Below are 72,089 nucleotides of genomic sequence, written 5' to 3'. Positions count from 1 at the left end.
GGGAGAGAATACATAGATGTGTCCAACAAGAAGAGATGCGCCCTTTTCTCTGCCTCTGGTGGGAAGAAAGTGAGAATAGAGATGTAGCTAAGTTGATGGTGACCATGGTAGTGACGGAGGAGCCAAGTATCATTTAGCTAATGTAGGTCAAATTGCATCAGTTTTCTTGCTGAAGGAGGAAGCAATTGTTTTGAGGGCGAGGAAGACAGGAGTTGAATAGTTGACATGTGACATGTTAAGGTTTGGATGGAACTATTTCTACCAAAAGATTGTGACATGGTGCCAAGCATCAGGTTGTGTTCTTACTGTAGAGATTTTTATATGAATCAAATATTGGACTTTACTCTTTTACAATTAATTTTTTATTAAATTTTGTTTGTAGGAAAGAATCATGCTGATTTGCAATTCTTTTCCCCAAACTGTTGATCTCTAACCATTGTTGTAGCAGTTGATTCTCTCGGGATTTAGAGAACTTGACTGTTTTCACCTTCTTTCTGTTACAAGGGGAAAGATAAAACCTGCTGAGTCTCGAGTGTGTCTGGTGTATATTCATCACTGTAAGTAAACCAAAGCCTTGTCAGGGCCTTCTGAATCCCAGGGCCCTCGGGCTCTGCAGCAATCTGTTTCAATGTGAGAACAGGAGGGAGCTTGGGGGTTACCGAATGGCAACCTATGTGCAGATGCAGCACACAGGCTGGAGGCCCACAGGCAGATCCCAGGCTCACACCTTGTGTCTCATAGAGAGCTGGCTGGTGCAGTTGGCTAACGGACTGTGTCCCAGATATTTGCTCCTGCCTGTTAGCCTCTTAAGCATGACCCTTGCAACACTCCTGCCCTCTGTCCCTCACCTCATTTACTCCCTTCTTCTGAACCATTCTCTGTGCCAAGGATTCACAACCGAATGTTAGGACTAAAAATGAAGTAGTTAGCCTGTCTTCCTCATTGCTCTGGGGCTCAGGAACAAAAACTTTTTCCTAGGTCTTGGATTAAAAACTTTATCTTAGCTTTTTTTCTCTAATGAAAAAGAAATTTGCACCTGGTGTTATTTTTTGGTTGACAGCACAAACATCTAATATGCATTTTAGATGAACTATGTTACATAATGTAACACATATTGTTTGTTTACTTTCTGTCTCCTATGCTTCGCTCTGTCCAATGCTTGTAAGATAATGGGCATGACGTGGGGCTTAATAACTAAGTCATGCAGATCGTATTCTTTCTGGTCATAATAATTCATTCTCAGAGAAGCCTGATGAATCTTGTTACTGGGAACCATAGGCATTTCAGGTGAGTAGGAGGTTGAATTTGGTTTAATCTAGAAACGAGCTACCCAGTCAGCTGGCAGCTGCAAAATGTGGGCCAATCCCCAACTCCCAAATCCCTAAAGAAAGGGGGACTGATGTGGGAGCTCCAGCCTGGGAAAAGGTTTTATTATGGGGAGCGAAGAGATGCTCTGTGGTCAAGTCTCCCTGCCCAGCTCTCCAGCGCTTCTCCTTTCTCATTTCTTCTGTATTCTCTGGACTTGGGAAGAGATCTGACCATCTTTTTCTTTTCTTTTCTTTTTAACGAAAGACCACATGGGTGTAAATCAAAGGCCACAGATTCCTGAGTGCAGGAAATGTAACAATTTATTTCTCTATAATGGAATTTAATTCCTATTACAAACCTTCATTCTACCAGGCAGCAATACCTTTGGTTAAATTAACACTTAAGTTAATTTAGTCCCCACTCCCCAGCTCCCACATTTTGTAAGGGGTCCAGCCTCATTTCAAGGAACTTTATGATATGCCTTTGCCTGGTGGGGGTTGGAGGGGGTCTGGCTGTCCCCATTATCAATTTACATCACCCTCTGCTGTGGACACTTATTCTTACCAGCTTTTTGGTCATTGGTTCATTCAGATCACACTCCTTCCAGGTCCTCTGGTTCTCAATCCAAATCCTTCCCAAGCATGACCTACAGAAAAATCCTCCCCTGCCTCTAGCAGGCTGCCTAGACCCACCTCCTGTCTGCATAACCATCCTATACTTTTGTTCCTCCCTCACTGTGCTGACACTGCTCAGTCAAATCTGGGGTCCTCCTTCTTTCCCAGGACCTACCTGGGCCCTTCCAGGAAGCGGATCTTGGTCCCAAGTCTATCTGTCCTCTTTGGGGACAGGAAGGAGACTGGGGCAGGACCTGGTGCTCCTTCTCACGCACCCACCAGCTTCGAGTTCTCCTGGTCACCTCTGAATCTCTCTTTCTCCTCCTTCTTCTCACTCGAGCAAACTTCATCTCATCGTGGGGACAGAAAAGCTAGCGTGTGCCTGAGTATTGCTTCTAAGTTTTTTTAGACCAGGACCTAGGCTTTTGAAACTCAAAAGCTGAGGCTATCAGCCTACCTCCTGCTCTTCTGTCCTACTTTATCCCCTTGCCTAGTTTAATTGTTCTCCACAGCATTTCCATCAGCTGGTCCTTTTTAAAAAATTTGTTTGTCCATTGACTTCTCCTGATTAGAATATAAAGGTCTATGAAGGTAAAGATGATTTTCAGCAGTTAGGACAGTGTTTTGCACATAGATGATACTCAATAAATATTTGTTGAAAAAAATAATAGGTGAATGAATGAGTGAAGTGGACCCTTATGTCTTTTTGGGTTATTGCTTTCTTGAGGCAGTGGAGGTGGAGTACCATATCCTGAGATGGGGGAAGGCCACGAGGCCACAGATCCCAGAAAAAAAACCTTTGACTGTGTCTCAAAATGTTGTCTCATTACATAAATACACAAGATTATAACTGTCTTACTTACAAGATTATTATGAGAATGGAGTTGGTGTTTTCCTAAAGGTAGAAGAGTCTTTCTGGTTCCTCTCTGGTAGGTAGATTTCGTTTCCTGATGTGCTTGCCAGAAGGAACTTGGCAGAGATTTGGAATGTAGCACGACCATTCGTCTTGGGATCGCTCAGTAGAGATTTTTGCTCCCAGTCATATTCATGTGTTCTAGCCCGAGTCACTGCAAGGGTCTTATTTACATTCCTCTTGGAAACTCTTGATAGAGCTGGTTGCAAAACCACTGTGGAATGCAGTAAAATATAAAAATGAAGACACTAGTGAGAAATGAACTTGAAGTTCATGGTGCTGTTTTTTTCCTACCAAATATATGAGCAAGGAAAATACATGTATAGATAGATTTATTTTTAGAGAAATAATATTTTTTCTAAACTACTTCGTTCTAAACAGAACTGTAGCTCCTATTTTTTCTCTAAATCTGAATTGAGTATTACAGAACATAAATATTTTGAAAAGATTTACCAACTCACTCGTGTATTTTCAATAGAGATAAAAGACATCAAAGGCATTGGAGAAAACCAGTGAGAATCCCTCAGGTCATAAGTCTTCGTGAACATTCTCCTGGGTTACAGAGAGGAGAAAGATTTGGAGTTCTCTTTGAGAGTAAGTGCAGCTTTCTTATAGATTATAAATGCCAGCAAGATTAATATTTTAAATCATGTGTTTATTCTTAATACTAAATGATTACTTTTCATGTAGAGAATTAATGTCTTTGCAGTCATTTAAAAATACTTGGCAATAACAGACCCATCATTCACAAGTTAGATATCGGGGGTTGAAAATGTAGCTCATTTTGCAGATTCTGGGGTGTTTGACAATCTATTTCTGAGAAAAATTATGTGCTTTCCACATAATTCAAGCTCTAATCAAGCCTCTCCTTTCTGGTAACTCCCAGTTCAAATGTTTCTCATTCTATGCAGGACTGCTCCCTCCAAGACGTGACTATGCTAGACCATCTTTTAAAGGTACTGAAAGCACTGGCTGTAATAAATCACAAAAGGCGATCTCTTCTCCAGACTGAATCACTATCTCTAATGTAGCTGACTTTTAAATTTGAATTCCCTGAGGCTTGACTTAAAGCTTGGCTGTCAGCCAAGCTGCCATTAGGAGATTTGTGCTGGTGACTCCAATACACTCAGTGTAATTGCCCCCGGCTTGCAAACGGTCCCAACAAAAGACAAGACACATTTTTACATAATGTTGTAGACAAAAAGGACATACTATGGAAATTTAATTACAATATCGACTTTGCATTAGCTGTTATTGCTTATGTGCGTGTAAGAAAAGTAATAATATAGGCATAATTGCGTTGGAGAGGAAGATATATTTCTACGCTTTTTGTATTTTTCCCATTATAGAGAAGGCTCAAAGGAGGAATCATCTGGTTTCGTGGCCACACGAATCATGATGCTTTGACTATATGTACACTGTATGTCTGAAGATCACCTTCCTGCCCTTTTTCCACATTTGCTGCCAGATGGAGCGATTTATCGACGAGATGTTCTAAGAGCCGGTAGAAGGGATATATTACAGGCTCTCTGTGCTTTGATACCTGTTTTATGGTTTTGTGGCTCATAAAAGAATGCAGACTTGCCCCAAAGTTCAGCTCACTGTAGGTGCTGAGACTATTGTTTCCTCTTCCCCTAGAATTAGCGAAAAAAGATTTCCCAATGAGAGTTAAACTCTGAAATTGGCTGATATGGGATTGGAATAATATTATACAAAGGATTGTTTGAAAAGACAAAATGGCTCTTAGGACCCTCTAGCCCAGCAAAAACACTCTTTCATTAGCTGTGTTACTACTGCCTTCTGCAGCAGGGTTCAGCTCACTTGGAAGCTTGATAAACGGAGAGTCTCAAGGTGGAGGGTATTACCATACAGGCACTATCTAGGGAAAGTGGGTTTTAGCCAAGAAGCCTCAATTCCTAAGGACCCCAGATGACACCACTGTCCCTATTTTAGAGGTTGTAGCTCAATAACATTACATTTCCTGTTAATCTTCCTCCCTGTGTTCTGATTCCAACGTCACCAGGCCACTTACTGAAGACAGTTCTTTTTTTCTCTTATAGGTTTGCGAGGCATTTCTTAATTTGGTGAGTCAATGCATATTGACATATGTTATGGGATATTTGCTCCTCTTACATGCTTGGTTACTTGTGAATAGGCACCTGAAAGACAACAGATCTCATGTCCAGCATATAGAAAATAAAACAGTTTTCTTATTTATTCAGTCAACAAGTATTCCCTGTGCGCCCACTGCTGGCTAATGCCAGCCTGCAAGCCCTCTTGGGAGAGAGCAGGGGATGCCTCACTGGCTCAGCGCCAGTTTCCACTTGGAAATATCTACAAGCCCTTTCCCTTGCTCCCTCCCTACTTGAGTCTTTCTCAGTGTTTGATGTGGCCCCACTGTTGCCAGATGCTCTGATAGGCTTTGATAATTTTCATTAGCTTCCTGGGTGGCAAAATGAGGGACCAAATTGAGCTCTGCTTTGCAGATGAAGCTTTGAAAACCCTGCATTGCAAATTGCCCTGTATTATCACTCCCAGGGCTGTACCTTCTTTGGTTGGTGGCTTTTGGATTTTTGGAAGAGGCTCTTGAACACACAGCAGCATTTTGACCAACAGTTCGTTGTAAAATCTTGGGACAATTTGGAGCTGGAAGGAGCCAGAGAGATGATCTGGTATAGCACTTAGGTTTTTGAAAGGAAAGTGAGGTTCAGGGCTTAAGTCATTTGGCTCAAAACATACAGCTTAATTTTATTTGCTTTCTGTGACTTGGGGCAAGTTTCCAGCAGTTTCGAGGAGGATGTTCTCTTGATGGTGGGTCCTTCTAACACAGATTGTGATACTCCTCAAATTATTAAGATTCAGTTCAGATAAACCCAATTTTACTCAAATTATACCAAAAGGTACATAATACAATTTTAAAGAAGCAGGAAGTGTGTTGTAGGATGCACCAAAATCGTCTAGTTCTGACTAGAAATCAACAGGGCAGCTACCTCAGGAGGAAGGCATGCAGCTCTGCCTCTGTTGTTTCTATGACCCTGAGCATTTTGTATCATCAGTTTGTTATCCACTGTTATTTATCTTTGTTGCAGTCTAGTCCTAGCTGAGAGCCTCTCAGGGATAGCTGTGGTAGGCTGACTTCTCAGATGGCCCACAGTGATCACCACCTCCTGGTTGCATGGCCTTGTGATATTTTCTCCCCTTGAGCGAGGCCTCAACCCAGTGACTTGCTTCCAACCAACAGACTACAGCAAAGGTTAGGGGACGCCACTTCCATGACTGGGTTACAGAGGGTTGTGACTTCCATGTTGCTAGAGACTCTCTTTACCACCTTCTTATCTTGAACATGTTGATGAAGCAAACTGCCATGATGGAAAGGCCAACAGGACAAGGAACTGAGGGTGGCCTCCAGCCAACAGCAGTGAGGAACTGAGATCTTCAGTTCAACTGCCTGTGAGGAACCAAATCCCGAAAGCAGTCACTTGAACTTGGAAGCAGGTTTTTTCCCATTTGAGCCGTAAGATGACCACAGCCCAGCCCACACCTGGATTGAAGCCTATGAGAGACCCTGAAGTGAATGGATGCAGTGAGGTCATGGGTGGATCCCGGCCCACAAAAGCCATGAGACAATAAATGTGTGTTGTTTTAGGTCAGTACATTTTGGGGGTAATTTGTTACACAGCAATAGATAACTAATACATTAGCAAAAGGAGAAAGACAAGTTTGTAAACATAAGTTTAATTTAAATGCATTGCTGGCCATGCTTCTTTTTGCATTACATATGACCTTAACTTGGCAATTTCACATGAAGAGCATTTTGAATGAAAATGCATTCAGACAAGAACATGCAGAACTCCTCCACTCCTTTTAAAACTGCAGGGACAGTGAAGCTGCATTTGTGACTTAATATAAAACTTGAATTGTACTAGACTTTCTAGATTAGAGCAATTGTGAAATGTGGAGAGAAGAGGAAATAATACCTGCTATCATCATATTAATAATCACACAAATCATAATAGTAACTATTTATTGAGCACTTGACGTGGTAGGTAATGTGTTAAGTGATTATGAACAGCACTTCATGGGATTCTCTTGCCAATTACAAGACAGACGTAGATTATCCCAATTTTTTAGCTGAGGAAAAGGATATTTTGACAAGTTTCCCAACCACTAGTATGGAGTAGCGATGACATTGAGACCTATTGTGTCTCAATTGAAAGCCTGTGTTCACAGTTTCCAAGCTTGAAAAGTTGTCTAAAGTGACACACATTCCTCTCTTCTTTGTTCAACCAGTGGTTACAGGTCATTAAAAATGCTACCTTTATTTTGTAAAAAACAAAAACAAAACAGCCTGAAAACTTTTGACTTTAAAAGCTGCTATTTCCTTAAGGGCATTTTTGCAATTAATCATATTCTGCCTTGTGATTTTTTTTTTTTAATGCTTGTCCTGTCATGTTAGTTTTATTATTGTTTGACCTTTTTTTATCCCACAAATTTTTGTTCTATTCACAAATAATTTTCTTGAGGACAGGAAGAATCTTTTATACTTCAGGGTCCCTAGCCATGTCTTGTACTGTACTGTGCAAATAATAAGCACCCAGTAAATCTTTTTTGAGGGATTTGATAAAATCTGGAATGAATACAGTGATAAGCCGAGAGACTGTTTCTGGGAAGTACTGTCAGCTTTGCATAAGGGGCCCAGGTTGTCAGGAAGGAGCTATGGCTCACGTTGGGCCGAGAATCAGGAGAAGTTACCACAAGATCCACTGTAGAAAATCTCTCAGGGGCAACCTTGCTGCTGGACCACTCCTGAGAGGATTAACAGGTAAATTCGTGTAACCAACCATCCCAGTTTCCCCAAGGCTGAGGAGTTTCCCAGAACTTTCAGTGCTAAAACCAGGAAAGTCCTAGACAGACCTAGATGAGCTGGTCATCTCAGCAGGAATGTTGTTATAGACTAAATGTTTGGAGACCCCCAAATTCATGTGTTGAAACCCTAACCCCTAGTGTGATTGTATTTGGAGGTAATGGGGCAATTAAAGTTAAACGAACTCATAAGAGGTGGCGCTCTGATCTGATAGGATTGGTGTCCTTATAAGAAGAGGAAGAGACACCGGAGCTCTCTCTCTACCATGTGAGGATGCCACAAGCAGGCAGCCATCTTCAAGCCAGAAATAGAGCTCCCACCAGAAACCAAATCAGCAAGCAACTTTATCTTGGACTTCTAGCTTCCAGAACTATGAGAAAATCAATTTCTGTTGTTTAAGCCACTCAGTCTATGATATTTTGTTATGGTGGCCTGAGAAGATTAATACAAATGTGCCTCTGGTGGGGAGGGGTGCTGTTTTTTCTATATTTATGTGGCTTGTCTTTTCTACAGATTTAAACCTAACCAACCAACTAACCAAGCAACCAAGTAACCAAGCAAGCAAGCAACCAACCAAATTCTGAATATCTTAAAAGTGTACCCAAGTCTATTATTCTGTAAGTGGTATGTGTTTCCTATCAGAAATGTTGACTAGATTTAAACAGTTTTAGGATGGAAGACATAACAGTATTTTGAAGGTCATTATCATTGATATTTATCTGTGATGTGCAGACATGCCCCTGGGTCTTTTCCTTGTTACAGATTCTTTTGAAGTCCTGGAGAGTTTTCCCACTAAGCAGCTATATAGGGTGCAGGGAGGAAAAAAACCAGGGAATTAACATGCCCTACAGGTCCAAGAGAGCTGTATCAAAAGCTTGCACACCAGGCTATTTAATTTGTTGGCCTGCTCAGTAGAAAGATACCTGCTGGGCAGGGTGGGTTTGAAGAATCAGATGGAGAGAAATATAAATGAGTATAATTCACACTATTATATCTTGGCTGCACTCACATGTGGATGAAAAATTTTTCCTACCCCAGAGCTGACATATATCTCTCTCCACTTTCTCTGAGCTGGAACCAGAGCTGAAAAGTTGAAGCTGAAAGTTGGTGGAGAAAATCACACAACTGAGTTGACTAGTGTTTTACTTTCAAGTTATTTTAAACTTCCAGTTGGCATTGTCTGGTACTTCTACTGTGTTTCTTTAGTAGGTGTTCTTTCTCATTTGCTGAGGTTGGTCTTTCATACCTTCCTTTTGCCCCCAAGCTACCACATCTTCTTCTTCAGCAGATGACATTGCCTCATTCTTCATGGAGATTAAAAAAATGCCGTTGGACTTAATTCTGCAATTTGTCACCACTGATGATAACAATCCACCTCCACCTCCACCCATATCCTGCTCTGTTATGATGGAAGAAGTATTCCTTTTCCTCCAAGACCAATCATCTCATGTGACCTCAGCATGCTTCTTTGTTCTATGTAGGCAGCTTCTGAATTGGCCCCAGTGATACCCATCTCCTGGTATTTACGCCCTTGTGCAAATCTCCTCATTAGAGTATTCACTGGATTTAATGACTTGCTTCTAATAAGCAGAAAATGGCAAAAGTGATGGGTTGTCACTTGCAAGATTAGGTTATAAAAGGCTGTGACCTCTGTCTTGCTTTACTCTCTTTCATTTGCTTGCTGTGATGAAGCAGGAGTGCAAATGTTGTCTTTAGGACCATGTCTCTCCAAGTCTGGGCTCCACTGGTGTCATTCTGAGGTCTGTTCTTTACTTGTGGTGGCAGTGATGTCTACCAGTATCTCCACATTTCCATCATCTTCGTAGGCAGAGGAACAGACAACACAGCTTGCAGAACATAAAAACATGTTTGGTCTCTGAGTTAAAATTTTTTCATCTCATTTGATAAATACAAAGTTAGATATCCTAGTATGCATTTTTCTATAATTGGCTGTTAGATGTATACGACCTTCTCTTTCTTACTGTGCTCCCAATTTGAGTCTTTCAACCTTACCCCAGTTCAATACTCCAACCAAATTGACATAGATGAGGAATTGTTTAAGCACAACCCATTTCCTTGGGAGAGAGAAAGATATGATAATTTCAGAAGATGTAGGATTTTCCTGATGACCTAATGTAATTTTGGCCTGACAGAAGAACAGGAGGAAAGGGCTGGTGTTCTTGGAAGCTGTCCACACTCTAGTCACTTTCTGCTTTGCTTGCCGTGGGCAGCCTGATTCTGGGTGAACATGGCGTTGTGCAGCCCAAGGCTGTAGTAGTTTTTAATTTTGCCCTTTGAGAAGAAAAGCTTCCCAAAGGAATCAGAGGTGTGTCTCAGGTGCTAGGGCTACAAACGTGTTTCTGAGCTGTCCAGGGACAAGGACTCATAACAGGTGCCATAGACTCCATCACAAAATAGTGTGTGAGTATTGGTTTATGGGAGATCCTGAATGCAAATGAGGAAATCAGAGGATAGTGGAGAGTCAGCTCCATCTGGGCAGGAAACTGCTCTCATATTTTCTTCTCTGGATCTTATTATATACACAGGATATAATAAGCACTAAATAGATATGTATTAACTGACTTGAGTAACTGGGTCATATGTGGAACAGCTAGACAGTGAGGTGGCAGTAAAAAAAAAAAAAAAAAGAGGTTGCTACCTGAACAGCTAGCTGCTTGCTGAATTTAATTCTTGCACTCTGAAAAGACTCAGTAGATGTTCTTTTGTATAATCAAGTGATATTCAATTAACTTGTAATAAAGACCTTAATAATTCTAGAGCAGTAATTTAAGTCTCTTGAAAAGTAGTCTAGCATTTTCCTTTGTTAATCTGTTCTGGAGTAATGAGTCATAGCTATTAATTACTGGGTGGGGATTCATTTTGTTCTTTCTTCTTTTTTAATACAATGACGAACATGTTGCACTAATGTTAAATAATTCTTAAGCGTTTTTCGATAATTTGGAAGTTGTTAATAATTGTTGGACAAAGAAGATTTTATTCAATTGTGCAAGCACATGGCAAAAGACAACTGATTTAAGTTGTTGAATGTCTGCTTCCATTGAAAAGCTGTTTAATGAAACTGGAGAACATGTAATTACCTCAATGGAATGATTATGGGACATTGAAAAACTGGTTTCCCTAGGTGGTTAACGGCATGATTAAGAAACAATAATGGCATGGATAACATGAACCTTGTCCAGTAGTGATCTCAATTCGCATTTTGGTTCTGCAAAGCACAAATAGGTTAACTGAAAATCACAGAGCAGTGAACTGCCTATGATTTGCATCTTTAAATGGTGATTAAGAATTCAAGAAATTAGAATATATTTATAACACTATATGGCCAAAATATCCCCTCAACTTCCTGTACTTGTGAGGGTAGAAAGACAGAAAGGGCCACATTCTTCACTTATGCAATTGATAACTATTAATTTTCTAACAATTTTCCAGTGATTGCTTGCTGCAAAAATGTAAAATTGTGCCAGAAGCTTTAGCATGTATTATTCACACTGTAATTTTGGTTTATTTCTTTCTAGACTTTTTTTCAGTGTATATTTTTTAGAACAGTTGTAATCATGTTGGATGTATAATTTACCCTTATTTTTTAAAACCTAGTGTTATAAATGTTACTTATGTTTATAATAGCAAAAAATCTGGAAACAAAGGAAACATGCACCATACTCAATGGACACACTGCCCTCCTAAAGGTATTGGTTATTAAACGATATCATTTATCTAACAATTCCCATACAACTGGCTATCTAGGACTCAATTTTTTTGTTTTTGTTGTTACAAGTGAAACAAATGTTGCAATGCATGTTTGTTTATGTATGTAGATTCTTCTAGGATTTTGACTGTTTTCTTAGGAGAAAATTCTACAAGGGAAATAAATGGGTGAAAATTTATAAACCTCTCTTTGACTTTTGAAGTAAATGTTATTCAGGACCTAATTTTTTTCAAGTAACATTAACCAGCTTAGAAATAAAGGGGGAATTTATTAGATGCAAACTATCATGTATATGTAACAGCAGGAAGGCAAAGCGTGTCTGGATGGCTGGGACCAGGGACTTAAATGTCCCCGGGGCTTTCTCTGGCTTTATTTCTTTCTGGGGCTCAGGCGTCAACCTCATTTCATTCATTTGCTAGTCAGCTCTTTTTCTCCCCCTCCGGAGGGAACACAGCCTTCCCAAACTTCCAGGCATCTATCAGTAACAAGGGACTGGGTTTAGTTTCAAGAAGAAAAACCCTGGGCTACCTTAATCCCCGCCTGCCTTGGCCAGGAGGATGCCATGGATCAGTCCACGCTGGCAAAGCGGGCAAGATCCTGTAACAGAGGCAAGTCTCAGAAGCCCAAGTCTTTTTATTAAGTCCATTCCTAGAGAATGCGGAATTTAGGTGAGCAGTGTATCTTTGTCATTTATGTCCATCTATATGATCAAATTACCTCATCGGTTGGCAGTCCTATCAGGAAGATGTAAAGGCGGCTGTTTTACCACTCCTTCACCAATACTGACTATTGGAGTTATCATGATTACGGTTATTTCTAATATTCTCATTCTGGTTCAAGAAGATGGACAGAGTACACGTATGTAACTCCCCATTCACCCCAATTCCATTGGAATGACATTAAATAAATGCAACAGGAGTAAATCCACAAGAACTCTGAAAATAGGAGGAAGAGCCCTAAGTTGGTCAGCGATTTTGATACATTTTTGGAAGACACAAAGACCATTTGGATGGATGAAAGAGAGCAGAGGATGTTACAATCCAGAACATGTACAGAGAAGGCCATGGTGGAGGTAAGAATTGTCCTTACTGATAGAGGCTGAGAGAGGCTTATGCTCAGGGTCTATAAACATGAAGAGAAAATGGGAAAGGGAAGCTACTGGAGAGATGATTTAGTGAAGGACGTGGTGCCAAGTGCCTTCATTTGCTAGCCCTGCTCAGGGCATTTCCTCTCTAAATGGTGTGGAGGGACTGCAGCAGCGGCAGCACGTGCTGTCTGGGAAAAAAACCAGAGAATTGTTCTCTAAATACCTGGTGGGATATATTTAGGTAGCACTCCTAGGTGAGAGTTGACCCCCAAAGCCTTTCTCATTTAGACGTGAAAGGTCTTTAGTTATCTGTTACTGAATAACAAAGAACCTCAAAGCTCAGTGGCTTAAAACAATTTTCTTTTTTCTCTGGGTTATGTGGGTTGGCTGGGCTCCGCTGGGTGGTTCTTCTCCTCCATGTGGTGTTGACTATCTGACTCATTCACTACATTCTGTTGGGAGCTTGGCTGGGCTGAAACATCCAAGATGGCTTCACTCACACGTCTAGTGCTTCAAGTGCTGTGTCTGCAACGTCTGTGGGCTTGCTGGGCCTCTCTCTCTCCACATTGTCTCTCGTCATTCCATAGCCTAATCCAAGATTCTTTGCATAGTTGCTGGATTCTATCATAGTAGCTGGATGCAAGATGCAAGGTCCCTTAAGACACACAACATCACTTCCACTCTATTCCATTGGTCAAAGCAAGTCATGAGGGTAGGCCAGGTTGAAAGAGAGGATAGAGAGACTCTGCCATTTGATGGGAAGAATGACATATATGATGGTTAATTTTGTGTCAACTTGACTGGACCACAGAGTGTCAGACATGTGGCCAAACATTATTCTGGGTGTGTCTGTGAGGGTATATCTAGATAAGATTAACATTTGAATTGGTTGACTCAGTAAAGCAGATGGCTCTCTCTGTTGTGGGTGGGCCTCATCCGATCAGTTGAAGGCCCGAATAGAACAAAAAGGATGAGTGAGAGGGAGCCCCTCCTGCCTGGCTGCTTGAGCTGGGACATTGGTCTCTTCTGGCCTTCGGACTCAGGCTGAAACATCAGCTCTTCTTGACTCTTGAACCTGCCAGCTTTTGGACTGGATCTTGCACCTTTAGCTCTCCTCGTGTTCAGGCCTTTGAACTTGGACTGGAACTACCCATCAGCTGGCCAACTACAGATCTTGGTCTCTAGCTGGCCAACTACAGATCTTGGGACTTCTCACCCTCCATAATCATGTTAGCCAATTTCTTATAATAAATCAATATCTTTCTGTGTATCTATCATCTATCTACCTGTCTATCTATCTATCTATCTATCTATCTATCTATCTATCTATCTATCATCATCATCATCTCCTGTTGGTTCTATTCCTCTGGAGATCCCTGACTAACACAGCATGTATGGACACGGATGGTGGAGATTGTTGATGACCATTTTTGCAGATATTCTACCATGAAAGTGGTGAGCAGGAACGCTTGCCCTCTGAAGAGGGTTTTCCATTGCTACTTCTTGGCCATGTGCACGGAGCTAGGATTCAGGACTGCCGATCAAGGGAGAGGACGGATGGGGAAACAGAAGTACACAAAGTCTTACATGGCCAGGCTGTATTCCTAAATATGAACAGGTAACAAAGGATCAGAGACATTTAAGGAAAATTACCAGCGTGAGAGAAAAGCACCAAGATGAAAACACAATGATTAATTCTGGAAGAAAGAGAGATAATTCAGTGAATGAAACAGAACTTTATTAGTGTCCATCAGTTTCCTATTGCTTCTATTGCAAATTACCACAAACTTAGTGGCTTCAAATATACAAATTTATTACCCCTGGGGATCAGAAGTCTGGAATAGTTCTCACTGGACTAAAATCAAGGTGTTGGCTGGGCTCTTTCCTTCCTGGAAGTTCTAGGAGAGAATCCGTTTTCTTGCTTTTTCCACTTCTAGAGGCTGCCTGCGTTCCTTGGCTCATGACCCCTTCCTCCATCTTCAAAGCCAGCAGTGGCTGGTTGAGTCTTTCTCATACTGAAGTCTCTCTGGTTTTGACCCTCTTCCCCATTTAAGGATCCATGTGATTACATCAGACTCACCTGGATAATTCAGGATATTCTGATCTTAAGGTCAGCTGACTAGCAACCTTAATTTCATCTGCAACAGTAATTCCCTCTTGCCATGGAACATAAAATATTCGCAGGTTCTGAAGATTAGGACTTGGACGTCTTTGTGGGGGAGGCATTATTCTGCCTACCACAGTTCCTAGGGAATTTTGAGAAGTAACACAATTCTATGAAAATAGGAAGTAGACTGTTTTTTCTTAATTTGGTAGCATTTATATGTTGGCAGAATCTCAAACATGTTAGGTGCTCAATAAGCAATTGTTTGTTGGGTGGTTGGAGGAGAGAGAGAGAAGACAGTAATAACTTGACCCTGTGAAGTTTGCAGGTCCTGGTAACATGGATAAATATTTAGAAGCATGTGTAGAAGCATCCCTGGAGACATCCTGTGAATGAGGGGCCATGGAGCAGGATCTTGCTTTCAGATAGCTGCTTACCAGATGATATTCTAGGAAGGACATGGAAGATACCTCAGGGAGTTTAAAGTGTGTGAGTGATACTATTTGGGAAGGAGGTGGAACATCTAGAACCATAACTTATATTTTTTGTGGTCTGGGTCAGACGTGCTTTATGCAGTACCTAAGTTAACTAATGTTGATAAGGGTGTTAAAAAAAGTTTTGTTTATACTTTGTTATAGGTGTAGATGATGACGTGGGCTGAAAGAAGCAAGTTCAAGGCCTCAAATCAACAACTGGCCTGCGGGGTTAGGAAAGGCTGGAGTGCCTATGGAAATTAGCTTAAAAGCGTTTTCAAAGTTTGTTGCACAGTACGGGCAATAGGGTAGAATCTCCATAGGAGGACTTTCTTTTCTATATTTCCTCAAGATAAAAACTATTTTTCCCTCTGGTCTGAACAAGATGCGATGTTAGTTTATGATGCAGTGATTTTACGGTGGATGTCTGCTTTCTTTCTTGTAAAATTCCATGAACCTTAAAATAAATTCTTTTTTTTTAGTGTTCTTCATATATGTGTAAACAAAATGTTCTACTGAATCTAAACAACCAGAGCTTTAAATTTTGAATAACTATGGGAAAATTGAGCATCGGAGACTCAAGGAAAATCACGCAAACTCTAGTGTGGTTCCCTACTCCCAAAGCTCACTTTAAAGATAAGCCATTCTATTGAGATTCTTGCAGGAGCTGGGGCAGAAAACTGCACTTAAAAACCCACTGGGATTTTTTTTGTTTGCTTCAGGATGAATAACACTGACATGCAGAGAAGATATTTTTTGAGTTATCTCAAGAATAAGAGCCTTGGTTTTATGAGCAGGGAGTTGCAGTATGTTTTGTGTCATGAATAATCCTACATGACATGGTCCATGACCCTTTAACGTTCTGGAACACAGGAAAACTTGTAAGTCTTAAAGTAAACACATAGCAGCATTTTGTTACTTTTTGTTCAGATTTGAAGTATTATACTTTAGACTCTGTATTATATACAGGATTTTAAATGTGGTTTTATATTTAGGCTTCAGGAATATTGTGGGAAATAAGACTTGATGGTCTGCTTCATAATGACATATATCTATACATATATATTTTCATAATAAACTTTTTATCTTGGAATAATTTTAGGTTTGCAGAAAAGTTACCAAGATAGTATAGAGTCCTATATACTCCTCCCTTGGCTTCAGTTTCCCCTCATATTATTATCTTAAGTTACTGTGGTACATTTGTCAAAACTAAGTAACCAACGTTGCTATGTTCCTATTGATTAAACTCCAGACTATATTTAGATTTCCTCAGTTTTCCCCAAATATCCTATTTCTGTTCCAGGTTCTCATCTGGGTTACCACGTTGCATTTAGTTGTCATGTCTCCTTGGGCTCCTCTGTTCTGTGATAGTTTCCCTTTTCTTGTTTTTCGTTATCTTGACAGTTTTGAGAGTATTGGTCAGATATTTTATAGAATGTTCCTCAATTTCGGTTTGTCTGATGTTTTTCTCCTGATCAGACTGAGTTACGGGTTTGGGGGCAGAAAACCACAGAGGGGAAATGCCCTTTGCATCACAAAGTAGCAGAGGTTACGTGATGTCTACGTGACATCGTGGGTGTTGTTAACTTGATCACTTGGTTAAGATCATGCTTACCAGGCGTCTATACTGTAAAGTTACTATTTTCTCCTTTCTTTGGAAGTGAGTCACTAAGTCCAGCCCACACTCCATGGAGTGGAGGGATTAAGCTCCACCACCTGGAGGAGGGTGTATCTACATATATTATTTGGAATTCAAAATCATATTTTGATAGTGTTTTTAATCTAAAGACTTTACTCACAGTGGACTTGTATTCTGTGTGTGTGAAGAAAGGAAATACTGTACACAACGGCTTTGGTACAAGCTTTTTCTTATTGTCTCTGTTCTGAGTAAAGAGCACGTGTCCAATGCCATGTTGACACTCTTGAATCTTTTGTCTAAAATACTCAACCATATTGACCTATGCAGGACTCTGACAGAAGTAAGTGGAGATTTAAAAATTCTTTTGAATGGATTTTCATCTTCAGATGAAGTGAAGCTGAATTCTAAATATAGAATACAAGAAACTCATTGATTTTAAATCAAAGTTAGAGTACGCCAAACACCGCATAGCTATACAATTATATGTCTTGGTTTCAACTGTGTCTTCCCTCAGTGGCCAGCTGACAAATAGGTTTCTATCATGATTCGCATCATTGCCTCCTCTCATGGACCTTAGCATACATCCCTAGAGTGATGTTAGGGGTTGAATTATGTCCCTCCAAAATTCGTATGTTGAAACCCTCACCCCAGTACTCCAGAATGTCACCTTATTTGGAAATAGAGTCTTTGCAGATGTATTTAGTGAGATGAGGCCGTTAGGGTGGGCCTTAATTCTATATGACTGGTGTCCTTATAAAAAGGGGCAATTTGATCACAGAGATGCACATACAGAACAGTATGTGAAGATTAAGGCAGAGATTGAAACAATGCTTCTACAAGCCAACACCACCAAAGACTGCCAGCAAACACCAGAAGTTGAGTGAAAGGTATGGAACAGATTCTTTCTCACAGAGCCCAGAAGGAACCAAGCATGCCAACACCTTGATCTTGGACTTCTAGCCTCCAGAACTGTGAGATAATAAATTTCCATTGTTTTAACCACCCAGTTTTTCATACTTTATTACATCAATCCTAGCCAACTAATACAGTAAATAACCAAAGTTGGACTGAGCAACTTAGCTTTTGTGGCTCAAATCTTTATTAGTTATATAGCTTCATCTTGGTCATAGACCCCAGAAGGAACCTGCAACTTCTCATTTACTATAAGCCCTTCACAACTAGACACTTGTACTAACTGTTCATTTATGATTTTTCCATGGGTGGATCATATTGAAATTTGTATTATTTCTGACCACATATAAGGTCTTTGCCTTCCAAAATCTCCTTCCAAGCTTGACAGCTTTCTATCTACTGAAACTATTGTGTTGATAAACCAACGCTGGCTTTGGTATTCAAATTCCTATCGCTTCATAGTGGTTGAACCAATGGTTGAAGCATTCAGCTTTGCCTGATTTGGTCATAGGTGAGGTGAGCTGCATTGTTTTTTCTGATAAAGCCGCATTACTTTCCAGGGTGGAATGAAATGTAGTTGTTCATTTAGCAGTTGAGTTGAAAAGGTTTGTGCATTTTCCATCTGAATGAAACACGAGCTATTCCCCCAGTCAACCAGGACTGCATTAACCAGGGCTCCATGGACCACCTGCGGCCCCAGCAGGGTGAGGATGTGAATAGCTCCATGCAGCTGTGCCTGGCACCTAGCAGGCTATGACAAATGTTTCTCAACTCATTCTCTCAACTCAGAATATATTCACCTTCTATGAAAGAACTAATTACTTAAGTGACGGACTGGGAGTGGAGAAAAGAGGTGGTGGGTGATTACACTCATTAAAGGAATTTGAAAATTAACTCCTTGAAAGGTACAATCACATAATACTACTGCTCCAGAATAGTTCAACTTACTTCTCAGGCATGCCTGGTGATAATCTAGGGAAACAGGACCGACTAAGTATCATTATGTCTATTAAGCATTTAACGGAACTGAAATGTGGAAATGAATGAACAACTCATAGATGCACCTACCCCTCCCCTACTCTAAAGTTTAATTCAAGTGTAATTGAAACTAACATTTCCCTAGGAAGGTAGCTTGGGCATTTGAATAGGCAAATGAAGACTTGGTACTTTTGTCTATTTTTAACAAACTGTTGTCAACTACAATTTTGGTAGCTTGAGCTTTGGGGAGGGTGAAACAGGCTGCCACAGACCTCAGCTTTTCTTCCTTTAAAGGAAGAAATACAAGGATGGGTAAGATGTTGCTCCCTAACTATGGAGGGTGAACATGGCCTGGTTCCGACGTGAGAAACCATTGGAGAATATACTTTGTGAACATCACTGGTTAGTCAAGGGTTACCAGCTAGGAGACGAGACGCAGGTTTCAGGTTTTGGTAACATATATTCTGATGAATTCACTTCTTATATTTCATATTAGGCTTTTCATTTTTGGAGCAAAAATTCTAACTCATCTCCAAATATGCCTCTTCCGACTCATTTTGTAGTTAGTATATTTTAAAGGAAAGAATCTCCTGCTCTGATTTCTCCAGTTGTCAATGCCTTATCTCCTACCTGGAAATTACTGCAGAGTCTGGTCATCTGGAGGGCAGTTTCGGGGCAATCTCCCATTCTCAGAATGGCACCAAACCTTAAATTGTGAGGTGTCGAGGGAGGAGAAGAAAACATTTCCAACAGCAAAATGAGCTAGAATAAATAAAAAAAAGAGAGCTGGAGACCTAAGTGTCTCAATGTAGTGAAATTGTCACTTATCTGAGCAGAATCAAACAGCACACTCTTCCGCTGGAGCCAGCCTGAGAGCTGAAAGAACAGGAGAAGGGCAGGGAAAGAAGCTTAGAGGGAAGAAGAGAAGTAGAAGAAAATAAAGCAGTACAAAATAAAATAAAATAAGGGAAGCATAGCCTGGTGGAAAGGTACGGGAGTGGTGACTAGCCCACAGAGGTAATGGTTGACCCAGGCTCTCAGTGAATGGCAGACCATGATGGCGGAGAAGGGCTGTTGCCAGCTCTGGGTGGAAGAAAACCTGAACCACTTTGCTGTGTAGAAACTCAGCATCCTGTGTGTCTTGGCTCATCAGGAGCTGATTATATTACATGATAACATAGTTGCTTGTAACTATGATCTTTAGCTATCAGGAAAAGTTTGAATTACGCTATGTTACTAACGAAGGAAAAGTAGTTTATAATAAATGAAGGGTTTAATTTAAAAGAAAAGTTTGAGTGAAAGGGTTAAATTTAGGGATCTCTGAACGTGTTATATAGAACCATTGATTCCTTGAAATGTTGGAAAAGTGATGTGGAAATTATCTTGTACCTTATCATTGGGACAAAAAGATGGGAAATTAACTTTCAAAGAAAAAACATCATTGCATTGAAATTATTACCAGTGCAATGTGGGCAATTTGTGAGACATCAATGTTGAAGAATGAAAGGAATAAAAATAAAGATGGCCTGAAACACACACTCACACGCACTTGATCAATGCTCTCCCGTTTCATTTTGTTCTTCCCCCGCTCTTGCCTTTGTACGGAAAGGACCGTATTTGCTACTCTTCCTGTTTCAGGATTTCTAAGTATGAAACATACCCAGAAGGTGGACGTGCGAGTAGGAGAAAAGTCAGTTTGCGTAATGAAAACTCTTACAGAATGCGGGTTCCGAGAAAGCTCTTTTATCTGATACACCTCACCACGTGACGCATCCCACTCCCTCCCCACCCTCATTTCAATTTGGCTTTAAGCACACATTTCTAGGGCTTTCTCTGCTCATGTATTATTGACAAGCAGTCTCTTTCTCCACCCCCATGGGGCACCGCATGAATCCTGCGGCGAGCCAGCACTTTAGCGAGGGGAAATTAGCGACTACGAGGCTGTTATTTCGTCATCCCAGCAAGCAGAACAAATGCCTCCCTACCTGTTGTTTACTAACTACATGCATAGCAACAAAATATCAGTAGAACAGGAAGTCCAGGATCTTGAGGTCAAAGTCCTCTCATCTCTGGTCCCCAGAAGATGGTTTTGAAGGAGGCAGAAGGGAAAGTTGGAGTGGAACAGGCCATTGCAATGGGGCTGGATGGAGATCAGCTAGCAGACCCTTGGCATGCATTATTTGTCTTCTCACTTTTAAAATACAGGCTTCTAAGGCCTATGTCTGGGATGCCCAAAACATTGAAGGGGCAGGTAAACATTTATACCGCGGACAGATAAATTCACGAGAATTATAATTTCTTGAGCTTGGAGGGAGCTCTGTGTTTGCTCTCTGACATTTGTTAACTTGTGTGTGCGAGGGTTTTACAAGTGAATCAGGAGAATAATAGGTAATCTGTGAGGCACCAACTGGGCTGTGGGTGCTGAAGAATGTGTGGACATTTTGTGCGCTAATAGATTTTTTTAACTGCAATAGTTTTATGGGAATTCCTTTGCAAATTATGAAGTAAGTTGTAGCAATAGCCAAGTGAGATTTTCTCTCTCCTTTTCCCCAAAGAGTTAAAAGGAGCCAAATTTTGCACTAGTTTTGAAAGCATTTCCTCACTTTGCCTTAGGAATTGAGAATGCAGAAAATTAAGTATCATGTGCACTGGATCTTTGAATGTGGGTGGGTGAGAGGAAAAGCACAGCCCTGGGTTATTTTAATTGAGCAAGACAGACATGGAGATTTAGAGATTTTTAGGTCATAGAGGCCCACAAAGTCATTGGTTGTAGAATTCCTCCTACTGTCCTTGAGGAATCTGAGGGTCCCAGTGATGAGAACTCGGTGGTGGGAGTGAGGGTGGGGGTGTATGGGCGGGGATTCTTCTCTTTTCTTCTTCTTCTTTTTTTTTTTTAAACTGGTAACTACCTTATTAGTCACTTTGTGACATACTCACAAAATAATACGAATTTTACAGGAACATATACCAACAAATAGATGCCTATTAAATACATTAGAAGGACAGAAAGACAGACAGAGTCAGAAGGACAGGGAGAGATACAAACGGACAGATAGAGAAAGTAAGGAGACAGATACAGAGACAGAGAGAGAGACAAAGGCAGAGACATAGTGATAAACAGAGAGAGGGAAAGAGAGACTGTCAGACAGCCAGAGAGACAAAGAGACAGAGGTAATGGTTTTCCTATTAACACATGAATTATGCCTTAGTGTGTTTTGAACATCCACGTGTTGGAGGAGTGATTATCTCTTTGTTAATGGTTAGTAATTGTATATATTTTGGTTAGAGACTAGGGCCTGTGCAATTCTATTTATCTGTATGATCTTGGACATTGCACGTATCCTATTCTGATCACTATTTGCAAATGTTACGTTTGTTCTAGAAGACAGCAATGGTTGGTAAGGGTTGTATGGATATTAGATCAAATTCTTAACTGTATGGCTCAAGGTTTCTATACCTTTCTAATGATTTGTCTGTTTCATCTACCTGAGGTTTCCTGAATCAGGGCCTCCTGCTGTGGTGGCTCGGAGAGGGTCAAGGGCCAAGCTGCAGGTGTTGAGAGCCACAAGGTGGAGGAGGATGAGGCCAAGTGGGCTCAGGGGACAGACCTGATGGGGGCAGATTTTGGAGTTGAATAAATGGAGATGAAAAGCAGGTAGGCTGTGAGGAATGCCATTCAAAGAGTCACTATCATAATCAGAGAGGTGGGGACAGATTCTTCCAAGGCCACTTCAGGACAAATCTCCCATTACACTTTTTGAGATAGAACTAGAAAAAATGTATTGTTTTCTACTTGGGCAAAGTTGGGTGCTCAGCTTAGCAAACCTGCCCTGGTATCATCATTACTCACCAGACCACCCAAGGACCTGCCAAAATTGTTGGAAAAGACCCCAAAGGTCACCCTGTACTTCTAATTTTCCAACTCTGTCCCAGAGCTCTGTGATGTGCTTGCAGTGGGAAGGGGGGAGGCTGAATCTTCATCTTGCCTTTCCTGGAGCTGTTATGTTTTAGATTTTCCCTGTTAGGATTCCCAGTAAGATTTCCTTTGGGAAAAAGAAGCGTGTTCTGTCCCTTAACAAAATGTTTGAAAAGCCACTCATCTAATCTCTTCTCATTTTACAAGTGAGGAAACTGAGACCCAGAGAGGTTAGTCGACTAACCTAGGATTCCACAATTAATGGCACAGATTGAGTTACAACTCTAATCTTTCGACCAGCAGGGGACTGGTGGTGATTTTAAAGGAGAACTCGGATACAGAGAAGACTCTAAGTGCTGTATGTAATTCTATTTTAAACTGCCAGTGCTTACATGGCAGTAATCACCCATATTTGTGTTTAATATCTTTTTTATAATTGTATGTAACATGTAGATTGGATAAGATTAATAAATTCTTTTTCTCTTATATTATTATATGATAATTCTGAAGACTCATTTTGCTGATGTGCTTCTTGTTTGAAAATGGAACCAAGTTCAAATTTCTTGTTTTAAATAATTTAGTTGCTAACTAAAATTTTAACCAAGTGCTGAGCCTCTTCACATTTTGCAGAACACTCTTTCAGAAACTGAAATAATTGTTTGTTGGCTTTTAAAGTATATAGGAATACTTACTTTCTTCCATTTTCCCTTTGTCTTTCAGCTGGAAAGCCTAGCCTCATTTGCTCATCCTCCATTCAACTTTTAAATGTTGTCCATCACCATCATGTAGCCGCAATACAGTGTTTATCTTTAATAAGAGAATAAAATCCAATCACTATCTAGGGGTGAATAGTAATACCTAAAGATATTAGCAGACCAATATAAGGCTAGAGTAGGAAAAATTTAAACTTGGAACTATTGCTATTTTCCAGTTTCTCAGTGTTAGTTCTCGATATTTTATGGAAAGCATCCTCAAGGCTTGAGCTAGCTGCCATCTTCCTAACATTGTTTTAGGTGTTGCAGTTATAAGTGTGAGCAAAACATGCTCCCTGCCTGAGGTCGTGTGTGCTAGAGTTACACAAAGAATGTTCTGGGGACCAGGAGGAAAAGCAAATAAACTAGATTGGACAGGCAGGGAATGGAAAGGCTTTTAACAGGAATACATACTTTTTAGACCAGTTTTGGGGGACCAAGCAGGAATAAATTAAAGGAGGAAAAGTAGGGCAAAAGGTGTACCACACTGAAGCTTGAAGCCCCTTTGGAAACACAAGTCTTCCAGGATGTCTGAAAAGATGAAATCCTGTTTGTGTGTGGTAGATGGGAAGTGAGACGAATACCAGTGGATGGATTGTAGAGGGCTCCATGAGCTAGGAGGAGAGTTCAAGCTAGGTTTTTAAACCTAGGGCAAAATAGGGAAGAATTTTAAGCATGGCGGGACATGGAAGAATAGGAGTCTGTGGTAGCAGAAGGCAAAATTAAAATGAAAGATTTCAGAGTAAAGACAAAGACCTATGGTTGCCATGGAATGGGGTGGCTAAGTTGGGTTTAGAGGGAAAAGTCATTGTAGTTGAGGAGATCAAGTGTATTAAGCATTCAATACCAGGGTATGAAATCTATCATCTATTTTAAGACCCAGATGTCATACCCAGTGTTTTCAGGAATAGAGGGAGAGAAGAAAAACTGGTGGCTGGGTATCCAAATTCTCAACAAACATCAGGGACAGTCAGGAGTTAGAAGGGATTGATAGAGTTTGATAATGTCGACTTCATCACTGGAGTTTTTATTTCTAGGTGGGGGAGATGTGGTTTGGGGGGAAAATGTGAAGGTAGCGGGTAGTCTCTTTGCCTCTTAAAATCTGTGTATGTGGAGGTAGGGTGGGAGGCTGAGGTGTATCCTCCTGAGAGATGGCTGAGTTAGGTCAAAGTTTAAGGAAAGAGAGTCTATGACGATTCCACAAGTGTCAGGTAAGTCATCTTTCAGTAAACGGTTACTAAATGTTGCATAAAGAGCTATGACTGTTCTCTGGAGAAACAGATCCTGATGACTCAATACATTTTTGCACTTTTCCTGGATGACTGAGATATTTGCATTGTTCCTTTACATGTTAGTGTCTCTACTCTTAGCACTGAAGGTTTATTTCCATCATTTTAACTTCAGATGAACTGCACTTTGGTATTCATGATTTCATGGATATTCACTCATTTTACCAACATTTACTGAGCACTGTCATGTTTTATACGCTGGAGGTATAAAAGGGAACAAGTTAGAAATTGTCCCTCTTTTCATGGAGCTTATGTTCCGGTAAGTGTGGAGTGTTGGTAAGATTTTTTAATATTAGACGTATATATTTCCTTTGAAAACCAATGATAGAAGGAGAACTCTTTATAGTAACATTATTATATCATCTTAAAAGATGACTATGTAGTACAAAGTGTAAATAAATCAATATCTGTGTGTGATCAGTAATCCTTAGCTATTATCAACCACTGCTGACTCTAACTGGCGTTTACTTTTTATTCTTGAGTTCTTAGAAAATGTTAGATATTTTAGAAGCACAGTCATTGTTCTGTAAGCAATATGTCAGTCGAAGTCCCTGGATTACTTTGTTTAGTTGTTGAGTTTTCTTCTCATATATTTCTTAGATGTTTGATACAACTACCAATTTGTCCTTGCCCATCTTCCTGTTTTTTCTTTTTGGGTCTCATATTTCTTTACGAATGGTCTATAGTCACTATTTAGGCCAATCTCTATGTGGGTAAAGGATACCCTAATGATTCCTGCTAGATGTGTATAATTTTTCCCTTTTATAAGAGCAAGAGAATTTTCCTCATTCCTGGTAGAAATTGAGCTTATTAGCTATTTACCATTTTGATGATTTACATTAACTTCCTCCATAGCAATGAACAGTCAGAGTTGGAATGAGAAAAAGTTCAGGTTACACTCCAAATCGTTTTTTTAAAATGTTATATGTTTCCTCTAACAAATTAGTTTAAAAGTAACAGTGAAAAAATATAACAAGTCTTAAAAATGAAACTAAAAATGGCTTTAATTACAGGTGTAGTAAAACCCCAGTGATTGCTACAAATTCAGTGAAGACCCATAAGATTAAAATTGTGATTATTACATGTATAGTTTTATTATTTTTAAGCACATTTACAAAGTTTAAGGAATATTTGAGTAATTTTTATTAACAAATTAATTTTTAAAGTAATCTTAAAAGGTCTCAATATTTTTGTTTTTTTGAGAAGCATAGAAATCTCCCTTTGATCATATCTACTCTGTTCCACTGAGCTGCAAAAAGGGTATAAAGATCTCAATTATTTTATGATTGAAACATACATGTAACTGTGTGTATGCACGTGTAGACATAAATTAACACAAAATTACATTACATTAATGACAAGGTGTATCTTTGATGGGCACTGTTAGTTGAATATCAAGCAATTGAATCATTCTCTCTTCTCCTTGAAAAGTCTTTGAGAATTGAAAAGTGATTACCCCTGCCGTTAAGGCTAACCATGTGACAGAACCATGTGTTCTGGCCAATGAGATATAAGTTCAATTCCACATGGGGGCGTCTGGGAAAGATTTTGCTTTCCCATGAAAGGATCAAGTGCAAGGGGAGAGCTCCCTGGTTCTGCTCGTTCTTCTATCTTCCTGCCCTGAAGGCAGTTATATGAGAAAATGATGGTTGGACCTATGGTAGCCATTTTGATTGAGACCATGAGACAAAAAGCTATCCTATTTTGGATATAGAAAATAGAAAAAAGATAAAAAGGATACAAGGAAGACTAGGAAAAAACCTATGTCTCTGGTGACATCACTTGTTTACTTCCCCTAATTTGGAACCACTTACCTCAGGTTTTGTTGTATGTGAGATGGTTAAATGTCTTCCTTGCTTAAGTTCCTATTGGCAACTGAATGCTAACTGAAACATTGCAATGTTTTTCTGATGCATTCTCTATCTCACATTTGATTAGTAAGTAATAGTAGATATTTAAACCCAGGTTTTTAGGTTCAAAGCCCAGTGTTTTCCTGGCCTTGCTGTCTTTCCACATGGTCATAATTTGGGAAATAAATACACATACTGTGAAGTAATAACATACATCATCCATTAGGAAGACTCTCCCTACTCTTGTTTAAAGCCCTATTTCTCTCATAACCCTCTGGACTCACTCAGCTCAAGGTATGTCTAACAATTCTGGGAGTGATTTTCCCTTTATCACTCTTTGTTCCTCTTGTCATCGAATGTTCATTTGCTTCCTTATGACTTTGGACAAGTTACTGATCATCAAATTATATTTCCTGATTTTTTTATAAGACAATAGTTTGTATTAACTTCTTTGCATATTTCACAGTCATTGAGTGGGAAGGGACTCATGCAGTTGGAATTAATTTATTATCAGTATTCTAATATTTGTTTTACTAGTGGTTGTACATAGGTGTTTAAATTTTTGTGTGTGTGTATTCGTTGTAAACATTTAATAATGACCACTAATAAGGAAACAGATTAGTTTTTAAAGTTTGTAAAATTGTGCACTTGATGAAATTTTGGCATGCAAGCATTCATATGAGAGAGAAGATGGAGACAAGAGGAGCTCATGATTGCCTGCCAAAGATGTCTGTGTCTCAGTTGGAGAGTGTTAGTAGCTTACTTTGGTCCCTTAATCAAGAAACATTTTAATATGAATAAAGTACATATAAATTTAGTGTTGTTTGAACTGCAGTTTATTTTTTTTAGTGTATATAGAAATTACATACTGAATAAAGGCCTATAATGAGTTATTACATTTCCACTTGGCTTTGTCTGTAAAGAAATAGGTGTGCTTAACATTTTTATTCAATTTGCAGTGGTGACAGACTCATCCATCATTTTCTTTCAGTTGATTTATCTCTTTCTAGAGATCAAGTGTGAAAGATCTATATGTAGATATTTGGTATGTTTATAACTGAAATCTAATCATACAGTTATTCATGTACTCAAAGAAACCACAAAAATTCTCCAGTCAGAACATACAGCCAAAACTGGGGGCTATGATGAGTCCCTTATGAACGTGGCATTGGAAAAATGAGAAAGCCCTCTGAGTACACTGTAAAACTGAATTGTAAGAGAGAAGAGTAGAGATTTGCAAAGATACTGATTAAGAGCAAAAGGTCTCCTAAACTAACTGGACTCAACTCTTGGTCAATTAAATATGCCAATATATTTAAAGAAAGAATGTGTCCAACAAATGGGGGACTGAGAAGACATAAAAGCATAAGAAGAAGAAATCCAGAGAAGGCGATCTTTGTGCTTTTCAACAAAGACTTGTCTTAGATGGGTGAAGTTCTGAACCAGGGCTGTACTCAATTTCCAAGAGCAGGCATATTATTATTGTTATTATTGTTAATCTCTAGCATGTATTGGTTGTTTTCAATGTCAAGTGCTACATACTTATTATGTATTCTCTCATTTAGTCCCCATAAAAACTCAAGAATGTAAGCATTACTTTTACCCCTATTTTATAGAAGAGGATTTTAAGGCTGTAGGAGGTCGAGTTGCTTGTTTCGGTTCCTACAGCTAGTAAAGTGGCAATGTTGGGATTTGAACTTAGTCTAGAGACCCTGTCCATGTAACCACAATTCGATGAATTTATGAGGAGAAAACAGAATTCTCTCCTCAGTTTTGCAAAGAGAAATCTGAAGATTAGAAGTTTCTGACTTGCCCAACGTGTGTTGGAATTAAGGCAATAATAATTCAAGGTCTCTTGAATCTTAGTTTAATGTATTTCCAGCATACCAGGATGCTTCTCCTCCATGGGGACATCATTAAAGAACAGGCCAGTAAAGGTTAGACTGCCTTCGGGGCTGGGGCAACAATGGAGGACTGTACTCTTTGGAAGGAAGTGACTATGCATAGCTTACACTTAAGGAGTGGAGAGTGGTTCTCCACCTTCTTGAGGGCAGATTATCTACATAAACTGTTTGGAATTCTTCTGCATGAGAGATTCGTCTATTGTCCCCCATTTATTTACTTACTCAATCATTTATTTACATCAGTATGGACACCTCGGTATTTATTTTATACTTTGGGTTATAAATACAATAGGTTTTATTTATTTTCTTGTTTAAATTGTTGAAGCTTTTGCCTTGGGAGCTTGCTCATTTGGCTCCTGTGTCCTTTTGATATGCCCATCATTGTGGGCTTTCTCTTTTTTTTGAAGCACTTCCTTACTTTCTCACACTACAGAATGCTCCAGGCTCATCTTGTTTATTTCCTGCTTCAGTCCCAGAATCAGACATTTCTCCAAGGAGCCCAGTTTCCTTTTATTGAAGAATGATATTGGAAACCAAGGTCCAGGTGGTGTGAATCACATTTTAAATAGTAGCTAATACTTAGAAGTCAAGATAGTTGCTGCCCTTAGGAGGGTGGTGAGTAGAAGGGGTCCCATGGGGCTTCACAGGTATCTGATCTGTTTCTTGAACTAAGTGCTGGTTCTGTGGGTTTCTTCATTTTACAAAAATTCATCAAGCTGTATGCTTATGGTATGTGCATTTTTCTTCTTTCATGCTATATGTCAATAAAAACATTCAAAAATAGAGACAAAACAAAACAAAAACTAATAACTAACACTTACTGAGTATAGAGTAAATAAAGCTCTGGAATCTGAATCGCTAGGTTCAAATAATTTATGAGCAATATAACCTTCAGCTAACTACTTAGATTTCTGTCCCTCAGTTTTCTTCATTTATGAAATAGAGATGGGGTTATTATCTCCCATCTCCCGTTATTATCTCCCATTAAATGTTTGTATACATTTAACGCTAACAACAGCCATACACACACACACTCACACATATTGTTGTTATTACATGCTGTCAAGACGGCTCCAACTCCTGGCAACCCTATGGATAAGTGATGTCTACATTGTCCTGTCCTCAACAGCCCTACTCAGCTCATGTAGACTCATGCCTATGGCTTCCTTTACGGAGTCAATCCATCTCCTGTTTGGTCTTCCTCTTTTCCTTCTGGCTTCTACTTTTCCCAGCATTATTGTCTTTTCCAAAGAATCTGCCTTCTCATGATGTGCTCAAAGTAGAACAGCCTCAGTTTTATCATTTTTGCCTCTAGCAATAGTTTGGGCTTAATTTGCTCTGGGACCCATTTGTTCATCTTTCTGGCGGTCCAGGGTATCCATGGAGCTCTCCTCCAACACCGTATTTCAAATGAATCCATCTTTTTCCCGTCAGCCTTCTTCACTGGCCAGCTTTCACACATATACATAGTCATTGGGAATATGAGGGTGTGGATAATCTTGGCCTTTATCTCTAGTGACACTTCCTTACACTTGATGATCTTTCCTAATTCTTTCATTGCTGCCCTTCAAGTCTCAGTCTTCTCTTGATTTCTTGGCTGCAGTCTCCTTTTAAATTGATGACTGAACCAAGGTAGACAAAATCTTTAACAATTTCAATGTCTTCATTGCCTATGTTAAAGTTGTGTAGTTTTTCTGTAGACATGATTTTTGTATGTGTATATATACGTATATAGTCAATCCTCATCGTTTGTGGATTCTGTGTTTGCGAAGTTGCCTACTTGCTAAAATTTATTGGTAACCCCCAAATCAATACTGGCACTTTTGTGGCCATTTGTGGACATGCACAGGGTGGCAAAACATTTGAATCGCCTGATGCCATGCTCCCAGTGAGCTTGAACAAGGTGATGCTCTGGCTTCTTTTTTCGGCTTTCATAATGAAAACAAGTGTCTTTTTCTCAATCTAATTAACACTACTTTTTTCACATTTTTGTGCTTTTTTTGGGTGATTTCGCTGTTTAAAATGGCCTACAAGTGCAGTGCTGAAGCCCTTCCTGTCTGGTGTTCCAAAGCACAAGAAGGCTGTGATGTGCCGTATGGAGTAAATAATGTGTTAGATCAGCTTCGTTTAGTTGTGAGTTACAGTGCCGTTGGCTGTGAGTCTGATGTTAATGAACCAACAACTTATATTAAATTAAGTGTCTTTAAACAGAAACAAGGTTATGTATTGATCAGTTGATAAAAATTTTGTGATCAGATGCTTGCAGGAACCTAACTCTGTATTCCCCTAGAAGTAATGGTTCATTATTTGCTAATTTAGTGCTTGTGGTGACTTTACAGAATACAAGGACTACAAATAACGAGAATTAGGTGTATGTATGTATATGTAGAGAGATAGATAGAATAGATATACATAGATCTATGTGTATATCTAGATAGATACACATAGCTGTCAATATATGTCTATCTATGCAGATATAGATACATAGATATGAGAAGAGTGCCTATCAATACAATAAGCCCTCAATAAATGTGATAGCTATTATTATCTAGGTATCTGACTAGAATTGCTCTCCAACTCAAGTAGCTCTAAGTAGCACTTCTTCATGGTGCAGAGGGAGCAGTAATAAACAAAGCAAAGCCCTTACTCTCATGGAACTTACATTGTAGTACAAGTTAGGAGACCTCGGTTTACCACTGTATGCACAGCATCTAGTATACAGTACCTAGTACCTAGGAAGTCCTCAATATTTTTTGAACTACTTAAAAATCTTAAGGGAAAAGTGGGAATATGATGAGGCAGAGCAAAGTTCAAAGTCAAGTCACTATATTAGACTAAAATAAACAAGTTAACAAATGAGTACTGGGTAAAGAGATTTTTGTAATGACTAGCCCTTGTCCTGAAACTTAATATTCTATGAAGAGGTGTCTTGAGCTCTGCGTCAACAATGAGAATCCTATCTAATGTAGGGAATGAACACATGTTCTAACTTTCAAGTCAACTAGTGTAATATTCCGATTTCTTTTCTAGGTTAAGCAAGCAAATCTGTCCTGATGCAATGCCAACTAAATACATGATCTGATTGTTCCAGTTATCCTGTGCCAAAAAAAAGCAAAAATGGGCTTTCTAGTGTTTATTATGGAGTATTGAACACATTTGGTGTTAGAGTGCCTTAGAAATAAGCCACTTTTCAAAGCTTTCTAGGCAATTTGAATCAGGTTGCTGAGCTTTGAAAAAAATCCTACAGCCGAGTTTAGAAGACCAAAGAACTTGGAAAACATACAGACTCTAGGCTATTTTAAAAATTGCAGCATTCAAAGCAATATGAGCTGTACCCAGAGCAGCGCGGGCCGGAATAATATGAGGGTAGGTTTTAATGAAAAGGAGGAGCAGGGAAGTGACAGTATAATGAGCATTTGTAATACACAACAAGGGGAAGTTCAGTTTATTTCCATAAAATATGTGCAGTTTGGGGGAATTCTATGAGATAGGGTCATTTTCTGGAATTTAGGTGAGGCCCAGAATGACCCACTGGATATTAAACCTATACATAAGCCTCTACCAAAATGGAGGCAAAATAATTGCAGTCCTGGAATTCCTCTGGGCAGTCTATCTGGACTGTCAAACCGTACCATTTAGATGTCTACTTTCTCTGTGAAAGATCTGGAAGAAAGAATCAGAGGCCCTGCTCCAGCATATATGGGGGTAAGAGGTAAGGAAGGAAGCCTGTTTAAATTGAATTGGGTCTCATATATAAACCGAATCAACTATTGCTACAACCCCTTTTCATCCCTAAAATACAATAATTGTGTGAAAGAAACATGACATTTTTATTTCATAACAAGAATCATTTTCTCACCCCCAAAATTAAAAAGTACTACCAGCATGCCTGCACCATATATTGTTCACGCTGTTTCCTTCTTGAGGTGCAGAATTACTCCCTTTCGTTTGGGGAAGCTTTATTCTTTATTTTTTTATTTTACATTTATATTCCCTGTATTGGGAAGCTAACCAAACACCAAGGTAGCAGATGCATGTGTGCAGCGCCACGGAGTACGGTACTCAGCAATCTCTTCAAGAAAATCTGGTTGGAGATGGGAGGTTGGTGAGCTGTGCCAGCACCAGTCCACGCCTGCAGAAGGCAGGTGTCCTTTAACGGGTGAGCTCTGCTCCAGGGCTCACTGTCAGCCTGGAGAAGATGGTCTTAGAGCTCGCTGCAGGCTGAGGGTCCTCCTACCAAATCCTGGCTCTTTCCTTCTCTCCTTTCACAGGTGTCGGAACTGCAGCTCAGCCTGAAGACTCTCTCCAAAATATTCCTGCTCCCTCTCCCCACCCCTTTATCCTTCACATGGATTTTCCCCTCCCCCCACCAAAGTCTCTCCGATATCTAATTCTGTCTTTGCGTCTGCTTCTTGGAGATCATGGACTGACACATATGAAAGAAAGGATTTGCTTAGTCAGTAAGAACACAAAGAGAGGAAGGGAATAGTCTATATATTTTTGACACAGGTCACCAGGTGCTCTCTGACTGAGGACCTGATAGAGCTGTTAGAATTAAGTCAAGTAAGAGATGATTTCCCCTTCTTGGGCAGTGCCCAGGAGGAACAGATGACTCGCCCTGATGAGAACTAGGGGTCAAGGATCCTGGATCCATCTTGGAACATTGGCTAATTTTGGGTGGGAAGGAACAGACCGAGATTCACACAAACAACCTCCAGCCAGATCTAAGTTTCTCAACTGAGAGCTAGGTAAGAAACCAGCATAGTGAAGAAAGACAAAGATTGTATGTCCAATTCCATGCTGAATTTCCTTCACACTTTTCATTCAGAATTCAGGGTGTACTCCTGGGACCTCTCCTTCCCCTCAGGGACTGCCCTGAATGTTCGTTTGTCCAGCATCGCCTGGATGGAAATACTAAGGGCAATTGCTTGGTTCACACCTCTCATATGGGCAGATCAGAGCTTCAAACATTTCCCTTTGTTTGTAGCTGGAAGAGTCCCAATTTGACAAGCAAAGATGAGAGGGGCAGAGGGATCATGGACATTACTCAAATGTAAGGCACACCGATATTATCAGATTTATAACCTGTTACCTGGAAATCTGAGAAAATAATGGTAAATCGTATTGGCTTTTCTGCCCGAGGGACTGTGGAGAAAGACTCTGGTGGAAATCATCTTACTTTGCTCCCATCCCAGCCCACTTTTCTCTCAACAAGGAGAGAGCTGGTTAAGTGGATGATTTAGAGTTAGGTTCCAGAGGGGCATACATTTATGAGTTACCCTTCCTCAAGACTGGGGAGATGCTTTCTTAATTCAGGAAGGAACACTGAGTCAGGAGTTAGAAACTCTGTTATTACACAAACCCGCCTTGTGGCTCTGAGCAAGACTTCAAAACTCTCTCATCTTCAGTGTCCTATGCTATCCATCATAGATGGATCTATGATGCAATGTGCAGTCTAACTCTGCCATTTTCGTAATGCTGTATTGTCCAAAGAAAAAATGGGCACGCAGAATATGACAATACGGAAGCATATTTGAAATTGGGGGTTTCAAAAGAAAACTATCTTCATAAATATTTCCTTTGAAAATCCTTGCTTATCTTTTTTTTTTTTTTTGTGAGGAGCTCAGCCCTGTGCTAACATCCGCCAATCCTCCTCTTTTTTTTTTTTTTTTTTTTTGCTGAGGAAGACTGGCCCTCGGCTAAACATCCATGCCCATCTTCCTCCACTTTATATGGGACGCTGCCACAGTGTGGCTTGCCAAGTGGTGTGTCGGTGCGCGCCTGGGATCTGAACCAGCGAACCCCAGACTGCTGCAGCAGAACACGCACACTTAACTGCTTGCGCCACCAGGCCGGCCCCAATCCTTGCTTATCTTGAAGATTAACAGAGCATCTTTTGTAAACACAGAAGCACATTATTCTCTGCTTAATTCAGAGTTTGACTACCAGGCATGTTTATCTAAAAAAAAAAAAAGCATATTACCGAAGTCAAACTTTACACAGAAGATAGCTCTCCTATAAAAGAAATGTTATTGTAATATGCCTTATGATTTTTCCAGGAGTATAGTAAACATATTATTTGTTTTTTACTTCCCCAAAACATTAACTACCAAACAGAATATTAGATTAAAAATTTTTTTTAAAAAGCTATTTAGAGAAAAATAATATAAATCTCAAATATCTCATATTTACTTCCTTCCCGAACTCTAAACACTAAACTTTATCTTAAAAAAATAGGGCATGTGAAGGACGAACATAGGAAAGACAGCAATTTGGGAGAGCATCGTAAATATAGCAGGCTCATTTTTCAAGTTGAATGCGTATAATTGTCTAATAGCTATTTGTAGTTCCCATAAAATACCTTTTTCTCTGTATTCATTGTTGCTAGCATTGAAAAGGGACATCTAATATTTTCCCCTTTTAATCTCTTAGCCAATCATCAGTAGCTGGTGAAAAAGAAGAAAAAAGAAAAATTCGATTTGACCTTCTTTTTACCCTATTACCTTGTCTGCAAATCGTTCTGAGACCAGACAGATGGACGGCCGCTGCAGCCACCGGGGGCCCGAGGGACCCGCACACAAAGCAGCCAGCACTGTTGGGACCCGACGCTGGCTGCTTCTGCCTCTGAACGTCCCCAGCGTGGCTTTCTCTGGGCCGGCATCACTCACACCCACCAGCGAGGACCTGAATGTTTTGTCTCAAACTGAGAATGTTAATAGAATCTGATTCTCTACAGCCAGCTGGGAAATTTTCCACGGTTGTTCACTTCTAATATGGGCCCTGTTCAGCAGCCACTGTTGCGAGGCCGCCTCAGCAATAGGAGAGGGGGAGTCTTCTGCTAGGGCTCCCTTCCTGCCTTCAAAGGAAGTGATGTATGAAAAGGACTCAGTAAATTGTAACATCCTTTCTGGAGGAATAACCGTTTAAGCAAATGAAGAGGACCACCTTTACAGATAGGTACCAAAAAGTACCTTTTTCTTCACACCTCAAGACAATTTATTATTCCCATATTACACATTAATTGAACGCAGAACTATATTAACAGCTTATTCCAGTGGTTCTCAGGGTGTGGTCCTTGAGCCAGCAGCATCAGCGTTACCTGGGAGTTTGTTAGAAATGCAGGTCCTCTGGCTGCACCCAAGACCTCCTGAATGGATACTGGGGGTGGGGCCCAGAAATCCGTATTTTAGCAAGCTCTCTGGTAATTCTGATGCATGCTCAAGTCTGAGGACTACTACTTTATGCCTTTTGTTCATGTTTCTATAATAACATTGATATTTTCAAGTTCATGTTGTCAAAACTCATATTTTCAAATTCATGTCTGTAAAATGTTCCATCCTACAAGTGGCTCATGGGTGTTATATTTGTTATATTTGTTGTGTCATGGGCTTTAAAACTTCAAAAGACTGGGTCTCTTTGGTCCTGGAGCCCACATCTGTGGCTTCAAGTTGTATGTACACATTCCCTAATTTTTCTATTTGCAGAAATCTTCAGATTCTATCCAGGTTGGTCACTCGATGGGACTTTACATTTCTTTGGTTATAAGATCATAAGATCTCTAAATATATTTTCCCTCAGTTTCTTAAGACCATTGAATTTGATGGAATCTCAAGATATTTAGAAGTATATTTTCTATTAAGTGATAAAGATGTTTTTAATCTTGATGTGATTCTGCATTCTTTCATAGTGTTAAAACATTCATGGATATTTAAAATGATATCCAGTTGAATTTTCTCACTTGGCTTTTCCTGGCTTGCTGTCACAATTTATGAGGCCATTCTAGCAACACACACACATAAGCAAGCCTTCATGAATAAGTGAGAATTTTCAACTTCATGTGCTCTGGGGCTTACTTTTCATTTTGTCTCCCCTACAAAAGTATGACTTTTGGTTGGAGTAGAAAGAGAGGGATAGTAATGTCTTTTATTTCTTTGGGAATTGTCTGGAGCAGTGAATCAATATTAAGAACTGCAAGTAAGAAAAAAGAAATTCCTAATGTTCACAATGGATTGCACTGGTAAGGGTTTCTAAAGTGGAGAATGTTTGAAAAGTTATAGAGCTTAAAGAGCCATATCCAGCTAGTCTTTCATTCAACATTCATTGATCAAATACTTACTGAGCCCCTACTATGGGTCAGGCATGGCTCCAAGTGATTTGAGATATATGTGTGAACCAAATGAGCAAAGACCTAGGATAAACGATAAATAATACAATAGCAGTTTATGTAATATTCCACAAGAGACTAAATGTCATGAAAAAAGAAAACAGTAGAGTAGGATAGTGGGAGAGGGAAGAAGGTAGTGGTTACAATTTTAAATAGGGTGCCTCTGAAGTCCTCATTAGAACTGGGTAGTTTGAGCAAAGATTTGAAGGAGGTGAGGGAGTTAGCTATCCAGATATCTGCAGGAGAGATTTCCAGACAGAAGGAGAAGCCAGAGCAGAGATGTGACTGAGGACAACAAGAGGCCACTGTGCTGGATCAGAGGCTTGACGGGGAGAGCTCCAGCTAGGGTCAACTTAAGTAGGGCATGGAGGCCATTTATATGGGCTTTGACTTTTCCTTGGAGAGAACAAGGGAACCATTGCAGGGTATTGGACAGAAGAGTAACGTGATCTGACTTATGTTTTCAAAGGGTCATGTGGTTTCAATAGACTTTCAGGGGGCGATCTAGGATCCGTAGAGAATCTATCATCTGGATGGAGATAGTGGCTTGGGCTACTGTGGTAGCAATGGAGATGGTGAGCAGTGGTTAGGTACTAGATAGCCTTTGAGGGTAGAGCCAAAAGCGTTTTTGACAGATTACATGTGGGATGTAGTGTGTTTTGTATACAAAATAAATTTAGTTTGGTGGAATTTTTCCATCTTACTCCATTGAAGGAATTTCCAGAATTAAGTCAGAATTTTCAGCTTTTCTAATGAAAGGGACAAATTACAGTGTGTATGTATTAGTTTGCCAGGGCTACCATAACAAATACTACAAACTGAGTGGTTTAAACAACAGAAATTTGTTTTCTCACGGTTCTGGAGGCTGGAAGTCCAAGATCAAGGTATTGGTATGGTTGATTCTTCTGAGGCCTCTCTGCTTGGTTTCTACATGGCCCCTTTCTCTCTGTAATTTCACATAGTCTTTCCTCCATGTGTGTTGGTGTCTTAATCTCCTCTTTTAAGGTCACCAGTCAAATTGGATTAGGGCCCAAAGACATGACTTCATTTTACTTTATTTCTAAATGGCCCTATCTCCAAATTCAGTCACATTCTGGGGTGCTAGTGGCCAGGACTTCAACATATGACTTTTGGAGGACACAATTCAGCCCAGGACAGTGTGCAATTCTACATTTTACTCACTTACATATTGTCATTTTACTCATGGTTGTGAATGGCACAGCCTTTGTAATATGCAACCCAGAAAGAGATCCGAAGACCCTAACAAAACCTACACATATTCCACAGTAAGATCATCATTTAAAACGAATGGAAGCATCTCAACCCTGAATTGTCATGACTTAATTTAAACATGGGCAAGGTACTTTTTATCTGTATATGTTATTCAGCATATAGCAATAACTAAGAAGAATATTGAGTTAGAGGTAATTTTTTTATTTTTGGTGAGGAAGATCAGCTCTGACCTAACATCCGTTGACAATCTTATTCTTTTCTGCTGAGCAAGATTGGCCCTCAGGTAACATCCATGCCTATCTTCCTCTACTTTATATGGGAGGCCACTACAGCACGGCTTGACAAGCGGTGCATCTGTCCGTGCCCAAGATCCGAACCTGCGAACCCTGGGCAGCCAAAGCGGAGCACGTGCACTTAACTGCTACGCCACCGGACTGGGCCCTAGAGGTAGTTTTTAAGCATTTTATTTTTTTCCGATAAGAAGGTTATCTGCTTGTTACTCAAAAAGACTCAGTTGTCACAGGAATACATGCTGTGGAAGAGGAGAATCGCCTGTAATCTTGCCTGACAGTTTGTTGAGGTACCTGGATGCTGTAGAGATGAGGCAGCCACTGAAATGTTCCTACCTGCAGACATTTCAGAAACCCTTTGAGGATTAATCATGAAGGTATTATTGGGATTGCTCTGACCACCCATAAATTGTGATTAGTTTGGGCTTTGGCCATGATTCGTTGGGCCAGGTTGATGGATTTCTGAGTGCCCAGCTTAAACGCACCATCTCAACCTCTGCCAGGCAAGTAACGCCATACAAGCCTCAGAAAGGTTCCATTCCACCTGGCAGGGGCAGCTCAGGGAGGCTTGATCAGACTGCTGCTGGCTCTCCTCCGGCCCCACAGCCTCTCCTCTGCTCCCGACAGGAGGAGAATTTGACGCCCTTCAAAATATGGAGTCTACTGATCTGCTTTCTAGGCAACAAATGCCGAAGCCCTGTCAGCTAATGCGACTTCAGAAGGTTAAATATGGATTTGGAAAGAATTACCAGCTGCCCACACATGTTTTATGGGTGGTCTGAAATGCAGACAGGAAGAAGGAAGAAGCTCAGGGGTGGGTTCTGTGTGTACATATGCATCTCTCCAGTTCTAAGTTACGTCCTTTGTGTTTTATCTGGCTCTGCAGTACCCTGTGTCTTTAGGCAGTGTCATCCCTGGAAGATTAGTAAAAATGAGAGGAAAACAGAAAAAGTCAAAGATAGGAAAGTGGTTCTTTCACTTTTCTGAATTATACATGTATTAATCAGAAAGCCTGTCATTCTCCCATTGTGCCCCAGAGCGGGGTGTATAGAGAATCAGAGAGAGAGAGAGACAGAGAGAGAGATACAGAAAAGTATGAATCCTTTGGTAGCAGGATGCAGAATTTAAACTTCTCAGGGTAAAAACACCAAGAATTTGGCAATATGTTACTAAGTGACAGATTTAGAAAGCTCTTTGTCATTTGATCTTCTGGTTTTTTCTTCCTCTTGCCTTTTATACAGCATGGGCAGTAAAAATAGGTCTGTTGGTTTTCATTTGAGTCTGGCTTTGCTCCTTTGTCTTTATGTGCTGGTAAGCTGTACTATGTTTGAATTTATAGAAAATACTTCAGGGGAACACTTACAGTTTACTTTTGGAGTATTTTCTTGATTTCTGTTTAATAAAATTTGTGTGGATATGGGCTGATATGTATTAAGGTGGATTTCTGCTGAACACTTCAGCCTCAGAAAACTCAAATTTGAATTTTAACTGTAATATCCCCTAGCCAAGTGACCAGTAATCATGTTACATTATCTTTCTCAATTCGCAATTTTTATATGTGTAAAATGTTGACAATAACATGGCCTGACCTTTCACACCATTGATCAGAGTGTTAGAAGAATAATATATGAGGTAGTGCTTTGCAAACTAAAAAGGTCACCAAGGGTTGGTTATTAATACTGAAATATTTCTACATTTATTTGAATATTACCATTAAGAGAATATTTTTTGAGAAAAAGCTCCAAAATTGAGTTTGGAGCTATTCTCGGGCAAAACAGACGTAGGAAGTGATGGAATGGTCTATTTCTTTGGATTAAAACTATTACCCTGGAGACAAACTAAAAGGAAGGGGAAATTTTACTAAACAGGATATGGATAAGCAGCTACCTAAGAGATATGTCTTTGATTTTCGGGCTGCTGTAATTGATTTATGTCCATTTTACTGCCTGTGTAAAGTTTGTGTGCAAATGTGATATGAGCCCATAATTACATTATAAAAGCATGAGTGATATAGGTAATTAAAGGTTATGAGACTAAAAGGTGATGCTGTCCCAGAGGTACAGTTTTGGAGGATCAGGTTTCCATTATGGGTGTTAGTTCCCAGAATGAAATAAAAACAGCACCCACTCCTTACGAGCCCCACGATTAAAGCAGTAGGGGGCTACTTGGTTTAGGAAACTTTGTCTTCTGCTAGCTTTGATTTTGGGGTACCAAATAAAAAATGAAACACTGCCAGTCCTGATGAACATCCCTAACAGCATATGGTGTGCCACCTGATACAGGCAATGGAAAGTTCTGCTTTCTCTTTGAGGCACTCCGATTTATTTTAGAGGCTGGGGCAGGAACAATGCTCTTTCACGTTCTGCCCTGTTCTGAGGGTATTGTGGACTCGCAACAATCACTAACTATCCGTGACAGTGTGAATAGATGCCACCAGTTGTTTGCTTCCTGAATGAATATTCAGCTTTTGCCAGATCCAGGGGAACACAGCGCTATAAAAACCAGAAGAGTGAGTAAGCTTGTTTATTTAGTAGATGAATGACATTAATTGCAGACGCAGTAAGTAGAATCAAATCAAGAAGTCACGTGTCTTTTTTCCCTAGCGGATGCTAATTAAATTAACGTTTTGGAATGTCTGAGAGTTCAAAAGTATTTTTGAATAAAGTCCTTTGTGGTTATAACCCAGCTCCATCACTTACTAGCTGTGACACTTTTGCAGGGTGGCCTAGTCTCTCTGACCTCAGTTTCCTCATCTGCAAAGTGAGAGTAGGGCTGTCGTGAGGTTTCCATCAATGATTACATTTCTGGTACCTTAAAGCATGTTGGAGCAGCATCAAAACTCTCTAAATGGGAGCTATTATTAACACACTTCAGGGAAATAATCGAAGCAAGGAAATCTCCCCATATGCTGAGATCCTTGTAAACCCAGAATGAAAACAGTGTATTCAAAACCTTCCGTTTGGCATTTGCGTTAAGGCATTTGGCGCGATTATTGTTATGTTAATAGAATTGCTGGAACAAAGAGTATTCTGCTAGGTGAACTTTGGCTTCATTTTCACTGCATCACAGCCTTCACTTTTATTTAAAAAGGGATAATGAAATTCAACAATGAAAAATAATACTGATTTGTAATTATTAGCCTTGAAATTTTACATGTGTTGAGCAAGATCGGCAATCTTCCTTAGCCAGTTCATTTTAAGACACAACCTCTGCCTTTGCTCTCTTGTTATGTATACTACATGTATACATATACTACATATACATAAAACACCTGGCAGATAACTATGGCCCAGGGGCTCTCCCTAACAGATGGGCCATTGCTGGTGGTACCCCACTCCCCCGATGCAGAGCACCTCTTTCTTTTATTTTTCCCTTCCCTCTCTCCCTTTCACAGCTTCCTTGTACCATACTCTTTATTTTATTTAATTTTTTCCTTCTCTCTGTTGTGTCTGAAGTTTGCCCAAAGAAGCTGTATTCTCTGTCAGGTTTCCACTACCAATGCCGTGACAGAAATAAAGAGAATTAGTGACCCCTTAAGGGAGTATGCTTTATTAAATAAAGGAAGGGTAGCATAACTTGGCTTTCATAAATGTTAGAGTCACTGCATACACATTTTGTTTGAATTAATTGTGGTTTCCAGTAATTGCTGAGATTAGAGTTCTATTGCAAATAGAACTTATTTACTTTTGTAATTCTTCCTGACAGAATATTAATAGCAAGTGGTAGCCTGACCTAAGCAAAGGAGTCCAGAAAAAGGAAGTATAAGTGGGTTATGTTTCTGTTGCTCTGGTTATGCATTTCTCACTGCCCTTCGGGAAATGAATGGAGATGCTAACAGGCATAATTATGACAAGGCAAAGGAAGAAATGACCATGCTTTGAAACAATGAAGCTGACAGGAGAAGAATCCATGCATAGGTTAGCACTTCTGACTGTGCAAGTGTTGCTGTGAGTGAGGAACAGAATGTGCTGCATTTGGCTGAACTCTCATAGTACAGAGCAGTGGACTTGGTGCCCAAGGAATGTATTGTATGAGTAGGTACAAAAAGTGTGGAAAGAAAACAGTTGCCAAAGAACAGGGGACTAGGACTCAATCAGTCATGAAAACAGGTTGACTTCTTTTCCAAGCTTTGTTTTAATAGTGAATAAAACCTCAGCAACTCCCTAGAGATTGCCACGGAACCTTCCTGTCATGACCAATTGTCCTTCTTCTCCTCAGCTTGCAGTAATGCGACTGGACACTTCATTCTCTAGTTCGACTGGCAGCCTATCCCTCCTATGCTATTTCTTCAAGTTGTACAACTGCAAAGCTATATTTTCCCTACTCTTTCTTCTTTGTTCAAAGGGTGTTTATGTGGCCTTGGCGACTTCACCCTTTTGGGGCTGAAGTCAGTTTCTCCTACATTGGCCTCAAGCTTCAACTGGCATTTCTGCCTGTTACAGTACCTACGACTTCTATTCCAGATAAAAATTCTCCAATTGTAATTTTTCTACTTCCTATGACTTTTAAAAAGAAACAGGAATTGATCAAGTTGTTGGAAAAACTCAGTTCTCTTTGTGATGTTCTCATCCTTTGTGATGCACTTTTTAGAACTGGGACGGGGTGGGTATCTATACCCCACCTCTTGCTTCGGGGTGTGGGACCTTGGGCAAATATTTTTTTGTGGGTCCCCTGTTTATATAATCAATAGCATTTAAAAATACTTTGCAAAATTTGTGAACATGTAGGAGGCATAGTGATATATCACTAAAGATTTAGAATGATAGGTGGAGAAGAGGTACCAATGTGTTTATTGTCCAATCAAAGCACTTGGTGATTCTTCAAAGTATCCAGACACCATCTCTTTCAGTTTAGATCCAAAAATCATCTCTTCATATTCTTTATTGTCAAACGTGCTGTTACTGGGTAATTTCATATCTGCCACTGTGAGGAAAAGGTAACAACGTGGTTATTATTCAAGTCCTATAGCTTGTCAGAACATGTCTGGGTTGAAACAATATAGCTCTTCTTGATCTAAGAGCCCTAATTCCATTTGTTTCATGCTGTTACATCATTATTCGTGATGCCGCACCATCCGTCCTGCTGCCTTGAGTACTGGCTTCCGATGCCTCTTTCAAAGGTTGCTCTTCCGCTCTTTTGAAGAAGACCACAAATGCACACAGTATGCAGGAAAATGAGAACAATAATTTATTTTATGGTCGTGTTAAATTTATCATTTGGAATTTTATGGCATAAATATAAAACAACACATTTTCTAACTATGTCTTCTTTTGAGCTCTTTAGGCTGCAATCACAACATTCCCAAAATGTGATCTCTTTCCCTGTTGACTGCACCCCTGGTTTCTACCCACCATCACCAGTGGAGTGGGTAGGGGAGGGCCCAGTAAGGAGAGCAAGAAAAGTGACTCCATTTATACAAAGACTCCCTAACTCTCATCTGGCTCAGCTTAACCCCGGAGAGCACAAAGTCACCACGTCAACTGGAGGCAGGAGAGGACATGGATTGGAAGGGCCCTTTGATGTTGCAGAGCAACAGTCTAGAAAGCCCTTGGAGGAGACAGGTGGGGCAACCCCCAAGGACTGTATTACATGTGATGCAGAGTTTGCAGAGATGAGGTGACTACCCTGGGTGTCAGCAGCAGGGGGTAGTGCACAGGATAAATAACACCTGCCACTTTGGGTGCTATAGACCAGAGGCAGCAACACAGTGGGAACATGACAGGAGACTGAAGATGCGAGAGACCACACACGTAGCTCAAACTCAAGGGTCGACTGTGGGCTATTGGGAGCCCAGAGCCCTGGACTCATCATGTGTTCAAGTGAGTGAGAATCACTCAAAATCTGAGTGTCAGCATCATTCTAGTAGCCCAATTTGACACCATCCCATGAAAGCAATACTGTGCCTGTCAGCAGGATTGATACACTGGCCAGGCTGCTTTCCTGGAACTGGAGCCCAGCCCCAGGGCCCCAGGATGACCCCATGGGCACAAATTCTGGAACTCTTTGGGGCATCAGGTCCACCCCAGGCACAAGGAGGAGGGTTGGAGAGAACCCTACAGGGTAGAAACAGAGACTGAGTACATGTCAGACCCCACCCAGGCTCAGGGAACCTGCCCAGACAGCACTACCAGCTCCAGCCAGGCCCAGGCACCAGAGGGGTGGTGGTGAGGAGTCTTAGAAAATTTCATGGAAGACACATGGAAGTTTGGAGCCCCTAAATCGTGGGAAGCCAGGCAGGAATCCAGCACCTGGGTCTGAAGTTGGCATTGCCTTCTTTTTGCTTTCTGTGACAAAAAGGAGTGAAACGAATAAAACAGAGGGTAGATATGGGAGAAATTGGGTAAAGTGTGAATTGTTTTTACAAGTCTGAGTCCTGAGAAGGGATGCCCATAGGTTAACCCCTATTCAAGGGACTGAAAAGTATTTCACCAAAGAATTAAATTAATATATAATGACAAAACAATCTCTTACAATGAAGCCCCAACAAGTCTGTACTGGAGGAAGAAAAATGCTATAAAGGACACTATTAGGTCAATTGATAAAATTAGAACATGTTTGGTAGATTAGATAAAATTGTATCAATGTAAATGTGGGAAGTGGATAACTATACAGTGGTTATAAAAGAGAATATTGCTTTACTTACGAGTACATTCTGAAGAATTTAGGGGTAAAGAACTATGTTCAGAAAAATTTATCTAGCTATCTGTCTGTCTGTCTGTCTACCTATCTACCTATCTTAGTTTGGGCTGCTATAACAAATTACCACAGACTGGGTGGCTTAAACAGCAAAGATTTATTTCTCACAGTTCTGGAGCCTGAGATGAGGGTGCCAGCTTGGTCGGGTTCTTGGTGAGGTCTCTCTTCCTGGTTTACAGATGCCCTTCTTCTTGCTGTGTCTTCACATGGCAGAAAAAGAGCCAGCTAGCTCTTTGGCCTCTTCTTATAAGGGCACTAATCTCATTCATGCAGGCTCCACCCTCATGACCTAATTACCTCTCCAAAATCCTGCCTCTAAATACCATAACATTGGGATTAGAGTTTCAAAATATGAATTTTGTGGGGAACATAAATATTCACTCCTCTGTCTATCTGTCTATCTATCCATCTATCTATCTATCTATCTATCTATCTATCTATCTATCTATCTATCTAATCTATCTATCTATCTATCTATCTATCTATCTATCTATCTATCTATCTATCTAATCTATCTATCTATCTATCTATCTATCTATCTATCTATCTATCTATCTATCTATCTAATCTATCTATCTAATCTATCTATCTATCTATCTATCTATCTATCTATCTATCTATCTATCTATCTACCTACCTATCTAATCTATCTATCTATCTATCTATCTATCTATCTATCTATCTATCTATCTATCTATCTCTGTCTATCATCTATCATCATCATCATCATCATCATCTATCAATCATCTATCATCTATGCAAATGATAAAGCAAATGGGCTAAACATTTTTTTTGTGAATGGGATAAAATATGTGTCTCTATGTGCCTAGTCACTGCCAGCAGCAGGAACACTGTTTCCATAAATGAGTCCCCATACAAACATACCTAGAAAAAGAAACACACAGGAAGATCTTGGAGACATCATTGGTCTTGGCTGTTGTCTAGCACTAGCCTGCAACCATGACCCAGGATGTCCTTCCACAAAGACCTGAGCTCCTTGCCTACAGCCGTTCAGCCTTGTGAGCACTGCCTTGGCTCACCACACCCTCTCTTAGCAGCCTTTTGTAGAGGAGTCCTACAATTCTCTCTCTCACTGCACTTTCCTTAGGGGTCACTGGCTGTAACTTTCTCCCAAATGGGGTAAACTTTTAACAACAGCAGAATTTGTGAAGAATAAATGGATGCTCTTTGTACTATTTTTACTTACTGCAACTTTTTGTAACTTTGAAATTATTTTCAAATAGAAAGTTAAAAAAAAGTAACCACAGTATAATATATCAATTCTGGTAAAATTAGTTATAATAATGTTTTCTTTCCTGTCCATTTCTTCTTTCTTTTTTCCCTTCTTCCTCTTCCCCTCCTTCTTCTCCCCCTCCTCCTTCCCTTCCCCTCCCCTCCTCCTCCTTCTTCCTTTCTCTCTCTCCCCCCCTCCTCCCTTCCATCCTTCCTTCTCTCTCTCTTTCCCATACATCCTTCCATATCATACAGATGAATACAGTTAGGGAACTTTTGGTTTACTGGCATTTTCTACAGATTAAAGTAAAGTAAGATTAAAGAATTAAAGGAAAACATTGGCTAGATCCAGGATGGATGCTTCCCCTGGAGAAATGGCAACAGCGATGCAAAGTGAGGTGAGGCGACCCAGAACCTGTCTTTGGGTATCTGTAGCTGATGAGAAAATTGTGTAGAGAGCTTGAATAAAATAATCATGATAATGGCTATATTTTTTGAAAATCTGAGGGAAAATCCTTAAAAAAAATCCTTAAAAAGACTATATTTCTAAACCAATTGTTGTCAGGAGCACCACAGCACGTCATAGTGGCTAATAACGTGGGCTCTGGGGAAAGAGAGCCTGGATTCAAACCCAAGCTTTTCCATTTGCCACCTGGATGATCTTGGACAAATTGCTTAACTTTTTTGTGCCTCATTTTCCTCATCCGTAAATGGGAATAACAGCAGCAACTGTTAGGAATACCTTTGGTTGTAAGTGACAGAAATTGTCACTTATAGTGGCTTAAACAAAGAGAAGTCCAAAGGGGGTGCTACTGATCAATAGTGTCAGAGAAATGAGATTATTTCTATCTTTTGCTTCTGCCACACTTTGTTTGTAGTTTCACTTTCTATGTAGGAAAAACGGGAAAGAGCTCTGGGGGAATTTTAGTTGAGGCTGCCCTTCTATCAGAAAATCAAAGCTTTCCTCAAAGTTCCAAGTAGCAGAATTTCACTTACATTTCATGGGCCTGAATAGTGTCTCATGGCCACTCTTGCTTGAATTTGGGAAGAAAAGGAGATTAAAGATATAGGTTGAATCAGACAACCAAGGGTGTCTGTTACAGGCTTGTTTTGAATATTAACTGAGCTAATAGCTATAAAGTTCTTAGAAAAATCCATAATAGGTGCTTAAATGTTAGCTATTATTATTCTGTTTTGTAATATTAGTAGAAGTTGTAGTATTTTTACCTATATATTGTGAGATGTCAATAGTTTTTGAACTAATTTTGAAAAGCCTTTGAAAATAGAAGAAATCAACACTTTACTCCCCAGTTCCACTCTGTGATGATCTCTTTTCAGGCCAGGTGGGACTGGGGGATGTACTACTATTGAGATGGACTTTGCAGATTTCAAAAGGAACAATGGGATCCTGGAGTAGCAGAGACCAGGTGGCAGCACTGATTTGCTTATTTTTATCACAATAATAGATGCTGGATGATCAGCTTTCCCCTTATTATGTTCCATGCTGATGGGCTGTGCTTATTTTGTTGGGATTGGCTGAATGGAACACAAAATCTTTGCCTTGTTAGTTTCAATGGGTAATGTTGTCACTCTTGCCCATCCAGACGTGGAGATGGTTTGCCTGCCCAGTGGGGCTCCACATACACAACTACAACCAAATTTGATTGGTGGATCTTTTCTAGGTTGCTAGCTTGCTACTTTTCAAAATGTGCTGAGTGGCTGTTTGGAACTTGTCTCTGCTGACTCCACTGGGCTCAGTTTCAAATCTCTCCTAATCCACTAATGAACCTTTATTAAAGTGGGAGAGAGGTTGAATCAGTCTTTGGACATGTTATTAAAATAAAGTTGGATCAGTGAAAAAGATCAAAAGAGAACAACAAGGGAGCCTCGATCTCCCTTCTACCCCCTATTCAGTTTTTTTAAAGCTGATTTTTTTTTTGAGAAATGTCAATATTAGTAGGTTAATTTTCAGTAGGCTTTAATTTTGTTTTATTTTAATTTTTTTTCAAGGCAGCTGTAAAAAGAGACTCTCATTCACCAATCCCTCCCCCCATTTTTTCTTTTATGATTTAAAGTTCAGGTTGAAGAGGTCGAATGCCCATGAGGATTTACATGATTAAGTAAGCAGTGAAATGCCAGACTTTCAGGATTCTGAAAAAGTATGCTGGATCAAACAGTAATTACAAAGCACCGTGATGGTTATTACTGCTCGTGCCCAGGCTTCTCTGCCACCCACTCACAGCTCCCTGCGTCTAGGACACCCTGAGTCTACAGTAACTTGTGCTGAGCTACAAAGGAACCACCATGTACCTTTTCAAAAATGTCCACTCATCCTTAATGTCACAAATCCAGGAAGAGATGGCTTCCAGATATGCAAGTCAACGTCTGTCACCAGCTGGCCTTTATTCTGAAATGTCCCAATTTTTCTGCTGCACTTGTCACCACTTCTGCTGGTTACTCATTCACTCAAATGTTGAGCAAACAACTTCCTGTTGGACCCAGAGGATATACTGATGAACATTTCCTAATTTTTGGCCCCTAAGGAACTTACACTCTGCCAAATAATTTATTTCATAAGAGGAAGCCGTAATAATTTTAGTCACTAAATTAAAAGAGAGAATCTTAATTAAGCATCATTTTGGGCTTTATTCTTGTTTTTGTCAGTTCTCATTTCTTCATTAAGTTCTTAATTGGGAAAAAATGTTCATTACACAAATATGTTCTCAAATTTGCCATGGATGTTTGATTTCTCCTTCTTTCTGTCTCTCTGTCTATTTATATCAATATTTATCTATCTATATATTTATATAGACATATGTTATCTATATCTATCTACCTACATATCTATATAAATATGTTATCTATATCTATGTATTTGTATAGATATATGTTATCTATATCTATCTATGTATTTGTATATATATATTATCTATATCTAGATGTATGTTATCTCACTCTCTCTCTCTCTGTGTATGTTATGTCCTTTGGATGAGCTGTATTGCTCATTTATGAGAAGTTACTAATTAAACTAATGATTTTTCTAATCATAATTTTAAATTATATGGCCTTTAATACTTTTTATAGTGCTTTTGTAATACATTATCTCATGTAATCCTTATAGAGAAGAATGATTTCTTCAAATGAGAAAGTAGTGGCTCAGAGCAGTTACTTGTTTAAGGTCAGACAGCTAGTTAGTTATCTAAGTTATCAGTCATCTGCATAAATCAGAAAGCTAGTTAGTGATGACATTGAAGTAGGAAGAAAATGGTTAATTGGCTTTCTATTCTACTCATTTGTTCTCTAGATAGCTGTTGAGTCCTCCTGTGTACTAGGCATTGTTTTTGATGCTGAGATTCAGCAGTGAGTAAAAGAGATAAACCTCTTCACTTCACAGGGCTTAAATTCTGGTGAGAGAGACAAAAAAGAAGTGATGTTATATAGAATATAAGAAGATGATAAGGGAAAGAAAAAAAGAAGATGATAAGGAAGGTGTAGGGAAAAGCAGAGTGGGACGAGAGGATAAGGAGTCTTCGGGAGTCATAGTTTATAAGTTTGGATAAGATGTTCAGAAAGTCCTCACTGGGAAGGTGATGTTTGGGCAGAGATTTAAAGGAGATGAGGGAACAAGGAACATATCCCCCTGCTATGGAGGAATAGCAGGAAAATTAAAATGCTCAAAGGCACTGAGGCAGCAGGGAGCCCCATGTGGTTGGAACAGAGTGGAAAAGGGGTCTTGTGGGAGGTGAGATCTGAGATATCAGGCATTAGGATGAAAGGGGTTGAGTGACGTGTGGGCTCCCCGGATGGTGGATGACCCTGGAGGCTACCATGAGGACTGTGGCTCTTTCTCTGTGAGATATTGAGGTTGATTGGGTGATTTGAGCAGAGAAGTGAACATGCTTTATTATCTGGCTTATTTTTAAAAGGATCATTCTGATGAGTGGTTTGAGAAAAAGCAGTAGGTGAGTGCAGAGGGTCCTAGTTGTAAGGGTTTGTGAACTGGACCTATGACCAAGGAGCAGTGGACTTAACGGTCTCAAGTTCAGTGTTCTAGTTGGGACTCTTCCTTCACCAACTGCTGGAGGGTCTTGGGACAATCACTTAATGTTTTACTAGAAAGGGAAAAAGCTGAACAGATAGTATTTCTTTGAGCCAAGTTCCTCTTACTCCCAATGATGTGTAAGCCTGCTAGGATTCCCAAATGTGGTTTTCTTTTCTTTTCTCAATGCCAGAGTGTGTGCCTCTGCTCACCCGACCTCTGTCTTCATAGTCTCGTTACTGTCAGCTCTGAACTCTCTTCCCGACCTTCCTTGGCACACGTGGAAGTCAAGAGGCAATGAGACAAGGGCCTCGCTAGGCTCTGAGACGTTCTGGAGGTCTAGGTTGCAACCTATAACCTACATCTTTCATTAAAGCAGTCGAAACTGAGTGTAGAGATATTGTAAAAGTTAAAAAACAAAAAGAAAGCAATTCGAACAAACAACTTGACTACTGAACTATGTAGTATTATAGCATTTATGCTACACAGTAAAAGACAGACCACTGTGTCTGCAGTTCTGGAAATGGGTACACTGTGCACACACATGCATCAGCTCTGTTTTGGTTTCACTTCACTTTAGTTATTTGATTCGGTGTCTGGAAAACCCTGTGTGCACATTTTTATGAGCTCTGGGACAATTTACTGCCAAGCTTGCTTGAACTCTAAAATATGCTTCCAGTTTCAGAAAACCACAAATTATTTACCAAATAGGCAAGGAAATAGAGGTCATTGAACTCATTTCTTACATAATTTTAAACTTCCTTTCTGAGTACTGACATCTCCCAGCAGTCAGAGTGATGTGTTCTTTAGGCTGATTAATAATGGGCAGGAAAGCATGGAGAGTGATGAAAGTTGCTCACTGTTATGCTACTCTGTGGACTTGCTTTTGATGCTAAATGCCAAGGATCAAAGCTAGCCTAGTGGAAGGTACATATAAAATAATCCTCCCTTTCTGATTTTATTGTATTTATAGAGAGGCAAGCAGGAAATGCTGGAAAATCTCTTATCTTGTGGAAAGTAAAATTATCTGAGATATGAAAAATAAGTATTAACCTAAAATGACAAAGTGTGCAATCATTAAAATGAAATTAGAGAGCAGTATAGCAAGTAAATCTTTAAACATCAACTGGTGTCAGTTTCTTCCAAGCTATTTCAAGGGTGACTACATATAACTAGTAGATACTTACATTCAGCAGAAAAAAAGAGAGTGATGATGAGAGTGACTCTGTAAAATATGAAGAGAATAAGTAATAACCTTAGATTGATTGCGTGTAAAGGATACAGAAGGAGGGTAATTCCTGTGTGTCTAGCTTGGAGACATAATGACTCTATTGAGTGAAGTGGGAAGATATCCATAGTTGGTTTGAAAGTTAGGAATTTCGTAATTGATGGCAAAATTCTTGTTGTGTAGGTTTACTTATGATAGCTGGGTACATAGGTCTGTCCAAAGGGGCTAGGACAAAATGTCATCTTATTAGATTTTGAGAAACTTTCTCTTCCAAATTTTCTTTTCTTTTCCCTCTAAGGAGGCAGGGGAATGAGAGGTACTGGGTGCTGATGGATCATTTACCTTGGAGATTCCCATGTTATGGAGGAAATGGGGGCTAGAGTCAGAGCAGAGACTTCTTCTGGGGGGCCTCCAAGTTGTGAATTGAGCACTTAGAGCCCAGAAACACCAGATGTTTTCATGACATCGGCAAGATTTAATTTAATCAAGGGATAGGACCCAGAAGGAAATTTGGTGACTGATAGCAAGTGGCAGAATCCCAACTAAGCCTAGTTATAATTTCAGACGCAGAGGAAAGAGTGCTCCAGACAGCGCTGCTCCAAGAATGTTATGAGTTTTTAAATTCCTTCATGTTATGATTTTAATTATCCCTGTTTCCCAAAGTGATTAGCAAAAACAATTTAGGAGGAAATGGAAGTGTGTGCTGGAAGGGAAGAGAAAAGTTGGGGGCTATATCCCATTTCACAGCCAGGATTGTGGTTGGGAGGGGATGGTGTAATTTGAGGAAGAGAGAGAGGCTGGCAGTTTCTGAGAGGAGAAAAGAGAGGAGAGCAGGCTTGGTCTGTGGAAAAAGGACTCAGTGGGAACCTAGGCAGATTCCATCAGGATCTGCAACACTCTAGACAAAATCCAGAAGCCAACAGCTAGAATGAATGTTTATCTCTAAATGGTAGGAAAAAAGAGTTGAATGGGCCCGAGGATATTACACTGTCTGAAATGATTTACATTATGGAGGGTTGGGTTATGAATGAGTTCATTTTCATATCTGTATATGATCTATGTAAAGTTTATTTCACATCCGTGATGATTTCTGTAAAGAGTTTGGAATTACATCTGGCACCTAATAAGGGCTCAGTAATTGTTGTAATTAAGGGCTCAGTAAATGTTGACACTTTACCTCTGACTCCATCCACAATTTGTGCCTGTTTCTCTATTATTCTAGTATCATGAATAACCTCAGCCAAGTTTTCTAACGTGTATGTGTTTTCAAAAGTAAATACGTGAAGTAAGAGTTAAGACTTCACATTCTTTTTTTTTTTTTTTTTTGTGAGGAAGATCAGCCCTGAGCTAACATCCATGCTAATCCTCCTCTTTTTGCTGGGGAAGACCGGCTCTGAGCTAACATCTATTACCAATCCTCCTCCTTTTTTTTCCCCAAAGCCCCAGTAGATAGTTGTATGTCATAGTTGCACATCCTTCTAGTTGCTGTATGTGGGACGGGGCCTCAGCATGGCCAGAGAAGTGGTGCCTTGGTGCGCGCCCGGGATCCGAACCCAGGCTGCCAGTAGCGGAGCTCGTGCACTTAACTGCTAAGCCACGGGGCTGGCCCAAGACTTCACATTCTTAACTGTACGTCTTTGAAGTACTTTCTCAATGTTCCAATTTACTCATAGTAGTCAGGCATGGAGATTCTTCTTGAAATTGGCTTTATTCATCTAGATTACAGGATAATTTGAAACAAGTGGTTTCTATTATTTTTGAAAAGCAGCTAAAATCTTCAAACAATAAACACAATTTACACATCTTTCACTTGGTCTTATTTTGAAGTTATGGAAATTAATTTTCCTTTTAAAATTAGCAGTATTAAAAAAATAATTTGCAGGGGGCTGGCCTGGTTAAGTTGTTAAGTTTGCATGCTCTACTTCACTGGCCCAGGGTTCATGGGTTCAGATCCCGGGCACGAACTTATGTACCGCTTGTCAAGCCATGCTGTGGCAGGCGTCCCACATATAAAGTAGAGGAAGATGGGCATAGATGTTAGCTCAGGGCCGGTCTTCCTCAGCAGAAAGAGGAGAATTGGCAACAGATGTTAGCTCAGGACTAATCTTCCTCACACAAAAAAATTTGCAGCACATCCCATTTGAGTTTAAAATAAAGACAGTGGCCCAGTGGCCATCTAGCCTATCGGAATCAAGGAGAATCTTTTGTCTTCAGCAGTTTGATTGTGATGCGTCTAGTTTTGGTTTTCTTTATATTTATCATCTTTGGGGTGAATTGAGATTCTTGAACATGAAAGATGCTCTTGTTAAGAACTTCGGAAAATTCCTGACCATATTTTCTTTATGTATTCATCCTGCCCTTCCTTCCTTCCTCCCTCCCTCCCTCCCTCCCTCCCTTCATTCCTTCCTCCCTCCCTCCCTTCCTTCCTCCCTCCCTCCCTTCCTTCCTTCCCTCCTTTCTCTTTTCTCTCTCTTTCTCTCTCTCTTTCTTTCGTTCTCTTTCTCTCTCTCTTCCTTTCTTCTTTCCTTCCTTCCTTCCCTTCTTCTTTTCTTTTTTACTCCTTTCTCTTTCTTTCTCTTTCTCCTTTTCCTTCTCCTCTTCCTCATCTCCTTCTCCAGTTAACTCTAATAACAAGGATGTAGGGTTTTGCACTATGACCTGCATGTGACCGATACGTGTATTCTTTTCTTCTCTCAGTGCTTTAGTCAAATATTTTATACTGATCTGTCTTTGGGATCATTTACCAAATCTTCTGCTTTGCTATTAAACTTATCCAATGAGCTCTTAATTTCAGAAACTGTATTTTTCAGTCTAGAATGATTATTTTTTAATGGATTCCAATTCTTGGATAAAATTCCACATCCTTTCATTACTGTTGCCTATATTTTCTTACAATTTCTTGAACATATTAATCATTGTATCAAAAGCTTTGGATGCTAACTATAATATCCATTGTTTTTCTTTGTATCCGCTTATACTGTTCGTTCCACTTGGTTATTGGTCACATTTTCCTGCCTCTTTTCATGTTAGGAATTTGTTATTGTGTGCCAGATATTATGTACAAAGCAAACATTGAAGCTCTTTATGATGGTACGGGGCTCTGTTTTTCCTCTGTGGGGCAGATAAGATGAGGAGTTGATCACCTCAATCCACAGGGCCTGAGCTGGATCAGGGATGGAGTTGTTTTAGTAAGAGTCCCTCCACCTCCAGTTCTGTCTTTCCCCTTAGGCCTGTCTCTCCCACACTTTTGATTGAGAGCTCTGAAAGACTGTGGAAGATTAGGTCTGTTCTTTAGCATCTTGCCACGCCTACTTCTAAATTAGATGGATATCTTGGGAACACCAGCAGTGTTTCTGAGCCAGGCCCCTTTGCTCAAGTGAAACTTTTTCTCCCAGTTACTATCCGATTACTGGAGATTTTAGTCTATCTTACAGAAGCTTTCTAACCTTGTGCTCAGCCCTAGAATTCAGCAAAAGGTACTATGGACAAAACCAGCCAAGCATTTAGGAATACGTTCGTTTCCAAATTGTTGTCCTTCTTTGTATGAATGCCAAAATCTTTGCTGGTTTCTCTGCCCTCTTACGATTCTTCTGCATGGACCAAGTCTGCTCTTCAGACTGTGCTCAGAATTGGCAAATGCTCCAGGAAGAAAACAACCTGTGAAAGGCAGTTCACCTTGGTAAAGCTCTGCTCTCCAGAAATTTTGTTCATTTAATTCTGTTTGTTTCCTTAATTCCTTGATCTCTTTAAATGTGATTTTCAAAATCAATTTGTATTTTTTAGTTGGTCTAGCAAGAATGTGTTCTGCGGCAACCAACTGCATTCTACCTGTAACGGGAAGTCCCCTTGGGGTCAACTTTTAAGAAGTTTGGGGCAGCTATGTCCTTCCAACCTAACAGCCTACAAGGAGATCTTCACCTGTCTTTCTAGGAGCTTCACACGAGACTATCACAAAGAAAAGTGTGGATATACGTGACAAATAGAGTTTAAAAATTAAATTTGTATGCCAAAGGTTCAAACAGAGTTATGTTCTCTGGCAATTTACACTTCTGTTACATACGGTTATAATAACTGTGCTCCAGTAGCCAAATTCGTCACTCGATTTTTTTTTAACATGGGAAATATTTGTTACTGATTGAACATGTATCAGTACATATCAGTTACATGAATCAGTAACATGAAAATATGTTACTGATACAAATAAGGTGATTACTGTATGAGTAAATATTGCAATATTTGAAATTAAATCTTGCAAGTCATAATGGGACCTTAAAGGTCTTGGCATGGGGCAAACTCACATGAAAGACTTGACTCTTCTCTTTTCTCTACGTAATGTAGAGGGCCTACCGGGAATACTGAGAGGTATCTGGCTGCCCACAGAGCCTACCCTGCAAACCTCAGTGCAAGAGGTGATGTTAATCTGGATGTGAACCTAGGAGAGTGTTTGATCTGGAGAGCATCCACTGAGTCAGTGGACCTGTGTCTAAGGAAGTGGCTGTTGTTATCCTTAAGTAGGGTGGCTGTGTTTGCAACTTCAGTAGATCCATTTATGTCTTACATATTTCTTTTGGAACTGAATTTGTAGAGTCCTTCATTTTGACCCACTCTGGTTTTCTCTCTGGTTTTTCTACCACTGTGGTATCCCATCTCTGTTCTCTGTGTGACTTTCCCTGACCACAAGGTTGTAACTTGGCATTTTAAAACACTTAACAGACTTTATTTTATTTGATGCTTACAATGAAGTTATGTGGTTAGGTGTGGCCTAAGTTCCACTTTACAGACAAGGATACCGTAGGTCAAGAAGTTAAGCACAATCAGTACCAGCAGTGACAAGATTTAAAACCAGGTCACTTGACTTCTTTTTTTCTACTATATCATTATATGAATCGATCCTAGCTCTGAGATGACAGATGGTACTAGAGTGAGAACACTTCTTTACATCTAGTATATAGTTGACAAGTGAAGATTCTGCACAAATAAATATGGAAGGAATTTTTACCCTCTCCCATAACTTTCTTTCTGAGGCCTGGCACTCACCAAGCTTAGATAACAGGAAGGGGACTTGCATAACTTAGCTCAAAGCAGAGACAGTTATAGACATGCTCAGCATCATACAGCATGAGGTGAACATCCTTGGAAGTGTGACAGATCTAATGGGCTTGGAGATGGCTTGACTTTGAATTGCACTAGTAAGGACCAAGTTTCTTCCTGCCTTTCCTTCAATCTCAACTTCATTCATGGATTGGATACCTTTTCTCTCCCGCATAGATCCGTCTGGAGGAAACTGGACAGAACTGAATGACTGGATGTCCAAGCTGAGACAAAGAGAGGTGGGACTTGGGGGAGTGGGATTTCCTAGGGGAGATGCTCTGATAAACAGAGAAAGACAATTACATGGGGGAACTGAGAAGTGAATGATGGACTTCCAGTCTCACTGAGGATGAGGATCAGTTGTATAGGGCAAAGCAAACTTATTGGATCCAGTGTTCTCATTTGATAATTTTGTAGCTTAAAAAAGTGAAAAATCATCAGAAATTTCATATGATTTGACACAATATTTTGAAACTCATTTTCTATTCTGAAACAATAGTCTTTAACAATGTAAGCTTTACACATGTATGCTTTAAAAATACAATGCCCTTTCCTCTAATGTAATGGATATTTCAAGAAGTCAATGCTCAGTCATGACTTCATCGTCACTTGAAGATATAATATTGAAACTGACAAACAGTTAGCCATTGATGATTAAGCAGCTAGTAACTATGGGGGATCAGAATTGGCCACCTCAAAATATATCTCTACCTGAATGATACTTTGGTCCCCGCCCCCACTAACTAACTAAAGGAGTTTGGGATGGGAGGCCTGCCCTCAGAACAGGCCATTACCATAGACATCTCTGGGTATCTGGGTGGGTCTGTGCTAAGCCCATTTTTAGTTCTGGTTGCCCTTTATAAGACACATTTACATTTGTAAAGAAAATCTCCATTTGTAAAGGTATCTTCTTCCCTGTACCAGGAAGAAGGTGGGGATGGCCTTACCTAGAAACTTATCAGAAGGGAAGGTGAGGATTTAAATCTGCATGATAGACTCATCCATTGTTAACTGTGCTGTTTAGGCAATATGCTATCTGACTCCCACTAGGTTCCTATAGGTAACATCCCTCTGGAGCAGGGGTCACCATGGTAATGGGTGTTTGAGCTATTTTTTTCAGGAACTGAACCCCTTGTCCACTTTAGGCCTGATTGAGACCACCAACTCATCAACTGGGCCCACGCAGACATGTGTCCAATAAGCGACCTTTTGACGGCAAGAGGTTGGAACTCCACCCTCAGGGCACGCTAATGCCGCCATTCTGTGAACATGCGTCCTACAAAGAGGCATGAAGTCTGACTGTGCTTGCACAGATCATCAATTACCTCATCTCTCCTCACCTCCAATCATTTCAGACCACCTTGCCCCCTACCCCATAAGTATCCCTGAGTCCCTATTTTCAGGGAAGCAGCTTTGAGATTCATTCTCCCGTTTCCACACTTGGCTGCCGTGTGGTTAAACCCTCTCTGTGCTGCAATCTCTTCGTCTGGGTGTTTGGCCTTCCGGGCGGTGGGCAAAAACGGACCTGGTGCCGTAACAATATACAAGCTAGATGCTTGCAGCTCTATGAAGATTGCCCTGGGTGCCACAGCTACAAATGCAGGTGTCATTACGGGTATAGTAGTGGTGACTTAAATAACACTAGTATTTTGCCATACTGTACTTACAGCTGCTGCTGGGCCACCTCACATGTGTCCAGGCCTGCCCTTCAATTTTTCCCATGTTTCTGGCATCTGAGTTCCCTTTCTTTCTTGGGAACTCTGTTATATATTATTGAATACATTTAGCTAGGCTTTAAACATGTCTTTTAGCAAAGGATATTCCTTATGGGAAAGTCTTCCATGTTGCTGGAAACAGAGAACATGCAAGTTTGAGGTGAAGAAAAGTAGAGAGATTTCATAAAAGAGGAAAGCTAGGCATGCAATGGCCTTCCCAAAAATAAGCATTTCAAAATGTGTATGTAGACAGGCAGTAAGGAATAAATACAAATCAAGTTATTTAAAACCATTATTTTCAGGGCCAAGGAAGAAATTATGAGAATAGTCTTTAAAAAACATTATAGGTCTTTCGGTGGTGTTTTTAGTGGAAGTAATTTAGAGATGATTGGATATTGTTGTTTTTATTTCTATCTTTTAGAACAAAAGTTTACCAAAATAGAAAGCTTTGCCATTTCTTTTTCCCACAACTTTAAAAAGTAAACCGTGAGTGTTGGGTCAACATAATCTTTCTTTTTTAGACTCCTTTGCTTGCAAATCCATCCACCATCAAATTACATTGTACTCCTTCCTCTTTTGGCTACCTGTGGCAGAGTCTTTTATAAATAAACCCAAAGCCCTGTCTTCCTCCTGCCTCCTGCTCTGAGCAAATAGTAAGAAATCAGGTGCCTGAGTCCAGTGATTTGATTTTATACACATGGATCTTGTTAGAACATTTCTTTACACCTGGGTTATCAGGAGATTTATTTGTAATCTTCTTCGCCAAGAGAATAGTAGTAGTATTTACTATTTCTACAACGTGATATAGTTTCAAAGATTTTGTTTGAATCTTGCCAAAGTGACTGAATTCAAAAGTACTTAATTGACTGGTTTTAAAAAAAAAAAGCAACTCATTTAAATCATTCAGCTATTTGGCCTATACCAATCCATACTTTCATATGATTGTATATTTTGACTTTCTTGTTCTATTTCTTGGCAATGTGTAGACCCAGCTATTTTTGCTAATTATATAGTCCTTTGAACTCCAGTTTGCCTATTTGTAAAACTGGATAAAAATCTACCATGGCTCCTTTCAAAGAGAGCACTGTATGTAAAAGGAAGGTGCTTTGAAATCACTTGAGGGATGGGGCTGAGATCCCAAAGAGATAGGCTAAGTTGCCTCTGGGGAGACTGGATCCTATGACTTGTAGGGCTTCTGAGTAGGACACAAAATGTGGGGGCCAGAGCTGAAGTGCTCAGGACAATGATGATGCAGTTGAGCATCCTGTCAGTCATCTCTATTTTCCGATTCCCTCCTATCTCTCCCTGCTCCCACCCCATTCAGTTTTCAGCCTCTTCTCTAAATAAATGTTGAAGATATCTTTATATAGCTGTCCAAGTTGCTCACGTGTCTTGGTTTGGGCCTGGTCAGTTGAAGGAGTAATGAGGAAACACGTTGCTATGGTGATTTCTGTCATTCATTTCTCCATGTATATTGGTATTAATTGATTTTTTTTGATGCACTGCAAAATACTTTGGAACTCTCTCTTTTTTTCACCCCTTCTTCCTCTTCTTTCAGACCATCACCAAGAATCCGATGAAGATATCTATTGAAAATGCTTTGAACAGTGATTTGTGGTGTGTTTCCCGGGTACAGGGTTGACTTCCTTGGGGAATCAGGGATTGGGTGGGAGATGCAGTTGGCAGGGTAGGGAAGTAAAATTCTTCCATCTTCCCAGTCTAGAGAAACTATGCTGCAGCCACATACCTTGAATCAGAATAAGGTGTTCGTGTTTCCATCATCTTTGAGCTTGATTACTAATGTAACTATCTTTAAGGAATTCTGCTCTTAACTAGAATTCCCTCTTCCCTCCTGTGTTATACAGGCTCTGATTGCAAGTTTATTCTTGGCATCTTTGAGTTGCAAGGGCCTTTTGACTTTCTTTCCCATCCACATACTCGTTTATCCTTGCTGCTTCTCTTTACACTTTCTGCTACAGAAGGGCTGAACCTCTTGGTAGGGCGCCTCTCTCAGTCAGTGAATATCCAGCAGAGAAAGGAGACAGTTCTATCCTGCAAATCAGGAAGAGGCTGTTTGTAAGTTTTTGTATTTTTCAAAAGTGGCTGCAATTAGTTTTGGTTTCAGGCAGCAAAAAAAAAAGAATGTTCTTTTTGATTTAACATTGCTTGCGTAAAACAGATATTAATCTACTGGAATAAAACTTTGTTTAAAAGCGGGTGTCGAGGGGCCGGCCCCGTGGCTTAGCAGTTAAGTGCGCGCGCTCGGCTACTGGCAGCCCGGGTTAGGACCCGGGTGCGCACCGACGCATCGGTTGTGCGGCCATGCTGAGGCCGCGTCCCACATACAGCAGCTAGAAGGATGTGCAACTATGACATGCAACTATCTACTGGGGCTTTGGGGAGAAAAAGAGAAAAAAAGGAGGAGGATTGGCAATAGATGTTAGCTCAGGGCTGGTCTTCCTCAGCAAAAAAACAGGAGGATTAGCATGGATGTTAGCTCAGGGCTGATCTTCCTCAAGAAAAAATAAAAAAAGTGTGTGTGTGTGTGTGTTACTCCATACATATTTCTTGAGTATCTTCTATGTGCCAGGTATGATGCTAGTTAGACATATAGTTGAGAATAAAACAACCAGGGTCTCTTTCCTCAACCAATTTACAATCTCGGGATGAAAAAGACCTCCCACGTTCAAATCCACAATGACATAATTACAATAAGATCATTATTATATTTGAAGAAATGTACACAGAATTTATAAGATGGTTTAACAAGGGAACTTCATCTAGCTTAGAAGTTGGGATAACCTTTCCTACAAAAGTGGTATTTACCATGAGACCTTAAGCATGAATAGGAACAGATGAACTACGGAGCCAGGAGCTGGGGGCAGAAAAGAGGGAGGGAGGTGGCACTGATTGTACTGATGGAGAGGTGTGGAGGGTTGAGGAGGCTGATAGATGTAGAGAAAGTGGAAGTGTCATTGGATTACAGGTCTTGATGCAGGGAGAAGGGTTGCAGTGAGGGGACCACAACAAGGCAACCGGAAGAGAAGAGATTAAAGGTGGCGTGTGTATGCGTGTGCATATGTGTGTGTACGTGAATGTGTTATCGTGGAATTATCTGGAGTGCAGTTTCTAATGATGACCAAATTCATGGTGTGACTGTGGAAGTTGGTACTTGAGGTGGAAGTGATGGAAAAGATCATTGGATATCAAGTTAGGATACTGCTGGCCAAGGTGATGTTGCATCCACATGATGTTGAATTTGCCTAGCATGATGGCAGGCTTGAGATGAAAGGAAGGCTGTGGATCAGTGCTAAATTTTAAATGAGTGACCAGATGGTGAAGTGATGACTACAGAGAGAAGAGGCTCTTATGGCCAGTGGCTCAAATGAGCAGCTTACAAAAGAGAGAGCAACCATTTGTCTGGAAATGGCATTGAGTAGTCAGGAAGACACTGCATCAGTTCCACTTCCAGCCCTGAGATATTTGGGGTTTGAAAGAAAACACAGCTCCCAGTCCCCACTTGAGAGAAGAAGCAGAATCCTTTGGGGAAAGTGGGTTTCAGTGAAGTCAAGGAAGTGTGCGTGTGTGTGATAACTTTGAAATAATTATGGGTTGGAATCATGTGGAGTAAGGTAAGAAGAGATCTCCTTAAAATTCATACTCTCAGCCCTTCATCCAAACTTTGAATTTCTTCTATAACACTCCTCCCAAATCAGTCAAGTGTCTGCTTCAAAACTTCCAGCAATAAGCAAATTTCTTATTTTCTTATCACTATTTTCTAATGCAGGACATTTCACTTTTGGTGGCTCTTTCTATTGAAAAAAATCGTTCTCTATATGGTAGACATTCTAATAATTCTAGCACTTTCTAGGTAAATGGGAAGAAAAAAGTGCTCAGAGGTATGTGGTGAGGTTGGCTAGATTGAAAGGTTATTTTATTTAAGTTTTTCAGAATGAGAATTCGTTTATGTAATACTTGTGTGATTTAAAATACAGACACCAAATTTATGTTTTTCAAAATTGGATCAAAACCTGAAAAATTAATTTAAAAACATTTTAGGGTACGTGCTATGGACTGAATTTTTTCCCCTAAAAATTTGTAGGTGGAAGCCCTAACCCACTATGTGACTGTATTTGGAGACAGGGCCCTCAGGAGGTAATTAAGGTTAAATGAGGCATAAAGGTGGGGCCCTAATTCTATAGCATTGGTGTCCTGATAAAATGACATACCAGAGAGCAATCTCAATCCACCCCGCCACCCACTGTGTGAGGGCAAAGCAAGAAAGCAGCTGTCTGAAAGCCAAGAAGAGTGCTCTCACCAGAAGACAAATCAGCCAGCACCTTAATCTTGGACTTCTGAGCTTCCAGAACTGCGAGAAATAAATTTCTGTTTTTTAAGCCACCTAGTCTATGGTATTTTGTCACTGTGTCCTGAGCAGACTAAGATGTTATGGTGGGAATTATGACTATAACTAGTTTTCTGAATAAGTTTTCTGACAGTTACCACTTCTAATTGTGCTTCATTTTTTTTCTTATTTGAACTGTAAACATTTTACAGTTTACACTTGACAGAACAGAATGAATGTTAGCCCCCAAGAAGCAATTTGAGTAAAATGATTTATAGATATTTTGTTATTTATTTAATTTTAAGTTAATTTTAAAATACGAGTTTTTTAAATTATTTTTTTGGATGGGGTCTTGACTTATCTGTATACTGAAAACACTGTTGGTGTTTTTCTTGCCTTAGAGTAAGCTTTGTAGTCCAGGGGATAGTGGAATGCTCACTGTGTAGACACTCTCATACTTAAGGCTAATTCTGCATGAGGCAGTTACTAAAAGCTCTTCCTGAAATGCTCTCCCAAGTCATTGTCCCATTGGGTAGCAAATACTACTGTACCTACTTTTGGGGAAACTATTACATCATATTAAAATGGTTAAATTGTCATAACATGCCTGGACCTTATCTTTTCACTAAAATATTTTTTTATTACTATTTTTTTTTAATAGAGAGAACTTGTTCCTAAGATTTTTTCCTTGAGAACTGGGGACGAATTTCTTTGATTTTTCTCCTTGTATCCTCCCTAGCAGAAGCTGTATATTTTGAGAATAACTACTTGGTTACAAGCAAAATAGCCCTAAATAAACACAACTAATTTCTAATGAATGGGCATTTCAGGTATGATTTTAGACTTTACAGCATCAAATTGACTGGGCCAAGCATGCCACCAGTGTCCTGAAGCTCAAATCTCAGGTTTTACCCAGGCATGCATACCTCTAGTAATGATAGTGCCTTCTTCCCTAAGAAACTAAAGTCTAAACAGTTAAGTGCAGCCAGCTGGTCTAAGCAAGGGCCAGAGAAGAAATTTTGCCATTTTTGAATGGGATTTGGGGGTTTCCATTAAATACAATATAAACTTGTGTTATCAAGTATGTGAAAATATCTATAATTATTTAGAAGGTAGAACCCATGTTTGCTAAAAAAATTGACTTTTTTCCTATGTCTCTTTGTGCACTGTTTTTTGATAACAATAAAGTAGTAGATCTATTCATTCCACAAACTTTTATTATGTACCTACTATGTGTCTGGCATAATGGGAAGTGCTTTGATACTCAGGCAAAAGGCACAGTCTCTGCTCACAAGCAGATAGGATAGCTATTAAATAAAGATGGCAGGGGTGGGCAACTGACCACCTGTGAGATGGTAAAGAGAGACTGGAATCCAGAACGATGTACAGATTTCTGGCTTCAGTTATTGAGCTGATGGGGGATATAATTATTTTGAAATGGAATATATTGGCACCTTATTTCTAAATAGCAGCAGGCTGGAAGCCAAATAAAACTCCTCAATTTTGGCTTCTTTAGCATATTAAAGAAATGTGCTTTGTGTAATATGAGCAGGTGATTTAAAGCCTGGATTCATTTCAACCCCTGTCACCTTGGTGAATGAAAAATGAATTTCATGGACAAGCAGCTCATCATTTGTAAGAGCTGTTAACAGTTGGGTTGTCGTTGATTGCGCAGGTGATTTACAAGGAAGTTCAGTGTGTGCCTTGGAGGGTGGGCTGATCATTGCCATGCCTATTTTTCTGACTATTAATTAGTATACATTTTGTTGTGTTGTTTTTAGTATTCTGACTCAAATTGAGTACACACTTTTATATAAGTTTATTAACATAAAAACTGGATCTGGATGACCAGAGATCTTTAGTAAATGAGTTATAATTTCCTTTAAAGAATTCAAGGTACATTGAAGTGCTTCCTCAAACAATAGAATTGTTATCATTGGAAGACAATTTTCCACAGGACTTGAGTATTTCTATGTGTCTTGTGAGGAACTGACTGTCCTTTGTCCTGGACTATCTGTTCATGGATATGTGTATTGCGAATAGCCTTGAAAGATAGAGATAGTGTTCCTCTCTGGAGCAAAGGGCAGGCACGCTTACTGCCCATTATAAAAGATTTGGGTTCCCTAAATTCAGGGTTCCTCTACTATAACACAACCCACTATGTATGCAGATGTCACCTGGCCCTCTTTGCATCATTTTGGAAGAGTAGGGGCCTCAGGAACTGTCATCAAAATGCTGATACTTTGGCTACTGCTATTGCTGTGAATAATAGACTGTCCTTTGTCTCTGATCAGAAGTCTTGTGTCTTCTACCAGCATGCACGAAACTTTTGGCAGGCTAACTTATTAGCTTGCAAGCAGGGTGAATGCTCAGATCCTTCACAATTCTTGACAGTTACCATATGTCAGATTCTTATCTTCCAATCCATAGATGCTATATTCTACCATAAAATGTAAAACATTTCATTTTTTTCAGCATTAATAGGGTAGAACTCTAAGTTTTAGATCAAATAACAAAGAAATAAAAAATTATAACATCCACTTTTTCCTGTGATTTTTCTTGTGATTGCAAATGAATATTATGCTTGTGATATATCATAATTTTTAAAAATCTGGTTGATAAATACTGGAGTATAAGAAAACATTCAAAGCAATAGCTTTTGTGGAAATGTGAAAGTTGACAATGGTTTACAGATTATTTATTTTCAGTACACTTTAACTCTCATCTAAGCAACGGAAATAAGTGTTTTACTTTCTTTTTATTTTTGTAATCAACTTTATTGAGGTATAATTTATGTGCAATAAACTGCATTCATTTAAAGTGTGCAATTGGATGAGTATTGCAGTTGAACACGCCTGTAAGACCACCATCACAATCAAGGTACAAGGCACTTCCATCACCCCCAAAGAATTCCTTGTGCCCCTTTGAACATAAATAAATTTTGGTAACAAGTGAAAGCCTTTTATATTGCAATACTTCAAGAATAATTTCTACTGAGCAATTTTTGCCAGCGTCCAATTTTATTTCCTGTTTCAAACATTTCAAGTACCAATGTTTAATTTTTCCCTTAGGTATTTGCTCTGACTTGTGTTTTCTTTTTAAGAGTTCTTCTGTCTAGTCTTTTCCTCTCTTTCATATCTCTTGGAGCAGAAGGGCTGAATAATATTCTCATGAGCTCATATAAATGGGATAAATAGTATGAAGTTGAAACACATAAAGATTAAGTTGCCTTGCAGAAAAAAAATATCACATTCAGAGAAAAGAAGATGGGTGTTAGTGTACTAGGGTGTGGAAACTGATCATAGAAGCAATGAGAAATGGAAATTATTTGTGTTATTGAGTGATGAATTATATATAAAATGTATACTTTTTTGTTCACATTAATCATGACATTTTGTTTTAGGGTTTTCCTTCTCTAAATAATAGATATGTTTTCTAGGGAAGCTTTTCTCAAGTATTTGTTTTCATCTGGCTCTTTATAACCAGGGCTCTCAAAATCCAGTGGTGGTTTTGACTAGCGTATTTCTCTCAGCAGTGTAAAATAGATCACACGGGTCACTTTGTCTTGAGACCCTTCAAAGAATGAAATGTGAGTAGAACTCGCAAAGCAACTTTCCCACAGCGATAGTTGTATGTGAAGGACAAGACACTTACATGTTCTAATCCCAAATATAAAGTAGAGCTAAATAGTGTCTTTGGTTAGAGTTGTTCCAGTTGTCATATGACTCCTGATTTATCAAACAAGCATTTTCTCTCTTCTCTCATCAGTTTGGGGGGTAAACTTTATTTTTTAAAATTTGGATGGAAATCAGAGTCTTATGTCTACCCCCCAAAGGAGAAAATGTTCCAAACAGTTTGGAAAACTATAAAATTGAAAACTCGATGTCAGTTATCTAGAATTTTTACATTTCTCCTCCCTCGACCTCCTATTTCTCACTAGGGAGGGTTTTTTTCTAGTTTGAGGGAAAAGATACACAGTAACTATAAAAATGTAAAATAAGGCATGTCCCTCTGATTAGTCTGCAATCTATCTCTTTCTTTTTGCATCTGGAAATGCTCAGGTAGACACATGTTAAAACTCACAGTATGGACATTTTATCCCTGTGTGTCTGCATCTTCCATGCCGTTTTCTAACCATGTTTGTCTTTTGTTAGGAATGGGATGATCAAAACAAGAACAATAAAAATTTAAATCAATATTCCACCCTTCCTTTTTGGCGTTAAATGTGGGGTTATTGTTGTGCCTTTTCCAAAAACAGTCTACCACAAGGAGCAATCAGTAATCAGAACTTAAGGGGAGTGAGGGGCTCAGGAGGCCCGCTCCACACACAAATGTATTCTATAACCTTTATTATACTTAAGAACAATAAATTATTCTATTGAGTTCTAGATTCCCAGATATTACACGGAGGTTAAAGTATAATTAGGAAGTACCCGGCTTAGTGTGGGGCAGGGTAGCTGGGGTTCTGTTTGTTAGGACTGGATCAACTTCTGGGGCGTCAAACACTCAGAGTGGGTGTCTTTTTTGTGAATCATCTACCTGGATGGGGAAATTTTCTAATTTGCACTAAAGGTCCAGCATATGCCAGCAGAATATTAGGTGAGTAGGTGGCCATTATGCCTTCACATAGATTGAGCATTAACACTGTCTTATTTCTGTTCCTTTTCAACAGAAGCATTGTTACCATTTTTTACACCTGAGATCCCTATGGAACACTAGATGGTCAGTGTTATCCACCAGTTTATAACTAGGGGGTGTTTGACCCAAGGAAAAAATAATTCTTGGTTTCTTTTGTTTTTGTTTGTTTGCTTATTTATTTGTTTGTTTGTTATCGCTGCTATACCAATTTAAAGAGGATAAAGTTGTAGTTGGGAAATAACGCAGGCCCATGGAGTCCAGAAACAGCCAAATAAGTAGCTCACTAGACTGAGACAGCAAAGCTCAGGGAAGACTGAGAAATTGTAGTGAGGGTTGGAATGGGGTTGACAGGTGGAACTGGGCTGTAGATAAGATAAAGGCTAGTTCGGGAATGAATTTCATAAAGGGAGTACACTTGCCCTAGCTTTCCTTCCATGCATAGGTAAAATACCAAGTGGCTATGGCAAAGGGGGACACAATAGGCTGGAGAGATTGGTCTTGGAATTCTAGGTCAAGATTTCTGGTCCAAAGAAGTTAGTTGGTCATGGAGGAGTCAATGGACACAATGGGTCCCAGGCAGGTAAGAAACATGGAAGTCAGGTAATAGGGATCAGAAACTCAGAGAAGAAGCTTGGAGAGCCAAGAGCCCAGGACCTACTGGTCTGCAAGGGTAAGATCAGTAACCCTGGCCAAAGATTAGGAAAGAGGGATCAGGCTCTCAGCACAGAGTCTAAGCTGTGTGGTACCAGGTAGAAGAATAAAGCTTGATTTCAAGGCTTAAGCTAAGGGCCACAGCATCTTTTCTTTCTTGTTTGTGCATAGAACTGATATGGAATTTTGAGAAAGCCTGAGCACACAGTTTGCAAAAAGTTCTCACTGACCAGAGTGTCTGAGCAAATGGGGAGAAGTAATTTTCTAATGCATAGTTCAAAACTGGAACACATTTGTAATTATAAAGAAAAACCAGAGGAACAATTTAAAGTAGATGACAATGCTCAGATACGAAAAAGGTGTAATCTCCTTCAAACATCAATCCTTTACGTTGCAGCTTAGAAATATGTGCCAATTAATTTACTCATTAGTTCATTGATTCATATAGCAAATATTTACTAAATGTCTATTACATGTCAATGAGTTTAATATCTTATAAAATTAACTTTAATTCCTAACTTTCATTATTTGTCAGTTTAGATTTTCAATAGTGGAGAGCTGATCTCTCTAATAATATTAGCAATTAATAATAGAGTGACTATTTAGGCAAGTTCAAGCTCAGGGGGATTATGAAATTTACCAGAAAATATCGATGACAATGGAAGGAAATAAAAGAAGATCATAAAAGCCTGAGGTGATGGTTTGTGACTAAAATATTGATTTGAGAATGTATGAACTGAACCACTTAGCTATGATAATGGCCAAGTTGGACATCTGCATGGGAGTTACGATTGGTTGTATAATGATAGAGAAGTTGGTCAAAACCCCTAAACTGATGAAAAGAAATTGATTTGGTAGCTTCCTCTATATTCATTATTTGAGATAATTTTAGCAGAGAATACGAGACTAGAGGCACTTTTTTTGGTACACTGGCTCAAATTGTTTGCCAGAAATAAAGTCTAAAAGGCTCTCCTTACCTCCTATTTGTGACTTGTGGTTTGTTGAGCCAGCCATTGTATTCTCCTGAAAGAATGACTATTTTTATTTAGTTCTGTTTTAAACACAATGTGAGTATGTGTATGGGTTTGCATGGAGACACAGCATGGGACATGTTGGGGTAGCAGGAAATAAGCAAAGAACTCAGGAATGCTACAATGCTCTACAAACTGCAGAGCAAAGATTATTTTGAGTAGAAAATTATTTTAAATTACACACTATTTCCAGGAAGTTTTGTGGGGTTTTTTTTCTCGATCAGACTAGAAATGAATTATCTTAATCAGACAAAAGCTCTTGAAAGGAGTTGAGGCAGGATTTAGAAGGAGAAGGGTTTTTTTTGGTAAAGATGAGGGCCTTTGGACGGCCGATGGGCAAGATGATGGATTGTTTTGGCAATAGGAAGAACCACAGATAAGAAGTAAGACAAAGAGAAGGTTTCAGAAAGGGAAGTGAGAAGAGAATTGCAGAGTTTGCCTTGGAAGAGAGTCCCACCAACATTGCCTCTTCTTTGTAAATTAAATGATCAAAGCTGTTTGTATTGTAAATTTCAGTGTCTTTCAATTTGATCCTGTATGCCTGAACCAGGTTAGTTCAGCACAGTCTCTGTCTAAATGCTACCCATTCTGGGGGTGGAGAAGAGGAAAGGAGAAAAGAAAAAAAATTAAAAATAAAAAAGGAATAAGAAACTCATAAGGAACATTTATCTTTATTGTCTTTATTGTTAATGTCCTTAATCTTGCATGAATACACAAATCCTTTCCTGATTTCTAGGACCCAGTGAATGCGAAAAGTTACGCCAAGAATTAACTCTCTGCTGACACAATAGATTCATGTTATATTAATGTTTAAGATATGAAAATTTAACTATAGCTCGACTAAGGGAAAAAGAGAATCAGAATTTACACATAGAGAGTGATTATGCCTTTCATTCCAGTCAACGAGTGTGTGCCCTGCCATGAGAATGAGATGGGAGACACGAATTTGTGGTCCGTCAGCTTCAGTTCCTGGATGTTATTCATGGCGTGAGCATTGCAGTGTACTGAGATCCTGTTGCTCTTTAATCAGTGGACCAACACACCCCCCAACCAGCTGACCCTTATTTGGTCCTTCTTGTGTGAATCCTTCACCTGCAATTCCAAAATCTAAAAACTGTTAGAAACTAACAGTATTTTTTCTAATTAATTTGGTGGCAAAACCTAATTTGAACTGATGTGAACATTTTTTAATAGTCTTTATCTCGCTTAGTTTTCATATTCATACATTTACCTCAGAAATAATGTTTGAATACAGAATGCTTGTGATGTTTCATAAAATATTGCATATGCTCATATTGCCTTTCTAACGCCTAATGAATTTGACCTTAAGAACCAGATTAAGGAGATGAGAATTACTTTATTTACTCCTCATAACAACCTCATAAGGTAAGTACAATAGTTATTTCCAGTATGTAGATGGGGAGATCCAGCGAGGTTAAGTAACCTACTCAAGGTCATACAGCTAGTAAGTAGAGGAGCTGGCTTGTTGAATTTTTTAAAATTGTTTTACATATGTCCCCCCTCTTTTGTTTTAAAATAAACATGGGAAAATGCCCCAGGAGTGTATGAAGTGTAGAGTCAAATTCCTTCACCACCTGCTCCTCTAACCCCATTTCTCAGATATGTGGATGCATAGTTTTGTGGACATGTTTCCCGACTTTTTTTGGTGTTATACAAATGCAGACATACAGCAAGTGTAAAATATCAGTCTATAAACTCAAAAATATAAAAAAATGTAACTGTATATTTCTGTTAAATATCATTTTTGTTTTAAGCCCCTGTTCTGGGATTGGAAGAAATAAAATCTGAGAACACAGGATGATCTCAGCCAATCCAAGGTTTCTTCGGAAATTTGGAGGAATTCATCATCTCTGCCTTCCCACCTGCAGGTCTCGGTCTATTTTGGGGGGCTTAAATCAATGGTGGTTTGGTGATCATGGTGAGGGTTGCATCTGCTCCTCTGTTGCTGTTCTCTGTCTACACTAGCAGCTGCTAAGATGCTTTATTTTTTCATTGCTTGCTGTAGGCATTACAAGATGTCTTTAACTTTAACAGTACAAGATGCTACTTTAATATTTACTGCCATATGTGTAATGTAATAATATTAGAATTGTGTAATTCCATATTTACCACTCTTTCCAGGTATTTTTCATATTCTCATATATTTTACTTCTCTCTATATTTTAAAGCTCACAATCTGTTTAAAATTTTTTTTCACCTTAAATGGTCAATTGATTTTTAAAGAAATTAAGAAAAAATAGTTTTTTTTATATTTACCCAAATCCTTACCTTTTCTTGTGTCCTTTATTCCATCATGTGGATCTGTGTTTCCATTTGGTGTCATTTCCTTCAGCCTGCAGAACTTCCTTTAGCGTTCCTTGTGGTGAGGTTTTGCTTGCAATAAATTCTCTCAGGTTTTGTCTGAAATGGCCTTGATTTGCCTTCATTTTTTGAAGGATGTAGTTGCTGGTGCAAAATTAACAGTTGAGAGACTTTTTCATTTAACGTTTTAAAGATATAATTCCATTGTCTTCTGTCTTGCATCATTTCTCACGAGAAGTCAGTCATCATTCTTATTGCTGCTGCCGTGAATGGAGTGTCAGTTTTTTCTCTGGTTGCTTTAAATGTTTTTCTTTTTAATCATTGTTTTTCACCAATTTGAACATAAGGTACCTAGATATGTTTATCTTTGTGTTTGTCTTGCTTGAAGTTTGCAATTTTTTTGGGTCTGTTGATGTCTTTTTTTATCAGTTTGGAAATGTTTTAGCTATTTTCTCTTCAAGTATTTCTTATGTCTCTTCATTTCCTTCTGGGTCTTCAGTTACACATGTGTCAGATTATAAAATATTGCCCCACAGGTTTTGTATACACTATTATGTTTATTTTTTTCTTCTATTTTTTTGCCTTTGAGTTAATTAACTGATTCTTTCTTTTGTAGGTCTAGTCTGTTGTTAAGCAAATTTAATGAACTTTTTATTTCTGATACTGTATTTCCATGTAGTACTTTTTTTTTTTTTTGGTTTCTACTTCTCAGCTGAGATTCTACATCTGTTATCTATTTTATCCAATTTTTTCTCTAAATTCTTTAGCACAATTCTATTAAAACTGTTTCATTCTTTGTTAATTTCAACATCTAAGTCATATGTGGCTCTGTTTCTATTCATTTTTTTCTGTTAGTTTGGTCATATTTTCATACTTTTTTTGTATGTATAGTAATTTTTAATTAGATACTGAATATTTTGGATTATAAACCTTCCGATTATGTTGTCTTTTTCTGAAGAGTGTTATATTTTGTTCTGAAAGACTATTAAGTTACTAGTATAATTCCTTGATCTTTTGGAGATTTGGTTTTAGAGTTTGTGTGTGGGTGTCTGTTTTAATTTTTCCCTTAGTTATGTGCTATAG

At 39.4% G+C, this 72,089-nt stretch overlaps 1 long non-coding RNA gene across 2 annotated transcripts; it reads right to left on the bottom strand.

Annotated features, from left to right (window-relative positions):
- Positions 1 to 42,784: 42,784 nt before the first annotated feature.
- LOC131419281 (uncharacterized) lies at positions 42,785 to 51,198 on the bottom strand. Of its 2 annotated transcripts, XR_009223189.1 has the most exons (3): positions 51,173 to 51,198; positions 48,257 to 48,435; positions 42,785 to 44,301 (listed from the first exon to the last, which is right to left on the bottom strand). It is a non-coding gene; the product is annotated as an uncharacterized LOC131419281 (long non-coding RNA). The 2 variants fall into 2 exon arrangements; XR_009223188.1 differs by lacking the exon at positions 51,173 to 51,198 and having other exon boundaries at positions 48,257 to 48,551.
- Positions 51,199 to 72,089: the final 20,891 nt, after the last annotated feature.

Source organism: Diceros bicornis, chromosome 20 (assembly GCF_020826845.1).
Source record: "Diceros bicornis minor isolate mBicDic1 chromosome 20, mDicBic1.mat.cur, whole genome shotgun sequence".
Classification (NCBI taxonomy): domain Eukaryota; kingdom Metazoa; phylum Chordata; class Mammalia; order Perissodactyla; family Rhinocerotidae; genus Diceros; species Diceros bicornis.
This window is presented reverse-complemented; position numbering and strand designations above follow the sequence as displayed.